Source organism: Aedes aegypti, chromosome 1 (assembly GCF_002204515.2).
Source record: "Aedes aegypti strain LVP_AGWG chromosome 1, AaegL5.0 Primary Assembly, whole genome shotgun sequence".
Taxonomy (NCBI): Eukaryota; Metazoa; Arthropoda; class Insecta; order Diptera; family Culicidae; genus Aedes; species Aedes aegypti.
The window spans coordinates 304,893,474-304,965,562 of record NC_035107.1 but is presented as its reverse complement, the minus strand read 5'-3'; the positions used below and the strand labels follow the sequence as shown (position 1 = coordinate 304,965,562).

The window sequence follows — 72,089 nt, the reverse complement described above, 5'->3', positions numbered from 1 at the left end:
TGACCAATTTTGCATGTGCATATCGTGTGGCAGGTACGAAGATACTCTATGCCCTGGGAAGTCGAGAAAATTTCCAACCCGAAAAGATCCTCGACCGGTGGGATTCGAACCCACGACCCTCAGCTTGGTCTTGCTGAATAGCTGCGCGTTTACCGCTACGGCTATATGGGCCCCCGAACATACCTTTCATTTGAAAAAAAAAGGTTTTTAATCATCTTTAATCGTATGTTTTGGGGAATTTCTTTAACCTAGATATTTTTTTTAAACCTGGAAAACCTGGAAAACTCAGGGAATTTCATTTCTGTAAATGAGTAGACACCCTGAAAAAGATACCGCTATTTATAGCTTTTGGAGAAAACAGTTTGTCATCGTTAAACTCTTAAAAGCGCGCCCCTTAATCAGGCTCGGCCACTAAGCTGGTTGAATGATGCTGATTTTGACCATGCATGGGTACTCTAGCGTATCAAATTATTGCTGCTACTTATAAGGTTCACTAAGAATTACTTCATTAAACATTCATCTATGGAATCCTGGCGGAAATCTCCTCAAAAACAATAGAAAACTGTGAGGTCAAAAAAAAGAGTAATCTGCATCAGTGTTGTGAAAAACTCAATTTCTCACAACTCACGCTTGAGATTTTTCATGCGTGAGTTGTCAATCATGCAACTCAGCAGTCAAAAAATCATGGATGAGTTGGCTCACCGTTTTAACTCATTGTCTCGTATATCCACTGTTTACTCACACACGGCAATAATTTCTTGTTAGTCTGATAAAATTATGTTAATCCTTTCTAACGTAAACAACAACATTCGGGTTCCACGAGTTTTTGCCAGGTTTTGCGACTGAATCATTTTTCACGGTTTGAGTTGATTGAGTTGATTTTGCATCAAAATCTCAAGCGTGAGATTTGCGAAGCAGATCTCTAATGAGTTTGCTCTCACGGGAGAGCGTATTGATTGAGATTTTGAGTGTGAGTCTATCAACACTGATCTGCATATTACCCAGGAATTTACTTGCTACTAAGATCTTAAGCAGTTCATCAAAACATTTCTTTAGAAATAGCTCCTCGTAGCTATATTGCGATTCATTCAAGAATAACTCCATAAATTCCAGTTATCCCTATAATTTTTCATATGGAATGTTTACAGGATTTAAACCGAAATTAGTTCTACCAGATCTACAGGATTTACAATGATAACCGAAGGAATTGCATATAAATCATCCCAGGATTGTTTCAGATTTTTTTCGACCAAATTTTTTGCACGAATTCAGTTTTGGATTCCACAAAGTTTGATGAATTGGTTTATTTTGTAACTGAATGTAGAATGAACATTGATGTTGTTGTTGTTGGCGAGACTTGGATTAAGAAAGAAAACAGTAATATTTATAATCTTCCTGGATATCGTGCTGTATTTTCTTGCCGCGAAAGCTCCTCTGGTGGGCTAGCGGTTTTCATAAAGAACTCTATAGATTATAAATTGATAAATATTAAATCTATTGAAGGATTGCATTACGTTCATCTAGAAGTAAAACCTAATGGCCAATTTTATAATGTTATCGGCATCTACCGTCCACCTTCGTTTGACTACGCTGAGTTCCAGAATCTTATGGAAGGCTGGCTAACACACGCTTCTCCGTCAAAACCGATTCTTATAGTTGGTGACGTGAATGTACCCATTAATTTACAGCACAATAATGTGGTAACTAGATACTAAAACCTATTAGAATCCTACGGATACGTGTGCACCAATACTTTTGCAACTCGTCCTGCCAGCAATAATATATTAGATCATTTTATTTGTCCCATTGATCTTGCTGCAAAGCTCCAAAATCATACTATATTTAACGATTTAAGTGACCATCTTCCTATTTTTTCGTCCATACCTCTAAGTAATGAAAAGAAACAACAAGAATTGAGTATGAGTATAGTAGATCGTGCTACATTGCAACACAAATTTTCCCTTTTTTGACTGACTTCCAAGTCACCGAAGATGTTGAAGCTTCGTTGAAATCCCTTATCGAAACCCACAATAGACTTTTAACCGAGTGCACGAAATCTGTCACAAAAACGGTCCGAGTTAAAAACGATCATTGTCCATGGATGACTTACAGTCTCTGGCGATTGATGCAAATCAAAAACAATTACCTTGCGAAATCCAAAAAGGATCACAATAACGCTCAGGTCAAGGAAATGTTGACACACGTTTCAAAAAAAGTTAAAGCTGCAAAAACTCGCTGTAAACGGGAATATTATGAAAATATTCTTAAGAGTTCTAATCACTCCAATGTGTGGAAAAAAATGAATCAAATATTTGGTCGTTCAAAAGTCAGAGAACAAATCAAATTAAAAATTGACGGTGAAACTGTACACTCTGATAGAGATGTTGTTGAAATTTTTAACACCCACTTTGCTAACATCGGACACAATCTGGCTAATAAACTTCCTAAAAATAATTTCGATGTTTTGAAACATGTTAAAACTGTCAATAACTCTATATTTCTGCGTCCCACTAACATAAGTGAAGTAAGTATCCTAATAAGTCACCTAGATGTTAAAAAAAGTAGAGGACACGATAATATTTCCGCTGATCTGATCAAAGCTAATATGGGCCCTTTCTCAGAGATTATTGCAAAACTTTTTAATAAAATAATAGCAACCGGTGTGTACCCAAATGTTTTAAAAATTGCTAAAGTAACGCCAGTTTTCAAGACTGGTGACGCTTACGACCCTTCAAACTATCGGCCAATCTCAACCCTCACAGTTTTGAACAAAATCTTCGAAAAACTTTTAACGAGTCGGCTTGTAAACTTTTTGACCGCTAACAACGTTTTTTATAAATTCCAGTATGGATTCCGGGAAGGTTGTGGTACATCAACTGCAATCATCGAGCTTTTAGATGATCTGTATTGCGAAATAGACCGCAAAAAGATTGTGGGGGGCTTATTCATTGATTTGAAGAAGGCTTTCGACACTATCGATCACGGTATTTTACTTAAAAAACTTGATCGATATGGAATAAGAGGAGTGGCCAATGACCTAATAAAAAGTTATCTGTCAGATCGTAAGCAGTACGTAGCGCTTAATGGTACCCGTAGTAGTTTATGCTCTATTGATATAGGAGTGCCACAGGGGAGCAACATTGGCCCTCTATTATTTTTGATGTTCGTAAATGACTTGGGTAATCTGAAACTACGTGGAACACCAAGGCTCTTTACAGACGATACGGCATTGTTCTATCCTCACTCCAATATATCATCAATAGTTGAAGATATTGAATCAGACCTTGTAAGCCTCTTGCATTTTTTTAACGGCAATCATCTCTCTTTGAACCTCACAAAGACTAAATATATGATCTTCCACTCGTCTCGGAAAAAAATACTGCAACACTCTGATCCGTACGTTGAAAATTTACAAATTGAAAAAGTGTTTTCTTTCAAATATTTAGGGTTGTACTTAGATTCGACCCTTTCCTGGGACGCACATATAAAGCATGTTTCAAATAAAGTCTCTTCGTTATGTGGTATTATGAGAAGAGTTCGCTCATTTGTACCCAATGAAGCACTTCTGCGATTTTATTATGCGTGTATCCACTCTATAATTCAATATTTAATTATCGTTTGGGGTCATGCCGCAAAATCGAAACTTAAAAAAGTTCAAACACTGCAGAACAGATGTGTAAAAGTAATCTTTAATTTACCACCATTATATTCGACAGTTTCACTTTATACTAGACTACAGCATACACTTATACCCATTCTTGGTTTGCGGGATACACAAACTATCATGTTTGTACATAATATCTTGTGCAATCGTAGTTTTCACCACAATATTGTTTGTCCGACCAGAGTTACCATACAACATACTAGACAAGCAAATGAACTATTGAGAAGCAATGCATGCACGAACATGGGTCTTGTACGTATCAAAAATTACGGGCCATTGAAGTATAACGGACTTCCTTCCGACTTAAAGTCAATTTCAAATACAGGTCGGACTCGATTATCCGGAAACTCGATTATCCGGGGACTCGATTATCCGGGATTCGATTATCCGGAATTTTAGACTCGATTATCCGGAATTTGTTTTTTGATGTTCTTGTTTTTCACTTTTTATGCATAAATCTGAGATAATTTGGTATTGCAATATACAATATGAATGATTTTGCAGTTTAGAACGTATTTGAGAAAGGGGGTTTGAAAAAGGGGTGTTTTTTGTATGCAGGTCAAAAAAATTTGTTTTCTTGTAAAGACCCATACTGTTCCTAGTAAAAATTTTTGGCTACGCCACCGCATCATATAAATAAAATAACGAAAAAAGATAATATTTAAGTTCTTTTATCGAAGATCTCAATGTTTTTCTTAGTGATTCGATTATCCGGAAGATTCGATTATCCGGAGTGAAAAAAAAATCGATACTCCGGATAATCGAGTCCGACCTGTATCATACTATTTAAAAGCAAGTTAAAACAGTACATATTGAGGAACGTAAATGAATATATTCTTTGATCGTGTTAACCTTTTGTTTATGTAGGTTTTTTCTGGCTTCTGCTGGTTTTTCCCTGCATGTTTAGTTTTTAGTTTAGTTTAGTTTAGTTTATTCGTTAAAACCACAAAACCTATCACTAGTTAACTTATTTCAGATTTAAATTTAGTTGTTCATTCAGTAAATCCCTTCAAAGGAACAAAGTTCCACTGGGATTTCATTTTGCTATTGTTGTTTTTCCTTATCTCCGCGTTTTGTAATTAATTATTAGTTTTTCTATTTTTGTAAGTGTCCATTACCAGGGAGCTCAGTGTGAGCTTTTTGGTATGGGGGTCTAAAAAAAAAAAAAAAAAAAACGCCAGTTTCTTCCAGTAATTTGTTTTAACCCACCGTCGGTCGCCCTAGTGTACTGAGTACACGCACTTTGCGAAAACTCGAAAAACAAGTTGAAAACCCCTTCAAATTGATCCGGGTGTTGGTCCTATTCCAAGATCTACTCTTCTTCTTGCTTGTAGGAAAGAAATTTTTCGAAAAAATCAACGAAAAGTATTCGAAAACTTCGTGTTTCTAACCTAAGTTTTTACGCGTGCGACCGCTCGTGTAACTTTTTTTTTACCGGGCCCGTCACACGAGCGGTCGCATCGTGTACTGAGTACACGCGGAACATTTTGATTATAAATCTTAAACTAGGCAAGATAGAATATTGATGTCTTCGGCAAATTTCTTCAGTTCAGCGGTACCAATCGGACAGTGGACAAATGAAACTTTGAAAACATCCTCACCCTTCAGTGGCCATCGGAATGTGTCCCGGGGAACCGGTGAAGTGGACATTTCGCAATGCAACATCTCTAACACAAATATCTCAGGATCTAGATTTTTTAGCAAGATGGTGTCTTCGGCAAAGTTGTTCAGTAGATTAAGGACTAACGTGTGATAGGCTGCTTGTTTCGGAATTCTGTCACCAGTTGGCGCTAGTGATCATGTAATTTTTCAAACACGGATATCTCAGGATCCTGATTACCTAGAAGGATGCGGTCTTCAACAAAGTTGTTTAGTAAGTCAAGGTCTATCATATTATAGGCCATCTAACTTGAAATTCTGCCATCAGATGACGCTAGTGAGCATGCAATATTTCAATCACGAATATCTCAGGATCCCGATTTTTTAGAAATATGATGTTTTCTGCAAACTTGTTCAATAGTTCAAGGACTAATATGAGATGATCTATTTGATTCGGAATTCTTTCACCAGATGGCGCTAGTGAGTATGACATTTTTTGAACACAGATATCCCAGGATCCCGATTACCTAGAAAGTTGACGTCTTCAACAAAAGGGTTGAGTAGGTGATATGCCATGTGATAGGCCACCCAACTTGAAATTCTACTACCAGATGGCGCTAGTGAGCATGCTGTATTTTGATCGGAGCAAGCTGTAAAGTATATGAAGGTCTAAACATGTGATGTGCCGTTCGATTCGCAATTCTTCCACTACACGGTGTTAGTGATTATTAGAGCGGTTCATAATTTAAAAAAGTTTGAAAATCCAATCTCGCATATGTTCGTTACTATAATTACCACAAAAATAATGTTCTGTGAAATTTACAGTTTTCTAGGTGGTTATTAAAAGGTGACCCAAAGACGATGTAGGCTTATATGCAAGTTACTATAGAGAAATTAAAAAAAAATGTTCCAAACACATTAGTACTAGATTGTAAGTACAAACTTATCATCACATAGTAAAAACTCATTCTTCAAACTATAATGAAGTAATTTGCTGAAGAGATAAATTCATTCCAAGGGATAGGAGAAGATATATTCATGAGTTTGTTTGCTTTCATTTAGCTTTATAAGGGATTATAGCCCTGCAAAAATAAAAAAGAAAATCCCAAACAATTTAGCTCAAAGGGGATTTAATTTCTTCAGCAACATCCCTCATTAGGGTTTGAAGAATGAGTTTTTAGTATGGAATGATAAATTACTTACATTACAGTACTAACGTGCCTGGAACATTTCTTAAAATTTTTCCATAGTAACTTCCATATAAACCTACATTGTTTTTGGGCCACCTTTAAATCACCACCAAAAAAGCTAGAACATTAGATTAGAAAGATGGCGTCTTTGATCAAGTTATTCTGTATATCACGGGCCAACGTGTAAGGGGTAAAATATACTCAAAATTCTTCCGCATTCAATTTTACAATGGAGTGGGATGCTAGATGTTCTTCCATCAGGCTACGCTAGAGGTCCTAATTAAATTTTTTCTAATGCAGAATCCCGAGTTCCTGATTATTCTTCAAAGTTATTCACTAATCAAAGTGCTGACATGCTATGGGCAATTATATTTGGAATTATGTACCCGGCGAAAATGAGTATTTTATTTTCTGAATATCTTATGATTCTGATCATTTGGGCTATCAGTGCACGTTTTGTCAAATGTTAAAATATTTCGCCACCAGTGAAAAACGCAAGCACAAAATAAAACGAGAGATAACAGGTTCATTATCGTTCAAACTCTAGATTCAAATTGATCAATCTCATTTTTATATTTAGCCTATTAATCGAACTTCTGATGAATACATTGATTATGTTTCGTGAAAAGACTTCGTAAAACGCAAAGCAGTTCTCCTCACATAAGACGCACTATATCTACGCGACATACAGGTGAATGAAGATCCATACGAATCATTTCGCCAAGAACCCAAGAGCTGAGAATTCGCTAATTTTAAATATCGAATCTTGGTACCTTTTATCTGTTCGTACCTACGGTATTTCTGAGCTATAAGTACTGGCTGCAGTTGGCGCAGAAGGGAGACTTCCCGGTTGTGGACAGATTAACATATTATTTTATTCTTTATTTGCATGATATAAAATTAATCTACCTAGATCGAATTTTTCACAACATAATTACTCTTGGATTTTGGTAAGATTCGTTTTCGACACCATGCCAAAGTGTTTCATAAATTTGTTATGATATAGCATCAACTATGAACGAAGTATATAGAAAATCAATGTTGAAGGATGATTTTCTGTTTTATTGTTTATATAGTATGAGCGTTGACTATAATGATAAACCCAGAGAATATGATTATACTAGAGAAGCGCTGAGAGCATTTTGAATTTATTTATAATCAACACAGACAATAACTATAGATCGTTGCACGCCTGACATAACCTCAAAACTCTATATAAAACATATGTCAGCAATTCCAGCAGTGAACGCCAATTCCATATAAAAAAATCGAAACAATTCCAGCAGCAAATTTCAAACAGCAGGACAGTCAATCGAGCGTGATGAGAGAGGGACAGGGAAGGGGAATTATTCGTGACGTCACCATGCACTCCTCTATCACATTCGAGGTGATTCGAGCAATGTTGTAGTGCGCGTGTCATCCTGCGAGTTGCCATAATAGACCGAGCTAACCGGTGACGTCACTTTCAAGTCGCTTTGCACTAACTCACACCCAATTGTTTTTGTGTAACAGCTTTCTGCCGCAAATTATAGACAGGCCTTTTCATGAGACAGGTCCGTGTTTCCATTCGTTTCTATCGGTGGAGGACTGGTGCATACACGGGATCGTCATTTCCATACAAGACTGTCAAAAACCTTCCGAATCAGTTGATTTGAAACATCTCGTGAAAACGCCTATTGCTCGATTGGAACCGTGTTTGACAGTTCTTTGATTTCAGTATTCGCGCTTTTCTATATAAACAAATTCTGTGGATGAACCCTACTTTCTTGATAATCTTGAACTTCAAGTAGTGTAGTAAAATACTTTGAAGTAAATGAAAGCCGAATTAAGTACTGTATCATTTAATTCCACTAGAGTGTGTATCCTTTGACAGATACGCGTATTTCGATCTCCATTGTAAGCCCGTCTTCAGTATCTTGTACTAGACTCGACGAAGACTCAACTCGGAAAGTGATTCTATAAAAAAAACTATGTTAAAAGTGAATAGGAGAACGAATTTTATAATAAATTGTTTATACTGGTGCAGCTGATAAAGAAAGGAAAATAAATATAATTCCTAAATGTGTTTTCTAACCTGTTTATCCAAGATTTCTTATGGTGTTTGTATTGTTGTGTGCGTTTGAAATGCAAATGTCAAATGCGGGAACACCAAACGCGGATAAACAAGGAAGGCGAAGTCAAAATTTGGTTTTCTTTGCTGCGTTAGCGGTGATATGGATCATGGTTGCTAAGTATCCTTTGTATACTTTGTGTTCGCGCATTTGAAGCTCACTAAGACTGGATTTGCACGTCAAATGCAAACAGCAATAATAGAAGCCCGGAAGCAGTTGAATAATATTTGTTTCAAGAAAAATCCAACACAGTTTGTAAAGAGAACAGAAAACGCCATATTTCTAAATACTGTCAAACCTCCATGAATCGATGTTCCATAGCTCGATATCGACTCATGAAACAATACTTGAAACAAAAACAAAAATCATGGTTACTATGATGCACCCTTCAATAAGCTTTCCAAAGAATGATCCCTTAAATATCGACTGGAAATTTGACTGTAGTTAAGATTCTGAAGTATATACTTATGGAATTTTCATGCTGAATAGCGCCGTTTGGTAGCATAGTTTTGAATCAAATGGATTATAACATGTTAAACATACTTTAGCCTTCGTCAGAATAAACAACTTTGTTGAAGACATCATTTTCATGACTATGCAATCACGATCCTAGATATTTGGGTTGGAAATACAGCATACTCAGTATCACCATCTAGCGGAAGAATTCCCAACCAAGTGAGGCCCATCACAAGTTATACTTGATTTACTGAACCATTTAGCCGAAAACTTCATCTTTTGATATAATCGGGATCCTTAGATATTAGTAATAATAAATATACATGCTCACTAGCGCTACCTGTTATCATGATTTTTAATACTTTAATATTCGGCAAAGTTGTTCATTAGACAGAAGCTTAAATGCGAAGGACCATTTAAGCTTCTGTCTAATGAACAACTTTGCCGAATATGTAATATTTCTTATTAATGAGAATATCTCAGGATCATTTTTTTAGGAATCAGGATCCAAAGATATCTGCGTCCTTGATCTACTAAACAGCTTTGCTGAAGACACCATTTTGCTATAATATCGCTATCCTGAGATGTTTTTTACAATAGGGAAATCTGCAAACTGACGCCTGAGAAGGTAACTCAGGCAGTATGGGGTTGCCGCACCAACGACAACCCATTAAAACCAGCAAATGCACTGTACTTGAGCAAATCTTGTTGAATTGCTCAAGTGGTGTACAGTGCATCGACATTACCCTTGGCCTCAGACCCTTATCTCCCTGGACCCACCTTACGGTATTTCGGTATGGTACTGCTTTCCTGAGATAGGCGCGATCAATATACATCATGCTCACTAGCGCCATCTGGTGGTAGCTAGTTGGGTGGTCTATCACATGCTAGACCTTGACGTACTCAATACTTTTGCCGAAAACGTCAACTTTCTAGGTAATCGGAATCCTGGGATATCTGTGTTCAAAAAATGTCATACTCACTAGCGCCATCTGGTGAAAGAATTCCGAATCAAATAGATCATCTCATATTAGTCCTTGAGCTATCGAACAACTTTGCCAAAAACATCATATTTCTAAAAAATCGAGATCCTGAGATATTCGTGATTGAAATATTGCATGCTCACTAGCGTCATCTGATGGCAGAATTTCAAGTTAGATGGCCTATAATATGATAGACCTTGACTTACTAAACAACTTTGCCGAAAACCGCATCTTTCTAGGTAATCAGGATCCTGAGATATTCGTGTTTGAAAAATTACATGCTCACTAGCGCCAACTGGTGCCAGAATTCCGAAACAAGCGGCCTATCACATGTTAGTCCTTGATCTACTGAACAACTTTGCCGAAGACACCATCTTGCTAAAAAATCTAGATCCTGAGATATTTGTGTTCAAGATGTTGCATTGCGAAATGTCCACTTCATCGGTTCCCCCGGGGAAAAATCCGATGGCCACTGGAAGGATAGGATGTTTTCAAAGTTTCATTTGTCCACTGACCAATTGGTACCGTTGAACAGAAGATATTTGCCGAAGACATTTAACTAGTTAACTAGTTTTTGAATACTATCGTAGCAATTTCTTCTTATCGGAAGCTTTTAGGAATTGCTCCAGACATTATATCTGTACATTCCTATAGCGATTTCAGCAAGAATTTCTTCAGAATATTAAATCTCGATTCAATCAAAGAACTAAAGTAAAATTTATCTAAAAACATCGTTTTAAATTGTTCAGGAATTCTCAAACATTAATAATCTTTAATGTTTTTTCCTAGAATTCTTCCAAATATTGAAACATGAATTCGTTCAAGCATATATTAGGGATTATGTATTTCAGAAATTTTATCAGGATTTGCGAACTTCCAGGGCTGGTAGCGACGCTTGTCTTGAAAATAGGAAGTTTAGGGATCTGTTTCCTGAAAAAGAGTCCAAACAGGAACATATAAAACAAAAAGGAACCGGGAGATAAGTGTTTTATTTCTCGTATATTTTCACTAGATATTTCTCTAAGAATAATTTTAAGATATATTGTACCGTGAGGACCCCTAACTCTGCGCACTTTTACCAAAATCCACCAAAATCTGGTAAAATACTTAAATTTTTGTTTACAATTTCATATATTGCTACAATAGTAATAAAAAAGTGCGGGAAGAATTTTCTTGACAAATTTACGTTTATTACTTTAATAAAAAATAAAATAGCTTTAAAAATATTGAAAAACATCCAAATTGACTACCCGTTAGCAAAAATGCTAAGGAAGTACCTCATTACTTAAGTCATTTGAAGCAAATTAAAGAGAATATATTTCAGATTTTTAGTACGTAGGCACTAGTTTATTTATCGAGCAATCATCACTGGTAAATTGCAACTTTTTAAGGAGTAAGTAAGGAGCCATTTTTCAACTATGTTCCTTACTATGCGCAGCAGTTATAAAACGTTATTTTTAACAAACAATCAACCCTCCCGAGGTCGATATTGAAGGGAACCATCGACTTGTCGACACCATCGTGATATGGAATAGAAATGCTTTGGAAAATTGTTTGAGGAGACCATCACAGTAAGGGAAGATTAAAAATGACGTCCATCATATTTTAAGGATTTCTACACTCCGTCCCCTCAATCCCTGTCGCGATTTTTACAGTACCTAATGCATGCATTGTCACATTTTCATAGACTCCACCTTCCCGTGAACGATGGACGTAATTTTTAAATGCTCCCTAACCATGCAATAAACTAATTTTGATTTTTTGTATAGTTTCATGAGTCAATATCGAGTAATGGGACATCGAGGTTTAATCGCATTTGCAACATAGAAACGCCAATAAAGTGCTGTTATTGATCTGCAATAGGAATCGTTCATTAATTACGTCACGCTTATACAGAGCGGCGATACTTTTCGATTGAGTGATGAACACTACATTAAGAATGGATATACCCTTACGCTTAAACTATTCTTCGTATTTAGTAGAAATGTTCGGGTTTCACATATAACAAACCAGCACCAGGTTCTTATTTATTTTCTTCAAACCCGGATCCGACCCGAATCGAGACAATAATTTGAAACCAAACCCGGACCCGAACCAAACCAAATAATTTTTTTGATTTATATTTGCTAGTGAAAATACATAAACAGTCAAAGCTTATTTTCCCTTACACGCCAAGGGTGAACGCAAAAAAGACATAGTTTGTACCCTTTTTGTATGTTGGTTTAGGTTTTAGAAAACTAAGTTAATTACATGTTTTGGAAATCATATGATGATTTCGATTGTTTTGAGAGTTGTACTTAATAGCATTCAATTGAATTATAGATAAAATTCACTTCACTTAGTAAACTTGTGTTAGAGACATTCCACGCTCCACTGGGGACGCAAAGCCGTATGAAGCAAGAAAATGAAGAGAAATTCGGAGTTTAAATGCTAGTAATGCTATTAGTAAAACACTTCAACTTTTATAAAGAATTTATCGAGTGCGCAGAGTTAGGAACCTAAATGCGCAGAATAAGGAGCATTGCAAAAATCAGTGCGAAGAGTTAGGAACACGGACACCCTTGAGAAAAATTAAAAATTTGCAATAAAGATCATTACTTAGTGAAGCTTTTATATTTTTTCCTTATATATAAGATCAATAAGTATTTGCTCCCAAAATAATCCATACGAATTCTTAGAGGTGTTATCAGATATATCTCTGGGAAAACATTTGAAGAAATTCTTGGATGCATTTCATTAAGAAACTCTAGAGAATTTCCTCAGGAATATTCAAGAGAGATTAACCCCTCTACCGGCAGCTTCATTTTTTACCGCCAAAAAATATTCAAATCGCGATAACTTTTTTGTTTCTCGATATTTTTGCACAATTTTTTCACAAGATCTCAAAAAACTCTTCTAGTTTAGGAAGCCGTGTCAATATTTATCATTGGTGATCTGGTTTTGAAGATATTCCGATGTTCCTTGGGGGACCGACGTTTTTCATATGAAATGTCTCTGGCTGCCATATTGTTTTTGGTCAATTTATCAAAAAAAATAAAATGTGTACTATACAATACCAGGTAATAAGGAGCTACTCTGAAAAAATCATACAAATCGGTTCAGTATTCCTGAAGCAATATGAAAACTACGATATGACGTTTTTTAGAGTTTTCAAGATCTTTTTTGTCCAGGGGGGACCAGAAACATAAATGCTCATTACTCAAAGACGGCTGCACCAAATTGCTTCATTTTTTCACAAAATACTCGCATTAATGTATCATTTCAAGGGGTGAATATCCGAATAGTATAAAAATTCTGTAGTCTGAGATGTTTAAGTGGGTTATGGCTACGCGTCGGTCTCCCAAGGATTTTTTGAATATCTCCGGATTCAGATGACCAATTATCAATTTCGACACATATTCGAAAACTAGAAGAGTTTTTTGAGAACTTGTGAAAGAATGGTGCACAAATATCGAGAAACAGAAAAGTTATCGCGATTTGAATATTTTATTACCGGTAAAAATGAAGCTGCCGGTAGAGGGGTTAAGGAGAATTATCAGGAAAAAAAGATATAAAGAAACATCTCGACGGTACCTCAAGACAACAGTTGGATGAAATTCTTGGTAAAAATCATGAATAGATTCCTGGGACAAACCATCAGCATCTTGTCAGAAATAATCCATATAAGAATTCGGAGTGTATTTCATGAAGGAATCGAAGAGGAAATCTTTAAGGAAATATGTTAGAAACTTCTGGATACTTAGTTGAATCTTTCAAAACCTTCTTGAGAAGTTCTTGGAGTAATTTGTGGAGGAATCTTTGCGATGCTTATGGCGTATGGAGTTGTGTTTCTAAGCTATGCTACCATTTTCGCATCGAATGGCCCCTCGCGATCGGTGGATATTTGTCGATCTGTGTTGCTTGACCCACAAGGTCTGCACGCTTAGTAAAGTTCAGGTGTTCATCGAAGTCGTACTTGTATCTTTCAGTCATCTCACATCATTCCGTCAAGATACTAGCACGCAACTCGGGTCGCGACACGAATATGAGTTCATATACGCCGAATCATAAAGAAATGGCACAAAAAGTAATACAAAACATTTTGTAGATCCACAATCTGTCTATCGATTTCATGGCAGCGTATGTAATGACCATGGAGGTGGAAAGCAATGAAAGCTGTGATACAATGTTTGAGCATGGTGTTCCGGCGAAGCTTATTAGGTTGATCATAAGACAGTTTAGAGGAAGAATTTGTTCATCTGAAGGGAGTGATAACGAGTAATAAGCTTGACGAACAATCCAGGTTTCTTCAATTCAAGTCGCTTAACACAGTCAGTAGAGGAAATTATACGAAGAACTTAGTAAGATCAATTTTTTGGCTGTCGGATATTATGTACGAAAAGCTACAAATGTTATTTTTCACTGAAACTGTACCATTGTTTCCATTGCAATCGCTTAATTGTGTAATGTCCGTTTTTTTCACATTCACTCCCGTACGTTTAGTTGTTTTCTTTGCTCTTTCTTCTCTGGTTGTGAACTATCTGGGACAATCCCTATCGTAAACCAGAAGAACTAAATCCACCTTCCTGATTTTGATTTACTGGGTGTGCAACGAATTGTTCGAAAGTTATCTTGTTGTTGAAGTTTATCGAACTGCGGATTCACAAGATAAGAGCCAATATGGGTCGAACGCATACTGCTGTTCGGCACGAATTTCAACCTCTAACAAAAGATAAGACTTTCGTGTTCTAGAACATAAAACAAACGTGCGATGCAAATTCAGTTATGTGTTTGTGATATTAACCTAGGTTAACGCGATTCGATTGTGGTTTTGTATTTCTAAAATTCAAGCCTTTGCTAGTGTGGTGTGTGTGTGTTGGGAAAAACTAATCAATAGACCAATAGGTTGTATGTATCACCAATTCTTCTTTTACGATTATGATCATATAATTTGGCATTTTCTCTCTTTTTTCAAACGGGTGCAACATTTAGCCCAAGTTTTGCACAAATTAACAAACGAAACTATGAATAAAGGAATTCCTAAATGCACTAGCCCTTCACGAGCGAACAACGAGAGGAAAACTTTTGCTTCGCATTACTTTCTAGGGTATAAAGTAGCAATGCAGCAGAGAATGGTAATGTCATTAGTAAAACTAAACAGAACTAACCGACTTTTCTACACACAAGACCCAACGGAATCACACGGAAAGACATACCTTCGTCTGTCTGGAACTACACGCACCTGTTTCTCCGCTCGTTCGCTCTCTCAGTCGATAATTAAGGGTTTGTTGGTTGGTAAAGTAGAATTCGTAGGATCAAACGATGATTGGTTAAGGAGGGATAGGGGGCCTACTTGTTCCGCTTTCCCTTCACCACGACCGGACGGTTCTTGATGAGACCTTTCCTCCGCTTGGAGGTTTTGCGCGACACAAAGTCCCCGGCCGGAACAACCCGCTCGTCAGCTTTGAGGGCCGGCCGGTTGAACTCGTGCGGCTTCTTAACCCGGTAGATGCGCACCAGCCAGTGCTCGCTCGTGTACGCCTCCTCCAGGTAGGTCAGCTCGAAATCTTTGTTCCCGATGACGGCGTTCCGGGTGCGGTCGTACCCGGCTGGACCTCTGCAAGTTACAAGGGTAAGGATGAGCCATCTCTGTGTAGAAGTGCTGGCCATTTGGCAGAAGGCATAATGACCATTTTTGTAAATGGTCTTTTAGCATAACGGTCATTTGGCATAAGCAGAATTATAGGGGAGACTTAACCCCTTCTCTTAATGAGGCTGTAAATGTTATGCCAAATGACCACCCCTCATTAGATACATCCCTCTCTTCACACTTACCTATAATCCAGTTTCAGCTCTCCGAACTTGTAATAACTCAGCTTGTACATCAGACAGTTCAGCAAAGCCGGAGCTCCCTCAGCATCGATTCGGAACTCACCCCGATCCGTAAAGTAATCGCTCTCCCGTATATCCTTCGGGTGTTCTCCCTCGGCAATCCGAACCATCCACAAGAACTTGTTGATGTCATCCCCACTGTACCCAATCACACCCCCGAAGATCACCAGCACGTAGTCCACATCCAGCGAGGTCATGATCTCGTACGCTTTGTCCTCCGGCGAGGACATGGCCTTGCCCACCAGCGCGATGTGACTGTTGTTCCACGTATTGTTGTCCACCAGTGTCGTTCGATTGGCCATGCCCGCTATCTGGTAGCCGTAGTCCCACCAGGACATGACCCGAGCGTCCGGAGCGGTGTTCTGCCACAGCCAGTAGTAAGCCTCACGGAAATCATCCAGGATGTTGCGGGTTCTGGAAAGTACGATATGGATTAGTTTGACTATAGCAAATAGAATTATAGAAAATTTATGCAAAACTTTCTAAAGATTTTTTGAAGAAAGTTAGCCTGTGTGGCTGACCATGCTGACGACGAAATTGAAAGTGATTGGCGGCTGCTCATTTGAAAGTAGATTACCAATTGGTGAGCTCGTTTCATACATTTATTTCATACGAGTAAATTATGATACTACACATGTTGTTCAAAGAAAAATAGAGAAGTTTCTAAAAGTATGTTCCATGTATCGCATCACTTGTTAGAAAGAACGTCTCCAATGGGACAGAGCCGGCTTCTCAGCTTAGTGCTCTAAGAGTACTTCCACAGTTATTAAATGAGAGATCTCTTAGTCAAAGTTGCCATTATCGCATTGGGATACCGTGTGGCAGGCAGGATGACACTCTATGTTCAAGGGAGTCAAAAGGAAATTTCCTTTATAAAAAGACCGAACCCAGACACCTTGAACATGGTTTTGCTTTGTAGCCGCGGGCTGCACCAGTAGGCTAAGGAAGGTCTGCATCAATTAGCCAAGTGGATACGTTCAACCCACCCTTACTAACAGAAAGCTTTTCCTGTGATAATCATGGAGATGCAGAGGTATAATCGGTCTCTAGTAACGATGGATGTTACACTTACATTCCTTTCCCTCTCCGGTGACCGTTAGGACGTGACCGGCGCTACGTTTCGAATTCTCGAATATGTACACTAAACGTGGTAAGGTGCTACCAAGCTCCTACTATCGATTCGTTGCGCATTTCTGATTATCCTGATCAATCGCGGAATAGAAACTACGAGTTTTAAGTTACCGAAGCTTTTGCTCAATTTCCTAAAATTCTTCAAATATATTATCGGAAAACGGTACTCAAGTAATAATGTCCCAAAAGCATTTTTCAAGTCTCTGCAAGAATTTCCACCCATAGAGAATGGTGAAGAAACTTATTCCTTTGAAGATCACTCGATCTCTCCAATGACTACCTGTAATTTAGAGGCATTTTCAAAGAGATTTCTAAGTAAATTCTTCGGGAAAACCATATCCGCATTTTGATAGAGTTTTTTCTTAAGTTTTTTCAAGAACATTTTATTTTAGAATTTCATCCTGAAAATTCTTCACAGGTCAGAAGCTGTGTCAAAACATTCTTTGAAGCTTTCCATTGAATATCCTGAAGAAACGGTAAAAGTGTTTTGGATCTCTAAAATAAGCATATGAATACACTTGGGCATGAGAAGGTGTTTCTAGAATATCTCTCAGTATTGAGGATTTTGCCCTCTAATAGACTCACACCTAAATAATTTTGTCACACCAAAATATTCTTCCACCACGTTTGCCATATATTGTATGGCGTCGTAGCTAACAAAACCAACAAGTAACGCACATGTAACGCATTATGTTGGATTGTACATTGAATGCAAGTTGCGTGCTTCTATTAAAGTGCCATAGAAACTAACGTGTGAGTATTTATTTTTTCACGTTCAAAATGTGCACGAGAATCTATTCCTCAACAAAACGAACAATATAGCGTACGAAATACTGTAGCACATCTTGTTCCGCTCGATGAATACAACTTGCAGACTCACCTTCTGTTAATTGTCTCTTTATCTGTCTTTGAGTAACGGAAAAAAATAATAATTCCCAATTATCCAGCTTCTAAGTTGGTGTAGACCTCAAAAGTTGCATAAAAAATCACATAACCTGAGCTGATTATACAGTCGACTCTCCACATCTCGATGTTCTACATCTCGATATCTCTCCCTATGTCGATGATTTCATAAGTCCCTTCAGTCTGCATACATTTTCACTCTCCATATCTCGATATCCTCTTCATCTCGATATCTCCATATCTCGATGTGTTTCTGTTGATTTTTCGTTCTCAATTTTCTCTCCGTATGTCGATATGACCAATATCGAAGGTTACTAGACCAAAGTTTTTGGGATTCAAAACAAGTTAGGAGCGCAAAATGACGTTTGTTTGTGTATTACTTTCTTGGCAACAGAGTGTTTTTCAATCTAGTATTCATCAAAAATTTGTTCTTTGTCTCGATCTCTCCCTATCTCGATGGTCCCTTCGATATCGAGATGTGGAGAGGCGACTGTATGATGACTCTAGCACTTTCAAAATGATACATCAGTAATACCTTAGGCCCCAAGCACAATGTGAACGGTAACGAGGTACAACGGCAAAACGGCATGCCCATTAGACTGATGCAAATTTTGGAGTTTTTGCTCCCCTATGCTTAAACGATGCCAATTATGATGAAAATGATCCTCCCAAAATTTAAAGTGATTCGGAAGAAATTTGGTTGTGCACACGCTATATGAAGTTTATATGGAAATTACTATGGAAAAGGCAAACCATTTGCGTTCAGTCCTCTAACTGCTCGTCATAATAATCTATGGAAAAGTGAACACAATCATCTCATGTAAAAACTTCCCAGCTACAACTTTGCCGAAGACCACATTTCGATGGGACGTAAGGATAATTTGTTATTTTTGATAACAAAGTCTAAATCATGCTGAGATGATCATTCAATTACTTTCAAAGCAACACTGCTTTTTTGCTGTAGAACATAGTAGCCTGGATTACTTTGATCTATTCTTCCCGCCAGGAGCACCACTGTTGCCTGCCGAACAGTTGGTGAAGCATGCTATATGTAAACCAACTTTATGATGATGAATAACAATTTATTCTGAGGGCCAATCAAAAAGTGGTCTTCGGCAAAGTTGTAGCTGAAAAGATTTCACATTAGAAGAATTTATTCACTTTTCCATAAAATATTATGATGAAAAGATAGAGGGCTGAACACAAAAGATTGGCGTTTTCCATAGTAATCTCCATATAAACTTCAAATGGCGTGTGCACTGTCAAATTTCTTCCGAACCACTTCAAACTTAGGGAGGATGCTATTTACCATAATTAAAATCGTTTAAGCATAGGGGAGCAAACATTTCAAAATTTGCATCACTCTAATGCCCATCTTGATCTACACTTTACTTATCAATCCCATGTTGACTAAATCCTTTTCAACATTGACTTGACAAGTAGAGTGTAGCTCAAGATGGGCTTGTCATTTTGCCGTTGTACCGCGCTGCCGCTCACATTGTGCTTTAGAATTTTATATCCTGCAAATAAATAATAAAATAATATGTTAATCAGTCCACAGTCCGGGAAGTCTCCCTTCTGCGCCAACTGCAGCCAGTACTTATAGCTCAGAAATACCGTAGGTACGAACAGATAAAAGGTACCAAGCCAAAAGGCAGAATAATTAATATCACTTGAGATAGGTAGACATGACAGTCCTTTCCCCTTTAGAAACTTTCTAATAACTCTTTAAAAGCCAGCTACAAGTTGCAACAACTCATACAACGAACAATCGAAAACATATCCAAAGAATTCCACGACCTTATTTTAAATACGCAAATTTGCTAATTCCAAAACTACAACAAAACATTCAAATCATTGGATTTTACTGCTCAACATTACATTTGACAAACTCGTCAACACTAAAGAACAATTTCGTTCATCTCCATACAGCAATCGCTTCACAAAAAAACAACTATGTTCACAATAAACGACAATTTCGTCAGCTCTGAAGAACAATGTGGTTCAACACAATTTGGCAATTTCAACACACTTTCAAAAACAGATACAATTGGCAATTCGCCACCCCAAAGAAAATCGATTATCTTCAACACACGTTTCCATGATCCTCGTCGCCACTTTTATATCCTGCAAATAAATAATAAAATAATATGTTAATCAGTCCACAGTCCGGGAAGTCTCCCTTCTGCGCCAACTGCAGCCAGTACTTATAGCTCAGAAATACCGTAGGTACGAACAGATAAAAGGTACCAAGCCAAAAGGCAGAATAATTAATATCACTTGAGATAGGTAGACATGACATAGAAGACACATATTTGATTTTTCAGCATAGGAACAGAATCGTCTTCCCATGAGGCAAAAAACTTATCAATTTCAGAAGAAATAACTTTGACATGGCGACACAATGATTATACTTGAAAGTTTGGCTTATGATTTTGGTGGAGAATTTTGTATTAGTAATTTTCAAGAGTCATTTCATGAATTTCAGTTAATCAAAACGTATTAGTATTAGCAAAGTGAAGCGTATTAGTATGATAATTGCTTAGTGTTCTGACAGACCGGACTAGATGATATTTTGGCGCTCCAAAAATACGCGAAGAACTCAATCAATTATAAATTTTCCGATGCTATTTTGATACGTCATCTAATAGATAAGTTGCGTTGTTACAGCAAATAATGGAAATATATACAATGTCTGGGGTACATTTTTCTGAAACCATTAAAAAATACTTGGTTCAGTCTGTCTGTACACCGACCTAGTTATTGCAGAGCTATTTTCGTTCGAATCGAGAGCAATTGAGGTTTTATATTCGAATATAAAAAAAATGAGATTTTAGCATCTAAACAATATATAAGGTACCGTGGGGCAAGTGGGTAATGGAATTCGCATAGTTGAGATTCTTCAAATTCTAGAGACTTTAAATTGAAACAAATGAGGTCGTGTATATTTTTTAGCTTGACTCCCACCAAATATAAGCAGCATGCTGAAATTGATTTTTATGAAAAATTAAAGAAAAAAATACAGAAAAAGTTTTTGAAAAATGTCTCCTTACTTTTCACTTGCCCCAAAAGTGGGGCAAGTGAAAAGTTTACCGTTTTGAACAATAAATACAAAAACAAACAGTTATATCCACGATTTCTATAAGCTTTAACATTTGTTAAGGCTTCCCAATGAACAATAACATAAGTAATATGTAAGCAAAGAAAATGTTATTCTTTTCATTTGAATTTTCTTCTGTTCAGTTATGTTAGTTGAAATGATTCGACAACATTATAACTGCATCATTTCCAATGTTAGTTCTTACATTATAGGACAGCAATTGCATTTCTGCTCTGTATAATTCCCACCGCTCGTTATTTGTTTTTGAGAAAGTCGGATATGACGTCGGATAACTCTTCGGGAGAAATCAAACGGAATCCTTCAATAACGTATTTAGAATCTGTTTTATGTGGATAGACCTATATCCCATTTTTATGTTTGGAACTAGCTTTCCATAGACATTCCACGAGATTTCCGTGTGTTCTCTAATATTGCAACTTTTCAGTCAACGTCTTCCTTTTAATTGGCTGCCCGAAGTAGACATATTAATATTGTAATGTTTGACAACATCTTTTAGAGAAGTTCCACGATTTCTAATAGCTTTTAACGCTTGAGTATAGTGTTTCTTGAATTATCAGCACGTTATGTTTTTCTATGATAATTGCGAACCATGTTAACTTATGGCTACTCAAAGAGAAAACGCAAATTCAATCTCTAATGATAAACTTTTCACTTGCCCCACCTGATAAGAAAATTGACGGTGTTTAAATTTAGTTATTTTTAGGTCTACGTCGAATTAATTCTAAAACTTTTTTATTGCAGTTTGAAACTGTCACAGAGGACAACTAAGAAGTGGTACAGGAAATTATTTTCCGCAACTTTTTTCCACTGAAAATATTAAAATAAGATTGTACGCCGCCAATTTGTTACGGAGTAACAGTTGACAGGTTAACAATTTTTCGCTCTATTATGTAATAATGGCTGAAAAATCTCAGAAATATCTTACCTATCTTAATGTTCTCAATGGCCTCAAAGGTTTACGCATGAGTTCAAAACGTTATTTCACATATTCAGTGAAATATATCAATTGTTTTCACTTACCCCATTTACCCACTTACCCCGCGGTACCTTACTAGAATCATTTATTCAACTAAGTTATACTGCCCATATTCGCATAACAGTCCCATGTTCTATGGAATATCCTGTATATGGAACTATTGTGCGAATATGGATAGGATAATGAGTTCATCACTTATCCTTGATAGTCTAGTTACAGTAGAACATGAACTAGGTTCGATTTTGGGAACACTGAAATGCATAAACACAAATTGAATCTAAGGTCAATCACCAATCCTTCCATTCCCAATGTTTTTGTGGGCCGTCTTGAGGCTTACTATGTTCAAAATAGTTAAATTTAATTTTTGATCATTATTACGGTGATAAAAGTTGTAATAAAAATAACCGTTTGATTTAGGCACGGTTCGATTTAGACAACATGAAATTTTTTAGCATGTTGTCAAAATCTAATCGATTCTTCTCCAGGGTGTCGACTCAATTTTGAAAATAAAATTCCATAGCTTTCGGTTTTCCAGAAAATTTCCAGACCATGCTGATTTGTTGGTTTGAAATGTTTTAGATCGTAGGAATCAACTGAGCAAAAGCTATTACTTTATTTAAATACACCTGTCAGATAACTTTCTTGAGCGTTTATTCAAGATAATATGATTAAAACTGAGCAATTGAGTGTTTACTTTTCGAACTTCGTAATTCGTATGAATAAAGCGTTAAAAGCTGAGTATAAGTTCAAAACATTCTGAGTCACCTATTGATCATACTCATACTTTCAAGGGCAAAACATACAATTAAATTTGTAAAACAGGATGTACTCGAATACTGAACTACCTCAGATATAATTTCACAAATTTCTGGCATAAATGACAATAGTTGACACCTTCCGCTTTCTGATTATAGAATGTTTGTATATAAAACGCAACTCTATCAAGATAATCCACCATGTTTTTTTAGTGGAAGGACTTTTTTGCTGAAGTTTGGAAAAATTCCAGCCATTGCCGAAGAACTTTCTTAGAGAATCGCTTTAAGGAATTCTAAGAAATTATTTTTAAAATCTGAAGATAATCGAATAAAATTAAGACGATCAGGTTATTCACGAATGAATAACATGATAGGCGAAATATTTTCGATTTGAAAAAGGAAGAAACGGGGACAACCGTACCAACCGTTTCGCTTCAGGGTTATAGGTAATCGTTGCGAGTGGCGTAGCTAAGAAAGTTAATGCACACTTCATCGTTGCAAGCTTTAGTTCTCCTGGGATGGGACACAGCCATTTCTTCATCATGTCCTGGAGCCTTGGCTTAAGCGCCTTTGTTCGCTCATCAGAAACTTTTTTAATACTCCTATCAACAAATCCTTAACTTTTTTTTCTTCAAATGTAGGGAGATTGGGGTCATAACACATGGGGCGAGATGCATATGAATATGCATTTTTCATCGAAACTTGTTGCACTGTTTGAAATCTGTATGGTTTATGAACTTTTTGGCGGTATTAAAGTTCATGCTTTGCTTCAATTGTCCATTAAAAGGGTCTACCACAAAAGGCCGAATCACAGAAGGCCAGCGGCGCGGGAAGTGAGTAGGACAGGTAGGACATGTACTACGCACAAAATCACCTGGGTAGGACAGTCAAAGGATTGTCCTACCCACGATTCTACAAAAAAAAAAACAAAATCTGCGGGAAGCTTTAAAACTAAATTCAACTATTTATCAATTGTTTAATATACTCGATCGTCGTCTTACTTATTTTTATGGAGGACAAAAGACACGATAAGGTTTTTCTTGGTATTCCCATGTCACACTTTTTGTATGAATCCTCGGTAAATTTTGTAAGGCTTGTCACGCTTGGCTCGACCCCCTCCCCCCCTTGGAGCGTGATGTAATTTGTGCATGATCCCTAATGCGTGACATGGTTTGTGCATGAACCAAAAAAAATTTGGCTCATGAGAAGTACAATTGAGAATATCTATATCTAATTGTTACGAGAAAATTCTAATGAAGAATATGGATATGGAGCAATCCTCCATGACATTTCTAAATGTATCTATAGATGGGGTTTGAAAAAATCTACGATCGATCCTGTGTATGTTTTTGAACAAAATAATTAATCTTATATCAGTCGCATCGTGTGTACTGAGACTCACTTAGACTCACGCTGATGCTGCTCTATAAGCTCACGGCAGAACCAAGACTCCCGGTTAACTAGCTCAGTAGCATGAGACCCCTGAACTGTGTCGCAGGGTCGGCATGCTACTGGGTAATTCGGAGGGGCTACGCGGAACAACGGGTGCAGAAACTATGGAATTCTTGAAGATTAGGATGAACTTGAATGTGGGTTGAAACTAAAGGGATTTATTGAACTTTACAAGTAGGGATTTATTGGGCTATTGTGGTCTAAAAAGGCAATTCTAGGGCTAGATGATTTCCGTTGTTCGGTACGTACCGGTGTTGCTGGACGACGTTGGCGAGCGCTCGCAGATGGCTCCGTGGCTTGATGTTCTGGTGAGTTGGTTCGGTTTTCTTGGTCTTCTGGAAGATGGCGGTTGGCTTGGGCACGCACAAAGCAATAGCGGATTGCTCTGGCCGGGTACAATGGCGGCTTGCCACTGTACGGCTACTAACGTAGCTTGGGGGTCTACGGCGTTCCCTTCGTTGACGCTATCGACGGACCACGGGCGAGACCGTATTGGCCACGCCGAGAAGGGTTCTCCTTTGCGATTAGAACCGTGCGGTTCGAGAAGAAGCTCAATGGCGGATACGGAGCCGGAGAGCACAGGTTCAAGACTCAGCTTGACCTATCGTGCAGCGTGAGGCTGTGGTAATCAAAGATTACGCAAAAGCAAGAAAAAAGGTCCTGAAGACCAGAGGCATATTAAAATAAAGTCTCCAGGTATTTCGCCTTCACAGATTTACCTGAACGAACTATGGCTGGCACTACTGGTCGTTCACTGCCGTTTCACAAATGGTTCAACTCACTCACGACTTACTATCACTGACGCCGGATTCCTAATGAGCAATGGTTGACTCCCCAAGTCTTACAAAGCCCTCCTTTTCCTTCCAGGTTTCCAATCGTTCCTTATCCCTCCATTATCCTTCCTTGTAGGTCGCTCACCACCCATCCAGTTCTATTTTCGCCCATTTTACCACAGTTGATTTCTTCGCCCTTTTCTACCATCGAGCCCCACTATGTTCCACTAAACATGTAATTACCATCTGCTTATCCTACTATCACAAACATTTTATCCTACTAATTCTACTAACCCAACACTAACAAAATCTATAAAAACACTACAGTTTCTCAACAACATGCACAAATTAAAAAACAATCATGAGATTTTGTAACCAAACGGTTACACTATCCTCCCGCCACGGTAAATAATTGAAGTACTTCAATTATTTTTATATTTTTACCTACACAATACACTTATCAATAAATTGAAACACAAAGACAAATGCCAATTTTTTCTACTACATATTTTTTTTACGGATCGCGAAGCAGTATAGAAATGATTAAAATTTACTTGGACATAACACAACATTTTAAAATCAGCTGACAACTAATGGACAAATTCCCCTAAAGAATTTGCCATAATTATTCACGTGTGATTTTATCCTGTTAGTATGCATGTAGATAAGCACGAACACCTTATAGTAGAACGATCATTTTGGTTCATCCGTTACTCAATTTCATCCCGCCCTACCAACGGTAGGTAATGAATTTGAGAAGGTTGATCAGTTGATTTCACACGCTGTACGAGCAAACACGTTTGGAAGACAGTATATCTATAAAAATTATTGTCAACGTAACAACAAGTATAAAATTCTGGACGCAAACACATTAAAACTATGGTGAATCAAACGGATACAGAACAAATTAAAATATGGCCTACGATATGGTGTATAATTATGAGGATTATTCCCAGCATAATTCGATCAGGCGGCCGTCCTGATCACGGCGGAAAAATACTGGGAACGAGCCTATAGTCTTTACAATGGATGCTCCTATTTGATTATGGCTATTGTTCAAGGTACGTGTGCTCCGTTCTCTTGCTCGCGATCGTTTTTTTTATTACACATGCAAATCTTATAATCAAAATCTACGACACAAAAACAAAAAAAATAATAAAAATACTACATAAAACATGCGAAAACTTAAAAATCTCTCCATTTCAGGAAAGCAATCCTCATCTATGCGTGCTAGCACGGTTCTTTTGTATGGCGCCTATTCAAAAGAACAATTTTCTTCCTTCCTCAACTATCTCTATCGCTAACCCTTCTATGACGTCACTGTACTACATAAATCTAATTGAACTCTTTCGATCCTCCCAGCATACAACGTTCGGCATTGGAACTCAGAGTAACCACTCTCTCGAGACACGGTTTCTCCCATGAGATATCCGTCTCCTCTCTCATGTTATCATCCAACACAGTGAGAGTTCAGCGAAACTGGTCGACTGATGACCCTTGCTGTTTGCAACCGATCGAAGATGAGAGCCATAATGCAGCATGCTGGATTCGTAATCATTATGCTCGCTCTTTATCGAATCGTTTAATAAGTGTTTATTTTCCCTTTTTAGGACTGGTAATTTTCTCCTGGACGAAGGTCTGCACCGGAAAATACTCCAAGGACCTTTCCGGAGTTGTCGGCGAGTTCATATGAACTAGTCCCGCGTTTGGCAACGATCACGCACGGCGTGTATACAGGCCCGTACTTCGCGTTATACTTTTCCGCGGCAGATGACGGCTTGAAGTTCCGTTTGTAGACCTTTTGTCCAATTTGGTAAGTCGGACAATACTTTCTATGTCTCAAATTGTAGATTTTCTTACTTTTTTCGTGGCTTTTCCTTAAATTTTCTTCTACAATTTTGAAAACTTTTTCGTTCAATTTTCGACGCGCCTCATCTCGTTCCTCAACTGGGACTTCTCTATCTTCTCTTTCCAATCTATGTTCGTCACCCTTGGTGATTTTCTCATGACCATAGAGAATCCGATAGGGAGAGAGACCAGTTGAGGCATGAATGGTCGTGTTTACCAGTTCCTCCACTTCAGCGATTTTGGTATCCCAGAGCCGTTGATCCTTTTCCATGTAGGTGCGTAGGCAGGCATTGATGGTCCGGTTTGTCCTTTCAACTGGATTCGCCTGGCTATGGTGGCGTGAATTAGGCCAATGTTGGATTCCTCTTCGCGCTAACAGTGCTTGGAACTCCTTGCCGACGAATGTAGTCGCATTATCTGAGATGACGACTTCAGGGGTTCCAAATCGTCTGAACCAGCAGTCTTCCACAATTTGGCACACTTGTTTGCTCTCTATCTTCCTCACGGGTATCAGCAAAGTCCATTTGGAGAATAAGTCCATCAATACTAACAAATGGCTTTTTCCGCTGCGGCTGCGAGGAAGGTTTTGAATAAAATCAAGTGCCAAAATCTGGAAAGGTTTGTTGGTCAACCTCTGTTTACCCATGGCCGGTGCTGTGGGCATAGTCGAAGGCTTACATTGTCTGCATACGCTACATGATTGGATGTATTTCTTAGCCTGTATTGCCATCCTTGGCCAGAAATAACGAACTTTCAATCGATGGATCGTCTTTTCGTATCCCGGATGCAATGCTTGGTCATGCTCCTGCTTAAGAACATCCTGCCGCATGTCTTCAGGCAAGCAAAGTTTCCACTCGAAACAGTAATCCATTGCGTCCGTGGGTGATGCGACAAACTTATAAAGCTTATCTTCTTCTATTTTGAAATCAGGAAAATCATCCGGAGATTCCAATACTTTCTTGTATAACGAAGAATACCAGTTATCCTTGCTCAAGTCGATCGCTTCGACAGCCCGCGAAAGTGCGTCTGGAACCACGTTTTCTGCGCCTTTCCGATGTTTGATAAACATATCATATTGCTGTAGCAGCATACTCCAGCGACTTAGCTTGGATGACGGTTTCCATTTTGAATTCATTATAAATGAAAGAGCAGATGAATCGGTGATTAAAGTGAACCGAGCTCCCTCAACGTAAGGCCTGAACTTTTCTATGGCCTCCAAAGCGGCCACACCTTCTTTTTCAGCAGCTTTCCAGGATCGTTGTGACATAGTTAGCTTACGAGAGAAGTATGCAATCACGTGTTCACTTCCATTTACCTCCTGTGTGAGCACTCCTGCTATCGCCGTATCGCTTGCATCCGTCTGGATCGTAAAAGGTCTTCCAAAGTCTGGGCAGGCTAATATCGGCGCTGTGATAAGTTTCTCTTTTAGAATGACGAATGCCCTTTCAGCTTCATCATTCCATTGTACAATTTTGGGCTTTCCCTTGAGCAAGTTGGTCAAGGGAGCCGTTACTTCGCTAAACTCCGAAATGAAACGCCGATAGTAGTTCACCATGCCCAAAAAGCGCCTTAACGATCGCACAGACGTGGGCCTTTCAAAGTTTACGATGGCCTCAATTTTGTCTGGATTTGGACGAATTCCTCTTTGTGACAGCACGAACCCCAAATACGGAAGTTCTGGAACACAAAACTTCGACTTCTCAAGGTTAATCGAGAGATTGGCTTCTCTAAGCCTTCTCGCTACCTCTTTCAGACTTCGGAGATGTTCCTCAAACGTGTTGCTTACAATGACGATATCGTCAAGGTAGACAAACACGTTTGGTTCCAGCTCGCCATACCCTAATACATGGTCCATCAACCGGGATAGGGTTGCCGGGCTATTCACCAGTCCAAATGGGAGTCGGGTGAACTGGAACAGTCCCCTTCCAAATATTCGGAATGCCGTATACTTCCGAGATTCGGGATCCAACGGTATTTGCCAGAAAGCCTTCGACAAGTCAATCGTCGACAAATATTTGGATGCTCCCAATCGCCCAAGTATACGATCCTGATGTGGAAGGGGATAGGCATCTCTACGAGTCCTGTCATTCAACTTTCGTGCATCCAAACACATTCGCACCTTTATCCGACCTTCTGCACTTGATTCGCCTTTCTTAGTCACAGGGACAATTAACAAAGCCCAATCGCTGTTAGACCGTTCCACTACGCCCGAAGCAATCCATTTATCCAGCTCTTCATTAACGCTTCTTTGGATTTCTGGCGACCATGGATACGGGTTTAATCGAATGGGTCCTGCATTTTTGAATTGCTCCTCAAATTCAATTCTATGGGTAATAAGCGGGGTTACTTCCAACTTGCTCCCTTCATCAAAAACTTTGAACTCTGTTTTAACCTTATCTAACAACTGTTTCTCCGCTGCAGTCAAACATGGCTCTTCCTCCAGTCCTGCTTCTACCTCCTCTACCAAGCATTCATCCTGATTTATTGTGGGTTCAATGTTGAAACTTTTCCAAAAATTCATTCCCAATATAAGACGACGATTCAAATTGGGTGCTACTACAGCTGCGACAATTTTGGTTTTGCCATTAAACGTCATGGGCAAATTTACGAAACCGGTTACTTCCATTTGGGACCCTCCAGCAGTGATCAGTTTCAGGCCTGTAGGGTGCAATTTCAGCTTAAGATCTCGTAACAGCTTTCCGCAACCAACCCCTAAAACCGTCATCTGCGCTCCGCAATCCAATAAACCAATTATGTGAAATCCCATAACATCTACTTTCGCAAAAGGACGATTGTCCCCATCTACCTGTACAATAAGCTCCCCAATTTCCTGAGCGATTGAAACGAACTTGGTAAGAGGCTTTTTATTGATGCATCGACGACCTCTCACATCGATTGCTTGCCGTTTTTTGCACAAAACGGACAATCCGGTTTTCTGAAGCCCTGGAACCCGCAAGTTGAACAGAAGATTTCTTTGGGTTTCAGACAGGCGCTAGAATGATGGTAGTTTCCTCGACAGTTAAAACAAACTGTCCTCTCAGGAATTCGATAAGCTAGAATTCTCTTCCTTAAAAGTTCTTCGCTGTTACCTACTCTAGGATCAGCATTTGAGGTGGATTGTTTTGGCTTTTGTTGATTATCCTTGGACTGGTCAAACGTTGGTTTCCTAAATCCTCCGTTATCAGTCTTACTAGGACCTTGATACGCACCAGCATTTCGGTTTCTCCACTCTGACCTTCCCTTGAAACCATTATCCTTCCAATCATTCCGAGGTGGCTGATATCTACGTGGACCTGAACCTTGGCTAATTTCGTGTATCTGTGCTGATTTTGTCCCCTGATCACCTTCGGATTTGCGGTACAAAAACCAGTTGGCTGAGTCTAATTTTCGTCCCCATACCTTCAACATCCTCAACGTTCGAACTCCCTTAACAAGTAAGGAGTTCTTATAATCCGAACGGAGGTTTCGGAATATTATATCAAACTTTCGCTGTTCCGTTGGTGGGACTGCCATCTGGTCAAAAATCTCCTTGATAGCATTATAGTAGTCCTGAAACTTTTCACCTCTCTTTTGCCTTCTGGCCGCTGCTTGTTGCTCGTAGAGGTAATCCATATCTGGCGGTTGATACTCCAGCTTCAACTCTGCTATCATCTCGGTCCAATTCCGAAATTCCCGATTGCGCTTTCCCTCTATATACCAGGCCCTCGCCTCACCCGAAAACAAGTGGATTGCCTCGTTGAATAATGCTCGCTTGCTGATGTTCTCCGCTTCCGCCATAAATTCTACTTCAGACACGAACTTGTTCAACCCTCTACCATCATCTCTCCCGTCGTATTTCAGTTTCCAATCACAGACTGGTCTAGGCCTTCGCTTCCATTGCTTACCGCGCTCAACGTCCTCTCTATCAATATCTGATTCTACTACTTCTGAGTCTAGATCGGTCCCTATATCTCTATCACTTATGGCATCGGACGAAACCGAAGCTATTTCATCACTTTTCTTAACTACTCGTCTCGCCCCTCTTTGATTGCTGACTATCTTCGATTGTTCGCTCTTTTCCACACTCAAAGCCTGTGGAATTCGCTTTTTCCTCATCTGCCTGCTCTTGTTTTCTGAATTACTACTCTGTTCTACACCCGCTAGGTTTAACGCTTTTAGTTTAGACGTGATCATTTTGTCTACCTGCTGCATAATCCGTTCTACTAGTTCATCCGCGTTGACAACCTTATTCTCGGGACCCTTGGGTGTACTAGACCTCCTACTACGTACGTTCCGCACATCAAAATCCAACTCATCCGAAAGAGTTTCCTCATCTTTTTCGCTATCATCCTTGCTTTCATCTTCAGTTCGCGGGTTCGAAACATCTTCCTCACTTTCTACTCTCTCGCGATCTTGTGAACTCTGTCTCGGAATATACCTTGTAGACGGTTCTCCTATCTCCTCTGGGTCCCTGCTACGGCACGAAAAATACTCATTCAACAATCTGTGAACTAGCTGTTCCAAACCGTCAATATTGAATACTTTCTTTAACCGCTGCAACCGGAAGTACAAGTGGACCAGACGCGTTTCCAACTGTGGAAATTCTGACTTTTTTGCCTTCCTAGTTTCTAATGAATCCCTAATCATCGTTATTTTTTCTTCTACCAATCGCGACTCTGATTCACGGGCCTCTTCTGCTATACTCCGCGAAGCGAATGTGTTTGCATCTCGTTCCTCTTTCATTGCACCTCTCAACTTTCTTCGTTTTATATCCCTAGATTCACCACTCGAGAACTTTACTTTGCGTAGAACAAGCTCGTATTCCAGCTCATCATCCAACAGATGGTTCACGTTCATCGAACGGTATTGGCTAGCGTATTTAGACTCCATCGTATTTAAAATCAGATTTATGTAAAGCAAGAGTAATTCAATAAAGTTCACTAAAGTTCAATAAAGTTCACGAATTCAAAATATATACACTTAGAAATTAGACAATAAATTCAAATTCACACGACAAATAATAAAATTCAAATCTTAAGCTAGAAAATAAGAAATAATGAAAAAGAAAAATTCAAAAACAATTCAATAAACCGTGCTATCCTTGTGTTGTTTTGTATAGTGTAATTTAGTTCATTCAGGACCTTTGTAAAATGTGAAAGTGTATTTGTTTCAGTGTAAGTCCTTTCTAGGTTAGTTACCAGTACCAACTCCAAAATATGTCTCTGTCTCCGAAATCAATCAAATCTTTACTGCTTTTGTGCCAACTTTTCTTTCTTTCACTCTTCCGAAACCGAATAAGGCCAATGTCTTCCCACTTCAATCTACCAACTCGCGGACTGTGATTAGCGGTTATCAAGTGTCGGACTGCACAATCAACTCATTGATTGCGCACTCACCTGTCGCCCAGTTAAAAAAATCTCAAGATTTTTTTTTAAATACTAATCGTTCCTCCGATTACCGTTCACGACTTTAACGTTGGTCGCCAATTGAGACTCACTTAGACTCACGCTGATGCTGCTCTATAAGCTCACGGCAGAACCAAGACTCCCGGTTAACTAGCTCAGTAGCATGAGACCCCTGAACTGTGTCGCAGGGTCGGCATGCTACTGGGTAATTCGGAGGGGCTACGCGGAACAACGGGTGCAGAAACTATGGAATTCTTGAAGATTAGGATGAACTTGAATGTGGGTTGAAACTAAAGGGATTTATTGAACTTTACAAGTAGGGATTTATTGGGCTATTGTGGTCTAAAAAGGCAATTCTAGGGCTAGATGATTTCCGTTGTTCGGTACGTACCGGTGTTGCTGGACGACGTTGGCGAGCGCTCGCAGATGGCTCCGTGGCTTGATGTTCTGGTGAGTTGGTTCGGTTTTCTTGGTCTTCTGGAAGATGGCGGTTGGCTTGGGCACGCACAAAGCAATAGCGGATTGCTCTGGCCGGGTACAATGGCGGCTTGCCACTGTACGGCTACTAACGTAGCTTGGGGGTCTACGGCGTTCCCTTCGTTGACGCTATCGACGGACCACGGGCGAGACCGTATTGGCCACGCCGAGAAGGGTTCTCCTTTGCGATTAGAACCGTGCGGTTCGAGAAGAAGCTCAATGGCGGATACGGAGCCGGAGAGCACAGGTTCAAGACTCAGCTTGACCTATCGTGCAGCGTGAGGCTGTGGTAATCAAAGATTACGCAAAAGCAAGAAAAAAGGTCCTGAAGACCAGAGGCATATTAAAATAAAGTCTCCAGGTATTTCGCCTTCACAGATTTACCTGAACGAACTATGGCTGGCACTACTGGTCGTTCACTGCCGTTTCACAAATGGTTCAACTCACTCACGACTTACTATCACTGACGCCGGATTCCTAATGAGCAATGGTTGACTCCCCAAGTCTTACAAAGCCCTCCTTTTCCTTCCAGGTTTCCAATCGTTCCTTATCCCTCCATTATCCTTCCTTGTAGGTCGCTCACCACCCATCCAGTTCTATTTTCGCCCATTTTACCACAGTTGATTTCTTCGCCCTTTTCTACCATCGAGCCCCACTATGTTCCACTAAACATGTAATTACCATCTGCTTATCCTACTATCACAAACATTTTATCCTACTAATTCTACTAACCCAACACTAACAAAATCTATAAAAACACTACAGTTTCTCAACAACATGCACAAATTAAAAAACAATCATGAGATTTTGTAACCAAACGGTTACAGTACACAACACGAGTGTGGTGGCGATTCATGACCGTGCGATCACTCTCATCAAAGCATTGCTGAATGTCTTAACGATTTTCAGAGCAATTCCTAAAAAATCCTAAAACTTACTCTCTAAAAGTTCGCTAATTCAGAAAGTAGAAATTTCTGGAAGTAGTTATTAGTTCCAAATTCTTGAAAAAATATTTGCTTAGAGCAGATTTTGATGATTTTTCAAATGTTTTGTTTTTGCAGAATTGTCTAGAAATTGCAGCGAAATATTTGATGGAGTTTCTCCAATTTTTTTTTGCTATTAGCTGGGCCACATCGATGAAAAAAAAAACTACACAAATTCACTAAGTTTTGCTCTTCATTCATTTGTTATCTAGAAATATATGAGGAAATTAGAAAAATCTCACAGGTGGTAAATGATTGCCTTTGGTTTGGTTTGGTCTACTTTTGTCAAAAAAGATATAAATATAAAGGATATTCATATTTTTTTAATATGAATGATTTCAAAAGTTGATCCAATTAATGTTCTCAAAAATATGACTGTTAATAGGTTTCTTTTTAGAGACTTGCTCTCTATTTGAATTCATGTCTCTATTGTTAATAGAAGCTATCAATTTTAACCAAAATAGGCTCTAAAGTTTCTTTTTAATTATTCGGCTTGCATCAAACCCTGATGCAGAAAGAATTTCCCTCAGATTCCCCAAGGAAAAGCTTCAAGAATTATCAGAATGATTTTAATTTCAATACTTCCAAGGTCTCATACAGGGATCTCTCCAGAAATTCTTCTAGAGATTTCTCTACCAATTCACCCAGAAATTCTTCCAGCAATTTGTTCAAAGGATCATGGAACAATTTCTCCAGATTTTACTCCAGTATATCCTACTACTACTCCAAAGCTACTACCTCCAGTAATTTCCTCAGGTATTACTTTGTTTCTTGTTCCAGAATTTTTCTAGAATTTCCTCCAGATATTTTTTCACTAATCCTTCAACCGAATTCTCTAGTTATTACTCTAGGAGATCTTCAAAAAAAAAAAAAAAAAATTCTACAAAATCTCTTCTGATGAAACCCACAAAGGTTTGTTCCAGAGTGTTTGGAAAAATAGTTTGAGGGTTTTTTCAAGAAACTCTACAAGAATTCCTCCGCCTGTTAATGTAGGTTTCTTCAAGAATTCATCTTAATCTTTCCTCTCGAAAATTCAAAATTCCTTGAGAGGTTCTTCGAACAAAGTTATTTTTTTTTTTCAAGGAATGTCTCCTGTATCATTCAAGTATTACTCGTGCCAAACATTACCAAACATTTTTTTAAATGTTTGTCAAAAAATCCCAAGTAATCTCCCAAAATTTATTTAAGTTTTCACACTATACTACAGTTTTATACTACAGTATAATTAATTTTAGAAGGCGTTTTGACCGGGAATCTGGGAGGATGTCTCAGGGAAAGCGATGGATGAATCACTGGAAAAAAAAAAAGCTTGAAGGAATTAGAACTTTCTTGAAAAAATTCTCAAAGAATTTTTGTGAGAATTCAGATAATCTTTGGAGAAATTCCATTTCTGAGGTTCACCTTGACCCATGTTAAAATCTTAGGGTATCCTTAAAACAAAATGCTTGGAGAAATTCCCTAGGGAAATTCGTGGAGCTTCCTTGAGAAATAATCACTAAATGAAGTCCTTCAGAAATGTCCGGGGTAATATCTAAAGTAATGGCCTATAAGAGGCGGTAAGAAGCAAAGCGATGTCAGTGACAAAAACCTAGTTTTAGGAAATCTACTTTGAGGTTTTTTGACATTTTCATGACACCGAATAACAAAGCATGGACTTGTTCTTTCCATATCCAAGCTTTATTCTTTATGTTTTAACTTTAATTCGGCCTTCTGTGATTTGGTTTTTTGTGATTCGGCCTTTTGTGTTTCGGCCTTCTGTGATTCGCCCTTTTGTGATAATCCCAGAGTTGATATGTGCACATTTCAAGGTAAGGCAGGGCTGTGGAATCTAATTTGTGTGCACTGTAACGAACCCAGAGCATACTATCATGTTACTGTGTCAGAACGATTTTCAGCCATTAAGAATATTGTATTAACTAAATTTCACGAAAGTGTTCATGTACCTTTTCGATCCAATTTTCTATCTCGTTTTTTCTGACATTTTATGTGATTATCACCACCATGAATGAAGGCGTCATACTTATATAAAACTTAAAAACTAGTCGAGGGTAACTGAAAATTATTTAAAAAAAAGTGTTCAGATATGTAAAAGGGCTCCCACTCTTTCATATTAGCAAATAAAAACTTCTCTAGGTTAGCTACTTAGGTAAAACATTGGATTCTTCCACCGCCTTGCTTATTTTTATGCTGAGAAAAAAAAATAAAGTCAAATTTCAGAGGACAATTGAAGCAAAAAAAAAACTTTTATACCGCCAAACAGTTCATACACAATACAGATTTCACACAGTGTATTTTTTTATGATACATGTATATTTTCAAAGAATAAAGGGGTGTCGTCCATTTCACCCCGTTTGTTCATTTTGCCCCTAATGCCTCTACTTCCAACAACTTTTCATGATGAGTCGTTACAGGTTATTTGTTTTGGCGAATATTTTAGGATTCCGATATGATTTTTCCCCCGGAGAATTTATCAAAATATTTTTAAAGGAATGCATTATGAGATTGAATAACACGATAATAAAAAATTGTCTGATGTTCCTCTTGAACTTGTCGTGCCTCTAGCAATGCATATGTAAACAAATCGCCTGGATTTCTTCCTCAATTCCGGTAGCTTGTCCTACCACCAAAGCACATCGCTGTTAGATTACCTCTGTCGAATAGGACAGCTAATATGATAGTATGCTTTTGGTCAGTGATCCCATTAGAAGTATTTTCCAGTAGTGAAACAGTCGTGAACTGTTCACCGCCATATGAATTCTAATTCCTTAAATGAAAACGATAAAGATCCCAGTTGGTTTTCTTCGGGTTTCTATAGGTTTCTGTTATTTCTAATCGGATCGGATTTGTTTTGTGATCCGACAATGATTCTTCATCAGAAACGAGCCAGCTCACAATCTTTTTTGATAGCAATAAGATGCTTGATAATTCAAGTTATGTCCTTCTGCTATAGTAAACAGAAGCAGTAGCCGATAGACCAATAGCCATGTCTGTATTGGAGTTCATAGAGACTTCAATAAATCGAGTCAAGATAACGTTATTTGATAATTCCCAGCTTGTAAACCTATTGTTTGTAAGCGATGTCCACTATCTACTTACCCATCATTGCTATTGTAGAAAGCGAGCACAATCGAGGGACTGCTGTAGGCATTCGACGTAACCCAGGTACAGTGCACGGCAAACATCATCAGCAGCATCAGAATGGACACTATAACAATGCTCCTCAGATTCGATCCCATACCGGCGTTCTGCTCCCCGTGCGCTCCGTGAGCCGAGCTGTCGTGCTTCGGACGGTGCTTCAACTTGCCGGCCTGCAGAAATTGCGAAGATTAAATAGGGAATTGTTCCTGGACTCTAGTTATAACTGATCCTACCTTGTCGTACAGCTGCTTCTTCTCGCTGGCCGTCTCTTCCTGTTCGGAATCGTTGGCATCCTTGCTGTTCGGAGTGACATCTTCCTTCAGGAACACCTCCAACAGTCCGGAGAAAGCGACGCCGGCCAGGATGCAAACAACCGGGGTCAGCGTCAGCATTAAACGTACCATCACTCCGGCAAAGTAGACGGCACTGATGGCATACAGAACCACGAAAACCCGCTCGTCGTTGATCTTCTTGATGCAGTACCAGAGACCCACCGGGAAGGTGCAAACCAGAATGTGCAAATCGAAGAAGAACGAAAACCACGTCGTCGGCTGATGCTCCGATACGGAAGCGATGATCGGAATGTGGATCTTGGCGTATCCGGTGTCCCAAAGCGAGTAGAAACGACCACTCCAGGGAGCAATGACTCCCAACATGGTCAGCAGGACGACCCCCGCGAAGACGACCCCAGCCGCGGCCAAACCTCCGATGATGAACAGCTTCTTGAACTCCTGCTTGGAGAGGACCGTCTGGAGATGCTTCAGGGCGGCCACGGCGAATAGCAACAAGAACACACCGGAAGCGGCCATGTGCTCACTCGTCCGAATCGGTTGGAATCCGACGAAGGGAATCTGCATCGACAGGATCAGGCCCAGGATGTAGAACGTGGTGTAGGAGGTGAACAGCCGGGGCGAATATCGTCCCATGATGAGCAGGACAAACACGTGCAGAGGGATCAGGTTGATGATGAACACGTAGCCTCCCCAGGCGGAAACCATGTAGAAGTAGGACAACGCGGCACATGCCGCCCAATAGACGCTTCCAGTTTTGACAGACTTTACCCAGAGGTAGTAGGTGAACTGGAGGGCAAAGATAGCAATGCCCTCGTTATCATAAGATCCCGCAACCGAACGGCTGATGTATCCCGGAACGATAGCGATGAAACTAGCGGCAAACAGTCCAGCCCCCGCGGACCACAACTCCTTGGTCAACAGATACGTCGAGATGGCCGTCAGGCCGCTGAAGATCGGTGCCAAGAAGACGCAAATGTCCCGGATGTGCACCGGAATGTTCAACGTGTGCAGCAGCCAGTGGATTCCGCCGGAGGTGATCATCAGCCCGGGGTAGACGGTTCCACCGACGATACGACCCAGCGGGTACCAGGCCGACTCGTCGAACCAGTTCAGGAACTTGTAGAACCCATTCTCGACCATGTGCGCCGTGGCGCGGTAGTTGAACCTGGAAGGGAGAGAGAACGATCAGTTTCTTGCTATGTCTCACAGAGCCCTAGGTTAAAACAAATAATTTCAGGTTCAATAAATTCTTCAAAATTGATGAATTGTTCATTTTAGATAACTATAAGGTTTTTTAAAGACTTAAGTTCGGTTTCAAAAAACAACAACAAAAAAACAACTAACGATATATTTCAGAATATTTTTCGCTTCAACAAAAAAAAAGTTTGTTTTCAATGTGTAAACAACATAGAAACAATAAAAAGCTCATTCTACTGTAGATTTCTTTCACATTTTACTCCGAAGATTTCTTCAGGAGTTTGGTTTATCAGGGTGTCTACTACCTGAAAAAACCTGGAAAACCTGGAATTTTCAGGGAATTTTTTTTGTATGGTATTCAGTTGGAGCTGCCTGACAGCTTAACTTGTCAAGGCTGAACCCTCGGTCTGGCTTTTGCCAAGTTTCCCCTCTACCAGGACCAATACTCAGACGGACTAGGCAATGGCGCCCACATGAACACTGCTTTTTTATTAGTATTGTGACGTGGTAGTTTTTGAAAAGTACCCATATTCCCTTGCTTCTGAGAAAAGGAAGCATTGTGAAAATCAGCAGCTCCATCAGAATTTGTTTGAAATAGTAGTGTAGTAGTGTCATTACTAATAATGTCTAGTCGAAATGGTTTTGAATAATTTGTCATTCAATTGCTATTCTGATTACTCCTGTCTTTACGTAAGATAAGAGTCTTAAATGTCAATTGTCGTCAAGTCCTAACAAAATTAGGCTGTTTAGTAGTATTTATAGTTAATTTCATTATTTATTGTTAAAAGTATTTATTGGTCATTACGTTCATATATCCTTAAAGAAAAAAGTCGCTTTCCTTGTCTGTTCAACAATTTTTCGAAACTAGCAAGTGTACCCTAATGATAGATCTCAGCGTCTTACTTTCCATAGTCATTTTTATAGTGAATATTTAAGAGTAAAGTTAAAGTGGCAAATGCAATGCTTAACAACGCCTACTTTCTACTTGTAAATTTTGCGAAAATGAAGCTGGAATTAGATTATTTATACCGCTGTTACAAAAGAGGTATTTCTTATTATGGCAATGTAAAAACCATATTAAAATAAGATTGTCGCCACTTATTTCTACTCGGTGAATCTACTAGTCATTTTCCTAAGAGTTCCTAAGTATCCCCTACGTCGTATATGATAACGATGTATCTAGCTAGCTAATAGTAAGAGTGGCTACGGATCATTCTGGTTAGCAAAAGGCAAACTGAACGTCACCAATAGTATTAATGTCCACTTCGAATAGATTAATTATTTGAAATGGGCATCAATTCTATCAATGACGCAGAATGCCCGTTGGATTACATCCGAGATATTATTGCGTCTATGCCATATGAATTATGACGCGGCTCTAAGCAAAAAATGCCAAAATGTGATACCACCACTACAGGTTACGCCTTTGGTTTCCATCATATGGGCTAATGGATTATGCCCTCCCATCGCAGCAAGGTCGCATAACCAAGGGGAGGGAATTCTCAGGGAAATTATTTTGAAACAGTATTAAATGGTAGAATATGTCGTTTTTGTGACAAAACATTTCCTCAATCAAAAAATGTATCGGCTGCGCCGCTATCAGAACACTAGTTGACATAGTCAGTCCTTATAACGATTTTTAACTAATCAGCATAAAAAATGTTTAAACAAGTAATCAGTACTTAAGATTGCCAAATTGGTAGAGGCAAGTGCAGTTCCAGTTGGGTGTCGTACATGAGCAGTTGATAAGTTAACAAAAAAACACAACAAATTTTACATTTTTCAGGTGAGCAATTTATTTTAAAGTCTTGATCACCATTTTAATGCAAAACTACATTTTTGGTTATGGTCTCTAAAGCCTTTATTTTAATAAAAAAAATTCTCTGTCATTTTTTTGATTTGCTTGCAGTAATTTCCCCAGTGATTTCTTCTTGAATGTTTTCAGAAATTTCTCCAGAAATGTTATCAGCGATTTTTCAATGGATGGTTACAGAAATTTCCTCAGAATTTGGTCTAAAAATCCTAGAGCACTTCCAGAGTTTTTGGAAAAAAAACCGTTTCGACAATTTCCACGAATTCCTTCATATATTCCAGGCATTTTCAGAAGGAGTTTTACAAATATTTATCCATGATTACTCTTAGGACCTGCTCCAAGAATCCGTCAGGCATTATTCGATGATATCTTTTATAAAGAAGATCTCGATAAATTTAATTCTAGGATTCCTCATTAGGTTCCTGCAGAAATTTCTCTTAGAATGTCTTCAGCATATCATCTCAAAATATTGTTGCTGTGGTTCAAACATTTCTCTAATAATTTTTCTAATAAAATTGCCCAATCTCTATGGATTATTCAAAACTTTATCCAAAGTTCAGGAATTCTGTCCGAATTTCTCCAAGCAATTCCTTCAAAATGTCTTGTAGGACATTATTAGAAATTCTATTTTTTTAATATTTTAGGAAGAATTTCATCAAAAATTTAGGATGTCTTTCTGGTAAAGATGCATCGAAGCAAAGCCACGAATTTTCTAATTCTAGAGAACCAGACAGACATTTGTGCTGAAAATTTAACTCACTGGTCACTCGCTGGAGGTGACCAATCGATCAAATTTTCAGTGCGAATGGTTGTCAGGTTCTCTAGTTTTGTGCTCTTGAAAATTCAAAATTTGACTTCGATGCAGACCTTAAGAGATTCTGGTAGGAATTCAACAAGGCGTACTTAGAATTCACACATGTTTCTTCTTAGGTTACTCCAGGATTTTCTGTCGAAATTCAACGCCGCATATATTTTTTTTAATTTCTCCAAAACAATCTGAAAAATTTCCTTGAAATTTCGCTGGATGAATAATTTGAAAAAATATTTAATGATTTCATTGAGAAATTTTTCAAAATAGAGGAAGAATTCCTGAAGGAATTATTATTATTATTATTGTCTTTATTAACGAGACTTTCAGCCCTTGGTTGGTTCGCCTCGACTTCCTGAAGGAATTTTGAATTCTTGACGATGCTTTAAACGGGAATGCTGGAGGAAGTCCTACAGAAATCAATGGAATAATTTTTGGATGGATGATTCCTGATGTGGTTGTCCTTAAAAAAAAATCCAGATTGAATTAATGATGGCATGTAAACCGAAATTCTTGGAAGAATTATTTAGAAAGTTCACGTTCAAATCTCAAGGTCAAGGTCAAATCTCAAAACAAATTCTTGAAAAAATCATCGGAGTAATATGTTAAAAAAGCTTAAGCAAATCGAGCTGCTATATTTGTCGTAATGTCATAAGAAATTCCAAAAAAGGGCATTAGGGTGTGTTCAACTTAGGAATCAAACTCTCATCTCGTGCTACCTGATAGGTTTCTTTTAGGATTCACAGTTCATTCATTATTTTTTATTTTTTTAAGCAAGAGGTCATTAAAGTTATTATTTCTAATACAATCATACTACCAGCCCTGATTATCTCTTTATATATCCCAAAGCGAAAAATACAAAACGCTCTCCAAAAAATATATTGTAGGTCCGTTGTTGATGTCCATACTTCTGAATCCAATTTTAAGGGAAAGGATATTTCTTTATTGAAATCGATAAGACTATTTTTTCATATATGAATTAAAACCACTTTCATATCATTTGAGAAACACTTGATGTTCGTGGCAATTAAATAAAAAGCACATTTCTTTTTCATTTGTTTACATGTTAAGAACAAAATATATTATTGTTTTATTGAAGTGAAACATACTTTGTTAGATAAATTTATTTTCAAAGATACCTTTTATTTAAAAAAAAAACTGTTTTTAATCATTTAAAATTACCTATTCACATATTTTGAAAAATTACTTAAACTTGGATTTATTTTTGTAAACCTGGAAATCTCAGGGAATTTCATTTCTGTAAATTAGTAGACACCCTGTTTATGATGTGTCACGAGCTCTTCTTCCAAGAATTTCGTTTTAGATAGTTTCACGAATCCAATCTGGAATTTTTCTAAGGATAACCACAGAAATAACTTAAGAAATCCATCAGGAATCCCTCCAAAGATCATATATTTTTTTCAAGGGGTCTTAAGTTCTCCAGAAATTAATCCATTGATTCTTTCATTGACTTCCATAGTAAATTAAGAGAGCATTTTCAAGAATTCACAAAGCGCTGTTTTTTTTAATGAAGCATTGGAGAATCCATGGAGATTTGTATATTTTATTTGGTTGAACTGCAGCAATAATACTTAATGAAATGCTGCAGAAAGGCCGAGAGAAATTTCTGGAGGAACTTAATAAGGAATCCCAGGTTTTTTGACAGATAACTTTGAATAATTCTAACAATGTATGTTGGAAAATTAAAGTTTATTAATTTTACGATCAAACCTTCATGCCAAACACTGTCGAATGCTTTTTCGAATGTCCATGGCAAAAAATTAATTTTCGTTGATGTGGACCATCATTCTGTTCAAAATGTTTCAAAAAGTTTACTGATGGAGCAAACTGATTAGACGATAGCTAGAAGCTTCTTAAGGATTTTAGTCCGGTTCAACCTTGGCGTTTTTTTTTATTTGTCAGGAAAATATGCTAACTGGAAACATTTGTTAAATATATCAACCAACAATGATGACCACTTTGGATGTTTATTGATGAGGATGTAGAAAATTCTATCATCGCCAGTGGTTTTTACATTTTGATTTTTTTTAAATAATAGTTCTCACTTCTTCCAAATCAGTCTCCCAGGAATTTTCAAAAACGTTCTCTGGATTGAGAATGCTTTCGAAGTGCTGAGTAACTTGATTTCCTATTGGACTAGTGAGTCCTAAATTGAAATTGTGCGTGCTTTCAAACTGCATACCAAGTTTTTTTTAGCTTTTTTTGCATTTACAAGGACAATTCTTTGTTATCCGATCGGCTTATGCAATTTTGAAAATCTGCCTATTTGAGTTGAGGGCTTCCCTGAAAATGAATCAAGACTTCTCTATAGCTTTTTCAAATTTAAAGAATTTTAAAAATTTTAGAATGATTAAGCTGATCTTTCTAATGTGGAGCACGTCTTCCCAAGTTTTGCCTTGTGTTGAGAGAAAAAAAAACTATGTAGGGAAGGTGTATCGGTATCCGCCAACCTAGATTATATAGCGTTTTACGAAACAAATGGTTGTCAATCGCTTAGTGTTCGTTTATTTTTGAATATTACGTATAACTTGCGAAATTCAGCGAATTAAAAAGAGACGAAATCAATTCCTAGTTCAACAACACCGCACACACCTTCGATTTCGATTCGAATTTCACACCAAAGATGCAGCTAGACTAGACGAATTATGAGCCTTGCCTTTTAAACTCTTTTTTTCACGTCGGTTTTTCATCAACTCATTCGCCTTCTTTTTTTAATCCGTATGCTGTCGTTTTTAAAGCAAAAGCCAACCATTATTTCGTATTTATGGGCTCTGTGTTTATCAGGACTAGTAATGTTCTAGAATTCTGCACATTTCCGTCAGAATCTACTTTTAAGGTCTCTGTCTTTGTCCACCAGAGAGACCCTCTTTTCTCAAATTTCTGGCTATTTCCATCAGTCCCAAAATGCTGGCTTAGGGAACACCAGCTCTTACAGGAAGTCTTTCAGATCTGGAGTTCTGATAATTAACCTGAAGTGTACGATTTGACAGATAACTTTGAATTATTCTAACAATGTATTTTGGAAAATTAAAAGTTTTTTAATTTTACAATCAAACCTTCATGCCAAACACTGTCGAATGCTTTTTCTATGTCTAGAAGAGCAAGACCAGTAGAATAGCCTTCAGATTTGTTGGAACAGATCCAATTTGTTACACGTAAGAGTTGATGAGTAGTCGAATGTCCATGGCGGAATCCGAACTGTTCATTGGCAAAAATTGAATTTTCGTTGATGTGGACCATCATTCTGTTCAAAATGACCTTTTCAAAAAGTTTACTAATGGAGGAAAGCAAACTGATTGGACGATAGCTAGAAGCTTCTGCAGGATTTTTGTCTGGTTTTCAAATTGGAACAACTTTAGCTTTTTTCCATTTGTCAGGAAAATATGCTAATTGAAAACATTTGTTAAATATATCAACTAAAAATGATAAGCTAGTTTCTGGAAGTTTCTTGATGAGGATGTAGAAAATTCCATCATCGCCTGGAGCTTTCATATTTTTGATTTTTTTAATAATAGTTGTCACTTCTTCCAAATCAGTCTCCCAGACATTTTCAAAAACGTTCTCTTGATTGAGAATATTTTCGAACTCCTGAGTAACTTGATTTTCAATTGGACTAGTAAGTCCTAAATTGAAATTGTGCGCACTTTCAAACTGCATAGCAAGTTTTTGAGCTTTTTCGCAATTAGTTAGTAATTTGAAATGACATTTTTTCTCAACTGCGTACTGCGATCAGAAAAATGTGATTTTCTGGACCATTTCTGGGAAGAAATTTTCCACGCATCGAGATAGACGATTCCTTTTCTTGTCAGTAGCAAAACCAGCTTTTAATTTATAATTTTATTGTTTTATTGATTACGTTAGCCTGTTAATCATACTGTATATCAGGTCAAGGAAACGGGTATGAGAAAAATACAGTAGTGATTTTAATAAAACTTGACAAATTCGTTAGGGGCTTAAAAAACATTTCTACAGTAATTTATCCTGAAGGTTATTCTAATATTCTGTTAATCTTCTGATCGCAATTTTAAGGGATGAGAGAGATCGTTTTTGTTTAATCTCTATCGGTAAACTATTCCAGCAGGATGCTCCAGCAATTAAAACACTTCTTCCGCTTACTGTCGTATGCCTGGGTATTACAAACGATCGTGTTCGTTGTTGCTGTCCCTGTAGCAGGAGGTCTTGGATGTAATCCGGTAGGTCACCATCGTATCACACTTCATTACTTCCTCACACTCCTCTACCTACAATCAAAACTATTGTTGCGATTTTGATACATTTTGACAATTTTCGCGCTGTAGGATAAAGAATTACTTTACTTGCTCAATGAACAAGAAATAAAACACATTTAGGTAGGTATTCAATTTGACGAAGTTTTAGCGAAAGATCGATGAAGAGAAACCGCTCATGTCAGTTACCCTATTGGACATCTTCGACTAATGAGACAACACTCACTCCCATTCATTAATAATTAATAAGGAAAGGTGCCGTACTGTTATCGGAACAACGCTGCACTCTGTATTCGAAACGAAAGGTGGGACACGTAATCTAAAAGTGACTTCTTCTTCCTTCCCCTTCCTCGCCGCTAATCGGAAAGTAATCGAAACAGACAGTGTTCTTCATCTTCCCATCCATCTAAAATAAACATCCAACTCACCAAGGATCGAACTCATGGATGATGCTCTCGAAGCGGATCACGGCAAACAACCGGCTGGAGAATCCGCACAGCCAGGCCAACAGCAGCACCGCGAAAGTGATCAAGCTCGAGTAGCCGGCCGTCTTCCGATAGTTTATCTTGCCCGGTCGATTCATTTTTCCTTCCTTCCCTGCCCCTTATTCCAGTATTACTTCCAAATCTCCCCACAAGTCGTTCCGAAAACTTTTCACTCTCCACCCGGAACGAAAACAAAAATCCGCCGATTCTCGTCCGTTTAATGTAACTTTCACACTTTTCCCACTGGACCACCCTTCCTAGCAGGAGATGGTCATTTTAGAAACCGGAAAAACTGCACTTTTCTTCCGTCCGTCCGGCACTCTTTCGATCGCGGCGAGACTTTTTGGAATGGAAAAAAATCCGAGAGGAGTGTTGTCGGCAAAACGGCGATGACACGTAGTTGGTTGCCAAACCAAATGCGCAGGGTCTGTGTATAAGTGGGGAAAACAGTGGAGTCGATTTGATTATGCTGCGCGTTGTGAAGGGCTAACTTCTCATGCACAAGCTGCACGGAACAGCACGGAACCTGAGAGAGACTCGCGAAGAGGAAAAATATTATGTATCCGGTAGAAATCAAGACCAACATTTATTTATAATTATTGTTTTCTCGGGCCCCGTGCGTCGCAGCTAATATGTGAATAGTGCGCTGTGTTCATAAAAATCGTAAGAATGCAGCGCCACACTAAAAAAACTGATTTCAAAATCGCGCGAGTTGAGGCGCGTCGCGAGTCTCACTGGCGCGATCCGGTTTGGTGGCGGTGCGACAATATCAACGTCATATGCAGCCCAGATTCCCCTCTCACGAAACGTCAAATGCAGCCCACCGTTTTTATGGCTGAAAAAGTGAAAAGTATTGTGTTCAAAGTAAACTGTTATTAAAAACCTCAGTCGGCGGAGTAGTTTTTTCCAAAGTTACTGATAAATCTCGCATAACTTTTCAAAACGTCCTAAGTAACAAATGTAAAAAAATCGAGATTATCATTGCAAATCATTTGCGTTGCACCACTTAGCAGCACACTGGAACACTCGTTCTGATATATTAACAACAAAGTAATCAATTAAAAGCTTAACAAAATGACCAATGTTCAAAACTGCATCGCTTTTAATCAATTGTTATGGACCTTTGATCAGAGAACCAACCACATGTCCTATGTAACATTTATGAATAAACACGATTCTAATGTTACATTGGACATTCCTGAATAAAGCTTTGGAATGGAGTTTAAAAGGTAGAATGATTTGTAGAAGCGTGTCTGAGACACTACTTAGATGTTTAGAATGCCATAATAACTGCTTCTCAATCATTTCAGCCGATAATTTCAGAGTCGCACTGCCTCGCAAAATTGAAAACGCTCAAGTGACAAAAAGAGAATGAGTTACACAAAACTGTATTTTGGTCTTTTTGCCAAACCATGTTTTACCATTTCGCTGGATTGGATCAGCTGCAACTTCTCTTTTCATAATATTAGCGCATTGCGTGCATATAGGGGAATGATATTGAGCACAAGATTGAGCATCATGATGTCATTGTGTCAATCTGATTCAGATGCATGGTCGATCAAGCATATAAATATGCTTCCCGGCAGCAACACGAGCTACGTACATGCGCGACTTGCTCACACATATTTGCAGAGTGATCAATCACCGAAGAGAGGAGAAGCTGTATGTATTTGTTAGGCGTGGGCTCCTTTCTCGAGTTCCTACAACAAGATGGACGGCATCGTCATCGTCATCATTCCCCACCGAAATTTCTTGTTTCAACCGACGGCTGGTGCTGATTGCAACACAGCCGTCACCACCACCACGTCATGCAGTGGGAAACTCACACATGGTCATGTAGGCGAAACCGTCATAAAAACGGGAGGAAAATTGAGGGAGAATCAGTGAGAGAGCAAAATGTCCTACATACAGCTCAACGTTTCCCCTCCTTCTGTTGTTACATAGGACACATAGACGGAGGGAAAGAAGTGACGTCGTGGGATTGAATGAATCAAAACAAAGCACAGCTGGTGTCTCCGATTAGCACACCGCAACAACATGTCGATATTTTCAGAGTCGCTCTGCTTGCAATATTGAATACGCTCAAATAACAAAAAGAGAACGAGGTACACAAAACTGTATTTTGGTCTTTTTTCCAAATCATGTTTTAGGCTTACGCTGGATTGGATCAGCATTCGCTCAGCTGCCAGTTCTCTTTTCATGTTATCAGCGTATTGAGTACATGTAGGGAAATGATATTCAGCATCATGATCTTATTCTATCAATCTGATTCAGATCCATGGTCGATGAAGCATATACATATGCTTCACGGCAGCAACACGAGCAACGTGCATGCGCGACTTACGCACATATATTTGCAGAGCAATCATTCACCGAAGAGCGGAGAAGCTGTATGTATTTGTTTGGCATTGGTTTCCTACAACACAATCGACGGCGCCGTCATCGTCATCATTTCCCACCGCTCTTTCTTGTTTGCGCCGACGGCTGGTGCCGAATGCAACACAGTCGTCACCCTGGTGATGTTTCAACTGCAACAGTTAAGGTTTTTGTAGATACGACCACATGATCAATGGGTTGTTAAGAATGTTTACCATTCCAAAATTCAATTTTTCCCATATCAATTCGAAACAACAACCACAATGAAATCATATCTAGTATGGTAAACAATTATACTACTTGATGATAGGAACTATAGTTGGGGTACAATCCTACAACAAAAAAAAACATTTGCTGATATGGTTCAAGTAAAATTTTTCCTTCTATTATAAGCCCGCATAGAAAATTACGGTTTGGCTTGTTTTTCAAACAATAAATTTCCTATTACTGGTAATGTTAATGTACCACAAACGGTTGTTTTTAGGTAGTACTATATAAGCTCTTTAGTTCGAAACAATAAAAGATGGTTTAAGGAATGTTTATTGAAATGTGACTGAGAATCAAAACTTATAACCATTAAATATAATAAATGACCTATTTAGGAAACAGTAGCCACCAAATTAAAAAAAAAACACTCTAATAAATTTATACTTAAAGCAAATCTGATTTAGAAATAAAATCTTGCGTTTGTATTTCGATTCAATTGGGATTTCAATTAAAACTAAAAAACATTATAAACTAAATTACGCCATTTATAAAGAAAACAAAAATGAAAATATTTTCACCTTCAAAATTAAAACATTTTGAAACATCTGAATTAAATTTTCCTGAGTGTCTAGGTAGATGTTTTTTTAGAGTGTATTGTTTTCAGTGGCTAGCCGGGAGGTTGAAAACATCATCCTGGTGGTAAGTTTTTTTTCATTATTATGGTTTAATGCTGAGATTCTTGTGCTATTGGTGTTAATTTTGTGAGACCAGAGGCAGGTTACGAAGTGGAATCACGCCGTTCGGAGGAACAAACACCGGAAAAATACGGGATTATCGGAGACGATTGTAAAAGCACGCGGCGTCGTTGCGAATCGTTTATTTACTATATGGAAAAAGGATCAAAGTGTGTTGAATGGACAAGGTATGATAACCATATAGTAGTGCGCGATGTTGCAGCACAAGGTGTGTGATAGAGGGGCGCACCGTTGTACCGGCTAACACTCCTCCTCAACGTAAGGCCCTCGATCAGCCGCGAGTCCGAGTTGTTCAGCAAAACGCTTATGCTTCACCGCTCCAAGCGGCTTCGTGAGAATGTCCGCCTTCATCTCGTCAGTGGGACAGTACTTCAGGTTCACGACACCACGGTCGACTAAGTCACGGATGAAGCACTGTTTGGTTTCTATGTGTTTCGACCTTCTAGTCGTTCTCTCCGAGTGCACAAAACTTAGACACCCTTGGTTGTCTTCATTGATCAGGGTGGGATTCGTTTGTTTCTCGCCCAAGTCTTGAAGTAGTCGCCTTGTCCACATCACCTCTTGGCACGCCTCGCCAAGGGCGACGTACTCCGCCTCCATCGATGAGAGGCTAACGCAATCTTGTCGTCGGCTCGTCCAAGTCACAGCTCCACCACCGAAAAACAATACATATCCGGTCATGGATTTTCTCGTCCTGGGATCACCGGCCCAGTCTGCATCTGAGAATGCCTCCAGCATGGAAGCTGTGTCTCCTCCTAGCCTCAGTCGCCAATCAGCTGTACCTTTTAGGTACCGGACGACCTTTTTTGCTGCTATCCAGTCACTCTCCTTCGGAGCCTCGAAGCTTCTTCCCAATATGGAAGCACTCGTTGCGATATCGGGTCGAGCACAAGTTGCTATGTACATTAGAGCTCCTACAACGCTACGGTACTTCGTGTTGTCCGAGAATGCCTCGCCTTTCTCCTCCAGCTTCAGATGGCCCGTGTCCATTGGAGTTCGTGCAATTTTCGCGTTCTCAAGTCCGAGACTCTGGATCAACTTGCGAATGTACTGCTGTACACCCAAGCTAAACACTCCATCTGCATCTCTACGAATCTCCAATCCCAAAAAGAATCTCGGATCACCCAGCCAGTTCACCTCGAAGTGGTTCTTCAGCTCTTCGTACACCCGTGTAATCTCCTCCTCAACTGCGCATCCAACTAGCAAATCATCAACGTATACAAGGAGATACACTGTTCGTCCATTCCGGGTAGCGATGTACAAGCAGGGATCGGTGGGACTCGCAGTGAAGCCCATTGCCTTAAGTACACTGGATAACTTCTTGTTCCAGCAACGGGCGGACTGCTTAAGTCCATAAATGCTTCGTCGCAATCGGCATACCTTCGTTTCTTGGCCGCGCACTGCGTAGCCGGGTGGCTGCTGCATGTAGACCTCCTCTTTAATCTCGCCATAAAGATAAGCGGTCTTGATATCCAGGTGTTTCAAAACCAACTCATCTCTTCCAGCTATCACCAGCAGTGTCCTCAATGTCGAATAACGAGTAACGGGAGCGAAGATCTCGTCATAGTCGACGCCGAACTTCTGAATGTGGCCTTGAGCCACCACACGAGCCTTGAAACGCGTCACTTGTCCTGCTTCATTTTGCTTGACCTTAAACACCCAGCGACTTCCCACAACCTTTCGTCCTGCTGGCAGATCCGCAAGTTCCCAGGTACCATTACGCTCATGCGACCGGATTTCGTCATCCATCGCCTGCTTCCAGGAGTCACGTTCCGCACAGTTTACTGCTTCATTGTAGGTCACCGGCTCTTTCACCATTTGCGTGGCTGCACCCACAACAAAATCGGAATACCGGTTGGGCATTTTACCGCGATTCTTTCGCTTTCCACGTATCTCACTCACTGGATTATCTTCGTCACTCATCAAATCGTCATTGTCACTCATCGGATAGTCAGTGTCACTTATCGGTTCATTTTTGATTGCCAAGGGATCTTCTGCCAATTCTGGCTCTTCCTCCACATACTCTTCGCACTCATCGAATTCTTCGTCGTTAGACTCTTCGCACTCTTCACCTGGTACAGGGTCAGCAATCGGTTGCTCTCTTCCCTCCAGTTGCCGTGCCGGTGTGAATGGAATACCATCCTCTTCATTCAAGATTCCCTTTTCGCCAGATGGATCTTTCGCTTCGTTCATTTCGAGAAACCGTGCATCACGGCTTATGGTGACCTTCCACGTTGCCAGATCGACGAATCGATAGGCCTTGTGTTGGTCCGAATAGCCGATGAACACCAGCTTCTGAGCTTTACCGTCGAACTTTCCGCGTTTCACCGCTGGGATATGAACCCACGCTTCGCAGCCGTAAACCCGTAAGTGGTTCAATTTCGGCTTCCTACCATGCCACTTTTCGTATGGAGTAACATCAACCGATTTCGATGGCAGCCTGTTCTGCAGGTAAGCAGCGGTAAGGACTGCCTCACCCCAGAACCTATGGTCCAGCTTCGCATCCAGAAGCATCGCTGTGGCCATTTCCTGCAGATAACGGTTGCGCCGCTCGGCGACGCCGTTCTGCTGAGGTGTGTATGCCGTGGTATATTGCACCTTTATTCCCTCAGCAGCGAAAAACTTCTGCAGTCTCGCATTGGCATACTCGCCACCACCATCTGATCTTACTATACGCGGCTTTCTGCCAAACAAGTTTTCTACATACCTGACGTATTCCATGAGTCGATCGGCTGCCTCAGATTTCTTGCTAAGCAAGTACACGACGGTATACCGGCTGTAATCGTCGATTACCGTCATGAGGAAACGCTTTCCTCCCGGTGTGGTGGTGCGCATCGGGCCACACAGATCGGTGTGCACCAGATCTAGGACCTGTGTTGACTTCCTTTCGGCCGTTTTTGGAATGGCCGTTCGAGGCAACTTACCCTCAAGACATACCTCACACATGAGGCAGATTCCACAGTCCTTCACCTTCACACCATCAGCAAGATTACACATTTTCTGCACTATCGTGGGGTCTCGGTGCCCAAATCTTCGGTGCCATTGGTGCTGACACAATTCATTGTGCCGAGCACTGTTCGCACTCCTCACTACTTCGGACACTTTCAGATGATACACACATCCGCGAAGATCACCCCTGGCAACCACCTTTTCGGAATCGTCACAAATGTCACAACTGTTCTCCGCAAACACCACTTTCAATCCTCTTGCGGTGAGCTTTGGCACAGACACCAAGCTGCTGCTCAGCGACGGTACATACAGTACCTCATCAAGAGTAATTTCCACTGTGCCACCAGAGCCATCAACCCCAAACACAATCACTTTTCCGCGTCCCGCAGCCTTCACTGTGGTGCCATCAGCCAGCGACACATCCGGAGTAACGGTTTCGTCGAGCGAACAAAACCATTTTCGCTCATTGCTCATGTGTGCAGTCGCACCACTATCAATGACCCAATCACAACTATGATTATCACCGGCCATAAACAACATTGCACTCGTACACTCCGCACTGACTTGCTTCGCCTTGTGGGGGCTCTTCTCGTTTTCCTTTGGCTCTTTCTTCGCCTGCAGCAACCGACAGTTGCGACGCAAGTGGCCTTTCTTCTTACAGAAGAAGCACACTTTTTCCGCGACACTATTCGAGTTCTTCACGTCACTTTTCATTACGCGCTCATGCGAGGGACCACCACCTCGCTCCCTGCGCCTTTCGTGTTCGTCGAGGAGTTTTGATTTGACGAGCTCGGTTGTCAAATCTTGGTCAGAGCGACTCTCTAACGCTGTCACGAGCCCACCGTATGACTCGGGCAAACTGCGAAGCATCATCGCAATTTTCATCGGCTGCTCCAGCTTCAAATCGGCATTTTCCAGCCGACTAAACAACTCCTCAACCTCGAACAAATGAGCCTCCATGTCTCCACCTTCCACTAGGTTTAGGTTACACAACTTTCGTAGAAGACTCACTCGAGAAGTGACCGTCACCTTCTCATGATAATCACGAAGCGCTTTCCAAAAATCTTTCGCGTTAGTCGCACCCTTCACGAGGCTATATTGACTGTCTTCAACACATAGCCCCATGGTAGCCCTCGCCTTTTTGTCATCCGTTGACCACTTAGGCGTCACGGGCTCCGGCTTTGGTTCTTCCACCACATACCAAAGCTCTTCGCGAATCAAGAGCATCTCCATTCTGAACTTCCATGACTGCCAGTTTTGGTTGTTCAGTTTGGAGAATTTACTCAGCGCTTCCATCCCGACACACACGAACGAAACAGTTTTTCAGTCCGGCAAAGCACACGCACACTAATGCACCGCGGAAGCTGTTGAGCAGTAGCAATTCCGCTATTCGACCTTATTACCATTACCCCTTGTCAGACAAATGTCATTATTACATCATTGCACTGTTATTGAATATCTAACCTCGAAGAATTAAAACGTGTTTATTATACTTCCGTAGTTCTTCCGTTTTATTCCGAATATTCACGGCCATTCCTGGTTCCCTAATAGGTTATGGGCCCAGTAAAACGCGAGTGATCGATTCGGGAATGATAAACGGTCGTGGAAAGTGAATTTATGAGAGAAATGGAGGAGGAAAAGGATGTGCATCGTGTGCAGCTGTTTGACGGGACCAATTTCCCTACGTGGAAGTATCGGATGGAGGTAGTTCTGGATGAATATGATCTGCTGGATTTCATCACGACGGAAGCACGGGAACGGGATGAGTTGGTCGTCAAGGCGGAGGACAATGCACAGGAGAAAGAACGCAAGGAGAAGGAGATGGAAAAAGTGAGGAAAAGGGAACGCAAATGCAAATCCCTCATCGTCTCCAGGATTAGCGACAGCCAAATCGAATATGTGCAGGGTTTCGATACACCGAAGGCGATCTGGAATGCACTTTCTCGTGTCTTTGAGCGTAAAAGCGTTGCGAAAAGGATGCACCTAAGTCGGCAATTGAAGGAGCTGAAATACGAAGGTGGACCACTGCAGCAACATTTCCTACGGTACGAATCGCTCGTCCGGCAGTTGCGCGGAATCGGAGCGGTGATGGAAGATGTTGATGTTGTCTGTGGATTGCTTCTGAGTTTGGGTGACGAGTATGCAACTGTGGTTACGACGCTAGAATCGTTGCCAGCCGAAACGCTCACTTTAGAGTTCGCGAAATGCCGGCTGTTGGACCAGGAAATCAAGCAGAATGCATCCGGTGGTGTAAGTGCATCAGCAAAGCAAGATTCAGCGGCGTTCGGTAGCAGCACTAAAGGGAAGTATGCAGGACAGCAGAAGAAATTTAAGTGCTTTTACTGCCAAAAGATTGGCCATAAAGCATCGGAGTGTCCTGAGAAGAAGGAAAAGGAGAAAGAGAAGAATAAACCGAAGCCCACCGCCCACTTCTCAGAAGAAAGCAAGGGTGTGTGCTTCGTTAGTGTCAAAAATCCTTGCGTGATGAAGAAAGTATCGTGGTTTGTGGACTCGGGTGCTTCTGAACACATTGTAAATAATCGAGATCTTTTCGTGAGGCTACAACGACTGGAGCGACCAATGGAGATTGCCGTGGTGAAAAACGGAGAAAGTGTCGTTGCGAAGTACTCGGGTACTGTAGTTGTGAACTCAGTCGTCGGTAAGAAGAAAATCGAGTGTCAAGTGAAGGACGTACTTTTCGTACCCGAAGCGAGGTGTAACTTATTCTCGGTTCGAAAAGTTGAAAGTGCGGGAATGTCGGTAGTTTTTCGAAATGGGACTGTGAAGATTTTTAATGGCTCAGAGGTGGTTGCAATTGGCAAGCGTGGTAGTTTGCTCTACGAACTTGAGTTTTACGAGGTGGAAGGAGTAAAGGCGATGAATGCGTCGTCGTTATACTCATGTGGCGAAATTCGTAAGTGTGATGAGTTATGGCATCGCCGGTATGGCCATCTAAGCCAGAAGAACTTGATGCGTCTCGCTAAAAATGGAATGGTTGACGGGATGGACAAGACACTGAAATCGAAAGATAGTGATATCGTTGTTATTTGCAAACCGTGCGTTGAGGGTAGACAAACCCGGAAGCCTTTCGAAAAAGGACACGTCGGGAAACGTTCGTCGCGAGTGCTAGAGTTGGTGCACACAGATGTGTGCGGGCCAGTGACCCCAGTGAGTCATCATGGGGCAAGATACTTTGTATGTTTCATCGATGACTGGAGTCGCTTTGTGAAGGTGTACCCTATCAAAACCAAGGACGAAGTGCTACATTGCTTTGAGGAGTACACAGCCATCGCAGAGGCGCAGTTCGGAACGCGGATCTCTCGCATCCGTTGTGATAACGGTGGCGAGTACCGCGGTAATGCGTTTGTTAAGTTTTGCCGTGAAAAGGGGATTCAGGTGGAGTACACCGTACCTTACACGCCGGAGCAAAATGGAGTCAGCGAACGCATGAACCGTACTTTGGTGGAAAAGGCTCGGTCGATGCTCTCGAACTGTGGAATCGACAAGCAATTTTGGAGTGAAGCAGTCGAAACCGCCGCTTACTTGACAAATCGGAGTCCTGCGAGTGCTTTGGAGCGGAACAAGACACCGTTTGAACTGTGGAGTGGAAGCAAACCGGACATCTCCAATTTGCGTGTGTTTGGATGTGCTGCTCACTGTCACGTACCTAAAGAGCTTCGTAAGAAGCTTGATAGTAAGTCCTGGAAAGGCATATTCGTCGGTTACGCTAAAAATGGATACCGTATCTTCGACCCTCGGAGCAAGAAGGTGATTGTGATTCGTGATGTGGTCTTTGACGAGAGAGTCGGAGGCAACGCCATCAAACAGGTTGTTATGGAATCGAAGAAGCAATCGGAAACCAGTGGTTTTCCAAGCATCCACCGTAGTGAATCGGACGAATCGTTGAATGATGGTGGCGACCACGGTGCCGTTGGCGGCAGTAACAATGTTCAAAGCGGAGTAGCCGAGGAAGTATCTTCTGAAGAGGAGTTCGAGGGGTTCTCTAGCTGTGGCGAATATGATCAAGGAAATGAAGAAGTATTCGAGGAAGACCATCAAACCGATAATGAGCCGCAGGAATCGTTGGAGCGAAGTCGTCGTATTCGAAAGCCGCCTGTGTGGCAGAAGGATTACAATATGGATTTTGCGGGATTCGCTTTGAGTGCCATCGGATTTGTTGACGGCCTTCCAGATACGCTGGAGGAAATGCGAAAGCGTGACGATTGGCCACAGTGGCAAACCGCCGTGCAAGAGGAAATGGACTCGTTGATTCGCAATCGGACATGGACCTTAACCAAGCTTCCTGCTGGGAGGAAACCTATCACTTGTAAGTGGGTTTTTAAAGTGAAGCCTGGATCGAAAGGTGAACCCGATCGTTTTAAAGCAAGGCTGGTGGCTCGCGGGTTTACTCAGCGATATGGGTATGATTATACCGAAACATATGCGCCCGTAGCCAGGTTGAATACCCTTCGAGCGGTACTAGCAGTAGCGAACCAGCAACAGTTATTAGTGCACCAAATGGACGTCCGTACAGCCTTCTTGAACGGACAGTTAGAAGAAGAAATTTATATGGTGCAACCCGAAGGGTTTCAGCAGGGACACAACTTGGTGTGTCGCTTGAATCGTTCCATTTATGGCCTCAAACAAGCCTCCAGAGCCTGGAATGAACGGTTCCATCAATTCGTGATCAGCATTGGATTTAGACGCAGTGACAACGATCCTTGCCTATATATACGAAGCGTTGGTGGACAGAAAGTGTTTCTCATCCTATATGTAGACGATATGCTCATTGTCGGTCCTAATTTGAGACTGATACAGATCGTGAAGAAGTTGTTGTCCAAGGAGTTCGAGATGGTTGACCTTGATGCTGTCAACGGCTTCCTGGGAATGCACATTGAGCGTGACGTTAGTGGAAGGATTATGCGGATCGACCAACAAGCATATCTCAATGGTTTGCTGAAAAGGTTCGGCATGGAAGACTGTCGGCCTGTGTCCACGCCAATGGAATGTCACCTGAAATTACGGAAAGGCGAAGAGAGTGAACGTACAGATAAGCCCTACCGCGAATTAGTAGGCTGTCTAACATACGTGACGCTAGCCAGCAGACCGGACTTGTCTGCATCTGTGAACTACATGAGCCAATACCAGAGTTGTCCGACAGAAACGCACTGGGTGCATTTGAAGAGAATCTTAAGGTACGTAAAGGGAACGCTTAACCTGGCTTTGGAATTTCGTGGTGCTGAAGGAGAGGTGGCCCTGTCCGCCTTCTGCGATGCCGATTGGGCCAATGACGTGAATGATCGGCGATCCGTTACCGGGTATTTGTTCAAGATTTTTGGGAGCACTACCGTCTGGCTAACACGGAAACAACCGACCGTATCGCTCTCTTCAACAGAGGCAGAGTTTGTTGCCCTGTGTGTAGCTGCCTGTGAGGGAGTATGGTTGGTGCGTCTTCTAAGCGACCTTGGAATCCAGGTTGATGTTCCGGTGGTGTACTACGAGGACAACCAATCATGTCTTAGAGTAGCAGAGGAGCCCCGAGATAGCAGAAAAATGAAGCACGTCGAGGTGAAGTACTATTTCATTCGTGACTTGATCAAAAAGCGAAGCATTCGGTTGGAATACGTCACTTCCGAAGACCAGCAAGCTGATATTTTGACGAAGGGCTTGCCTACTGCGACGTTCATTAAGTTACGAAAGATGCTCGGGTTGCAGGAATCACGGAATTGAGCAGGGATGTTGAGCAGTAGCAATTCCGCTATTCGACCTTATTACCATTACCCCTTGTCAGACAAATGTCATTATTACATCATTGCACTGTTATTGAATATCTAACCTCGAAGAATTAAAACGTGTTTATTATACTTCCGTAGTTCTTCCGTTTTATTCCGAATATTCACGGCCATTCCTGGTTCCCTAATAGAAGCACCCGCCGAAAACGAGCCAAATCGCGACCAACTTTGCACCGGAAAAATCGACCGAAAAAACACTTTTTCCTCGGAACTTCCACCTGGGCCCATAACCTGTGAGACCAGAGGCAGGTTACGAAGTGGAATCACGCCGTTCGGAGGAACAAACACCGGAAAAATACGGGATTATCGGAGACGATTGTAAAAGCACGCGGCGTCGTTGCGAATCGTTTATTTACTATATGGAAAAAGGATCAAAGTGTGTTGAATGGACAAGGTATGATAACCATATAGTAGTGCGCGATGTTGCAGCACAAGGTGTGTGATAGAGGGGCGCACCGTTGTACCGGCTAACAAATTTTGCAGATGGAGATCCAATTTATCGGTTGGTGGAAGAAGATTCATCGATTACTTAAAGAGTCTATCGGGATTTGAGTGACCAGGATGACGGTTCCAACAAGTTCCGTCGATGGCTCAAAGTTTCGTGGAGCAAAGTTTGCTGCTCTCATGCTACTGGATTCGAAGAGGCGATGTTGGGGGAGTAACGATCGCATTTGAACCCGAAGTGTTAGGTAAGTGCCTTAAATTGTAAATTTATTAGGTCGTATGAATAAAACCGAGCACTTGCTCATGCTTAACCCGATTCGAGCAAAGTAAAGTCTCTGAGCATTTACTCAAATCCGTATGAATAAAACGATACTTTGCTCAGAGTAAGTTCGAAATTCGAACTTAGCTTTTACTTTGTCAAAAATGTTGTTTTGGTTTGGTTGTTTGATTTTTGCAAAGAAGAATTCTAGTGGTGCAAAATAGCGGTGCCTTTACGGATATTACCCGTTTTTGCCGTGCAATATGTATTTACATATAATTTTTTGAACTGCGCCGTTTACTGCCGGCTGCTGGAAAAGCCACATACCCCGGTGAAACTTAACTGGCAGCATCAGAGTGTGGTGAGCAGAAGAACCTGGAGCAATCCTGTGCCGCATGGAAGGCTAGGACTATAATCGGTAACTGCTTTGTAAACCTCAAGTGGGGACTGATACGGTTAGTGTTTTGCACATGTATTATTATTTTGTCTGTTAATAGGTCGTATGAATAATCTGAGCAAAAGCTTTTACTTTACTCAAATCCATCTGTCAAATCATTTTCTTGAGCATTTACTCAAGTTGGTATGATAAAACTGAGCATTTGAGCATTTACTTTTCGAACATCCCAATTCGTATGAATAAAGCGTTAAAAGCTGAGTAAATGCTCAGAAAATCCTGAGTCACCTACTGACCATGCTTAGTTGAAAAATTCAAGCATGAAAAATAAATTTATTTATTAAAATGAGCTTCATGACCGTGCGATTAGTGTCGTCAGGCAATTAAGTGCATCGTGTGGGGTGGGTGTGGGTTTCACCGCCCAATTCGGATTGTGGAGATCGATCGCCAAATTCTGCAGGCCGGAATATACGAACGAACCCGTAAGAAAATCAGGTTCTTTTTTATATGATTCGAAATACCAATCGCCAGGTGGGCTTAGACCCTCCTGGCCCCACCGTATTTACGCCAATGGCCCCAATATAAATTTCTACAGTGATTACTCCAGAGAACTATTCTACCAATTGGGGCCCAGATAGCCGTAGCGGTAAACACGCAGCTATTCAGCATGACCATGCTGAGGGTCGTGTGTTCGAATCCCGCTGGTTGAGGATCTTTTCGTAAAGGGAATTTTCTCGATTCCCAGGGCATAGAGTATCTTCGTATTGTTCGTTAAGTTGAGGAATAGATTCTCGTGCACATTTTCAGCGTGGGAAAATAAATACTCACACGTCAGTTTATATGGCACTTTCATAGAAGCACGCACCTTGCATTCAATGTACAATCCAACGTAATGCGTTACATGTGCGTTACTTGTTGGTTTTATTAGTTACGACGCTATCCAATCTATAGCAAACATGGTGGGAGAATATTTTGGTGTGACAAAATTATTTAGGTGTGAGTCTATTAGAGGGCAAAATCCTCAATACCTGCCACACGATATACACATGCAAAAATGGTCAATCGGCAAAGAAAGCTTTCAGTTAATAACTGTGGAAGTGCTCATAAGAACACTAATCTGAGAAGCAGGCTTTGTCCCAGTTGGGACGTAACGCCAGAAAGAAGAAGAAGAACTATTCTACCAGGAAGGCACAATTTCTATGCAGATAACACAAAAACGTCTTCGGAAATTCTTTAAAGTATTTCTCTAGGAAGTCCAACAAAAAATTAGTCATTTTGAAGAAATTATTTAGGGTTTATCCACAGACAAACAGACGTAACACTGACGCAATTTCCATCGACCACTCATTTAACAATCATTTCAAATTCGCTATGTTACACATCTGACAACCAGAGGCGTGCGCATCGTTTTTCTTCGCGTTTGACGTTTCACACTACCGCCATCTGCCGGTCTTGTTGCACGAGACACCTTTTCGTGCAACATGCTCACCAGGTGATGATAGTGTAAACTGGGCGATGGATTTTGAAGAAATTTGTTCTAAGTGTTACGTCTGTTTGTCTGTGGTTTATCTATGGAAACTCTTTTGAAAATTTATCCAAAGTTTTTATACATTTTTTCAAGCAATCCTGGAAAGTTCAATTGAAAGTTTTAGAAGTTTGCCTAAAATTAAACCGGCAACTTCAAAAAAATCTCTTGTTAGTAGATTTTATATATTTTTTCCGACAATTACTGAAAAATCCCATAAGAAGTTTTTTTTAGAAATCTATCTAGAATTACTTCAGCAATGTTCCAAGAATTCTTATATGAATATCTCCTACAAATGTCACAGAATTTAAACATTCCTTAGATTTTCCACACTCCTTTTGGAATTACTGGAGGTATCTTCCGAAAAATTATTCAGGAATTCTTGCTGGAATTATATAAGTACCTTCTTAGGTAATTTCTTAAACAATTGCAGAATACACATCATAGGTTATTATTAGAAAAAATAAATTACGCATTTTTAGAAGAAGTCCTCAAAATTTCTAAAATCTGTCCTGAGAATATTCATAGAAAAACTGGACAAATATGAATGAAAGCACCTAGAAAAAAATCGAAATTCTCAAATGATTCTTGTTTGAGAAATTATTGATTTTTAGTCGAAATTTTAAGAGTAGTTTACCTAGAACTCTTTGAAAGAATTCTTGTTCTTAAAAAAAACCTCGAATTCCTTCTTTACATATTAATACAAGCAAAGTAATATTACAGCATACATGAACGATAACCGACATTTACAGCATATATGAATAATAATCGGTGGAATTTGCACAAAAATTACTGAGAAAGTTCTAAGAAAAAATTTGGAAAATTAATTTTGAAGTAATTAGTGGTATACATACAGTCAAACCTTCATGAGTCGGTATGTGAAGGGAACATTGACTCATGGAAATATCGAGTAATATAACAGAAATGCTTTGCGAAGCTGTTTGAGGGGACCCTCATTTTCTTCTTCTTCTTGGCATTACGATCTCACTGGGACTAAGCCAGCTTAGTGCTCGATGAGCCCTTACATAATTATTAACTGAGAACTTTCTTTACCAAGCTGGCATTTTCGCATTCGTATATCGTACGGCAGGTACGATGATACTCTATGGCCAGGAAAGTCAAGGGAATTTCCATTCCATTCCATCTTCTCGATCTTGGACCGGCCGGAAATCAAATCCCAACACCTTCAGCATGGCTTTGCAACTCTAACCACTCGGGTATTAAGGAAGGCCCCGGGGACCATCATAGTAATCATGAAATTCTGGTCTTAGAATGGTTGCATGGGTAATATCGAGTCATTGAACATCGACTCATGGAGGTTTCACTGTAGTGGGAAGGCTCTTGTTATTTTAGGCAGTTAAGATTTTTGTTGAACTTCATAAATTTTCCGGGAATTTCCCCTTGTCATCAACATTGGTATTTGGGAAAGTATTTAAAAATCTAAGCATTCAATTAAGTAGCATAATTCATTTATTTTTTCAATGGCCATGGGATATGGGGAATGCGTGCCCTCTATTCCACTCTGGTTACGATGTTACCGAGGGTGGCTGTGGCATTTCAAACCGACAGCATCTCCGTTTGAGCAATGCCGGTGCCTTGTCCTATGGCTTCTCCTCTACTGATTATTAATCCGGTCGTCTATGGCGTGTAGAACTCGCTTATGACAGCCAAATTGTCCGCGAAAGTTTTCGCCAGTTCATTCTGTCCTTCGTGGCTTTCCCTTGAGTATTTTGCCCAGCGGAATCAATATTGTTGCTGCTGACGAAATTCTGCCGGTTCAGATTCTGACGCGGATCAACACGTAGGGACTCCGATCGATGTTGCCCTTTGGTGAGCTCAGGTTTGTACTTGAGCACGGTCACCTGCTCTCTCGTAGCTATCTATCCAACGATGAGGGCTGTGCGGGAAAATAATCAAATTATTACCGTTGCAGACGACACAGGATCAGAAATTCATGTACTTATCGACGCATTTCCGGCAGACGTGATGCTGACTGTTTAGTTTAACCAAGTTGTGTGCCTCCATTAGGCGGCAACAAACGACAAAACACGGTTAACATCCTCCGCAAAGGCACTTCTGTTCTCACGGTTTTGTATCGCTGGATTACTTTTTGCATAAGTAACAATCGAGCCAAAACAAAACAAACATTTTGACAGAGTAAAAGCTATGTTCGAATTTCGAACTTACTCTGAGTAAAGTATCGTTTTATTCATATGGTTTTGAGTAAATGCTCAGAGACTTTACTTTGCTGAAATCGGGTTGAGCATGAGCAAGTACTCGGTTTTATTCATACGACCTAATTAGTTCTGTCCCTCCCGAAAAGTGCTCATCAGCGGGTAGTCAGCATGAAGCAGCAGGTACCCGTGCTTTCCAGCGGAATCGGATCCGGTTTCCAAAGTTTGATCATTGGCCAAAGTTCACCAAACGAGAACGATCGACATTCCAACGGATCCATCATGTACCCGGTGCTGTACGGGGCAATGGCAATGAACTATTGCGGACAATTTGGCTAGTATGAGCAAACTCAGGAAGCTGGTGATCAAGTTTGCCTTTGCCTTCGAAGCAATAAATTATACTAAGTAACTCAATCGATACTCAATCGGAATTATGATTTTTCGAAAGGTTTTCTCCAGTGTTGTGAAAAACTCAATTTCTCACAACTCACGCTTGAGATTTTTCATGCGTGAGTTGTCAATCATGCAACTCAGCAGTCAAAAAATCATGGATGAGTTGGCTCACCTTTTTGACTCATTGTCTCGTATTTCCACAGTTAACTCACACACGGCAATAATTTCTTGTTAGTGTGGTAAAATTATAGTAATCCTTTCTTACGTAAACAACAACATTCGGGTTTCACGAGTTTTTGCCGGGTTTTGCGACTGAATCATTTTTTACGGTTTGAGTTGATTGAGTTGATTTTGCATCAAAATCTCAAGCGAGAGATTTGCGAAGCAGATCTCTAATGAGTTTGCTCTCACGGGAGAGCGTATTGATTGAGATTTTGAGTATGAGTCTATCAACACTGGTTTTCTCAAACAGCCATATTGATTGAATATTTACGATTTGAACGTCTTGAATATTAGACAACATCCCTTATTTTCGCCGAAAATCCTCAAGAGGACAACAGGTTTTGTAAAATTTCCTCGGGTACTTTCAAAAAATCTTGTCAGCTAAACTAGTTGCGTAGGTAGTTATTTCAGGGAAAGATGAATCGAAGCCAAGTTTCATTTTTTCAAGAGCACAAATCTAACGAACTAGACAACTAGATTACACTGAAAAGTTGTTCGATTGGTCACCACCAGCGAGAGACTAATCGATCTAGTTTTTAGCTTGAACGGATATCCCGTTCTTCAGATTTGTGCTCTTGAAAATTTGATGTTTGGCTTCGATTCATCTTCACCTCAAAAATATATTAAGAAATTGTTAAAAGAATTCGTTCAGGAAGCTTTAGTGAAGAATTTTTTTACACAGTTATATTTATGAATGTTTTTAAAAAGTTGCATTAAATGCTTTGAAAGACATAAAAACTACTTAATTCAATGCTTCTGGAATTTATAAGAAAAAAAAACATTTATAAACATGGACTTCTCGAAAAGCTTAATGATTCCTCTTCATATTTATTAAGATATATACATTAATCACACACTTAGATTTTTCTCCGCAATTTTGTTTTAAAAATCTTCAGGAATTTCACAAAAAAAAAATCAAATGTTCTAAATTTTCTTCAGTGAAGAATATTTAATTCCTCTAAAGAATTCCTCGATGAGTTCTCCCAGAAATGCATTGAAAAACTCCAATTTTTGAATTGGGATTGGGATGGGATTTGTTTATTAATTAATCTAAACGTTTTTTTTTTTTTTAATATTATGTGGATTTTAAAAGAGTTTCGATTAAACAGATTTAAACAATTAATTGAAAAATCCAATAGAAAAATACATGCGATCTTTTTGACAAACCGTTATGAATTATTAGAACTGAAAGTTTGCCTAAAGACCAGATGTTTGTTTTTTAGGTATATCAATTCAATGCCTTTCTCCCATAGAACTTGGATTAAAATTTGGATAGATTTCATAACTATGTAAAGTAATTTCTGCTCTATCGTAATTTAGACCGAAGTTCAACAATAGAGAAAAGTTTAATAGACAATCGACTCTTATCCAAGAATGTTGCGTAAGATATGGCCCATGGCTGCTTTCTGCAGAAATTGTGGATCTGGTGAAACTCCCGGGGGTCCAAGGAGAGCTCTTTATGAGAAGAACGACGACCCGACTATGGGTACACAACAAAATTATATCACCTTATGATATTACGATATAAAGATTTTATCAAACATGGTTTGATACAATTTTGTTGTTGTTAAAATAACTAAAATTATAACAAAAAAATATATGAATTGTATAATAAATATAATTAAATGTGTTTTAAATCTATCAACAACATATCAAACCCAGTTATAATTTTTGATACAATTTATCAACATTATAATACTGTGTAATATACGGGGTAGCTCATTTAATTACGAGTTTTTTTTATCAATTATAAGAAAATCCCGCCTGAAACGCGAAGCAACAAGAGTCGGGCTAATGGTGAATGCGTCGAAAACAAAGTACATGCTGGTTGGCGGAACTGAGCGCGACAGGGCTCGCCTAGGTAGCAGTGTTACGATAGACGGGGATACTTTCGAGGTGGTCGACGAGTTTGTCTACCTTGGATCCTTGCTGACGGCTGACAATAACGTTAGCCGTGAAATACGGAGGCGCATCATCAGTGGAAGTCGGGCCTACTATGGCCTCCAGAAGAAGCTGCGGTCAAAAAAGATTCACGCCCGCACCAAATGTACCATGTACAAAACGCTCATAAGGCCGGTAGTCCTCTACGGGCATGAAACGTGGACGATGCTCGAGGAGGACCTGCAAGCACTTGGAGTCTTCGAACGTCGGGTGCTTAGGACGATCTTCGGCGGTGTGCAGGAGAACGGTGTGTGGCGGCGAAGGATGGACCACGAGCTCGCCCAACTCTACGGCGAACCCAGTATCCAGAAGGTAGCTAAAGCTGGAAGGATACGCTGGGCAGGGCATGTTGCAAGAATGCCGGACAACAACCCTGTAAAGATGGTGTTCGCCACGAATCCGGTCGGAACAAGAAGGCGTGGGGCGCAGCGAGCTAGGTGGATTGACCAGGTACACCAGGACCTGGAGAGCGTGGGTCACAGTCGATGATGGAGAGAAGCGGCCATGAACCGAGGGAATTGGCGAAATATTGTTGGCGAGGCTTTATCAAGATAATTGGGTCCTAAAATGTTTGATGAAATCTTGTTTTTATTCAATGACACGAAAGAGCATGTTACTGCAACTATTTTAGCAATTTTTCCCGGTCAAATAACGGCTAAATCATATTTAAACTTTAATTTAAAAATTGGGTCCATAAATGAACCTTGACACTTTTGATCATGTTTGACGTTCGCTTAATCGACAAAAACACCACAGGGCTTTTAGTTTTAACACTGGGGTTGTTCCAATCTGACATTTCGCAAGGGACACGGAAAGCAAAATACACCCAAAATTTGAGTTTAAGCCAAGAAGTGTGACAAAATCTAAAAAAATGTTGTTTGGACTTGAACAAAAGAAAAACATTAAAAAATTGAGTAAACATGTGTTTTTGGCCAAAACTTAAGCGATTTGCATTAAAATTGGGACAGGCCTTTAGGACCCAATTGATGTAAAGCCAAATAAGTAAGTAAGAAAATCCTAATAAGACATGATATTCCGCACAATAAACAGAAAAATGTGTAAATGTATAATACTATAAGCAATTTAATGTTGGAAATGTGTAGCAACAAGTTAATTTTTAATCATTTGCAATTATTCAATTATTAAATTATGCTCATTTTGATAACAAAACCTTAAGTTATTGAAATGCACTGAAATGTGTTCAATTTTATTATAAAACTGTAAAAAATAAACAAATAGAAACATGTTCAAAATAAATATAACATATTATGATATATTTTTGTTTTAATATTTTCTGTGGATAACAGTGTCTAACAAAATTATATCATAATGGGATATGCAAATCATATTCTGGTAAAATTCTATTTTATTTTTATTAAATATATGCATCTAGTCGGGTAGTTCGCTCTAACAAGCTCACCTTTTAATCATTAAGAATCTTAAAAGTAATTGTTGAGAATTGATTTAAAAAATTATTGCAAAGAGTAAAAAATGAAACTTAAGCTGTAAAATCATGTTAATAAAGCATCAAAAAGAATGCCATAGATTGGTAGAAATCCAAACACATTCATTAGAAATCCGTTTGACAGGAATTGTTAATAATTCTGTCTTGAATTCAATAGAGAACCACTAAGAACTAACAAAAACTATAAGGTACCGTGGGGCAAGTGGGTAATGGAATTCCCATAGTTGAGATTCTTCAAATTCTAGAGACTTTAAATGGAAACAAATGAGGTCGTGTATATATTTTAGCTTGACTCCCACCAAATATAAGCAGCATGCTGAAATTGATTTTTATAAAAAATTGAAGAAAAAAATACAGAAAAAGTTTTTGAAAACTGTCTTCTTACTTTTCACTTGCCCCAAAAGTGGGGCAAGTGAAAAGTTTACCGTTTTGAACAATAAATTCAAAAACAAACAATTATTTTCACGATTGCTATTAGCTTTAACATTTGTTAAGGCTTCCCAATGAACAATAATATAAATGACATGTAAACAAAGAAAATGTTATTCTTTTCAATTGAATTTTCTTCTCTTCAGTTATGTTAGTTGAAATGATTCGACAACATTATAACTGCAACATTTCCAATGTTAGTTCTTACATAATAGGGCAGCAATTGCATTTCTGCTCTGTAGAATTTCCACCGCTCGTTATTTGTTTTTGAGAAAGTCGGATACGACGTCGTATAACTCTTCTGAGAAATCGAACGGAATCCTTCAATAACGTATTTAGAATCTGTTTTTTTATGGATAGACCTATACCCCATTTTTATGTTTTGAACTAGCTTTACATAGACATTCCACGAGGTTTCGGTGTGTTCTCTAATATTGCAATTTTTCAGTCAACGTCTTCCTTTTAATTGGCTGCCCGAAGTAGACATATTAATATTGTAATGTTTGGCAACATCTTTTGAAGAAGTTCCATGATTTCTAATAGCTTTTAACGCTTGAGTATAGTGTTTCTTGAATTATCAGCACGTTATGTTTTTCTATGATAATTGCGAACCATGTTTACTTTTCGCTACTTAAAGATAAAACACAAATTCAATCTTCAATGATAAACTTTTCACTTGCCCCACCTGATAAGAAAATTGACGGTGTTTAAATTTAGTTATTTTTAAGTCTACGTCGAATTAATTCTCAAACTTTTTTCATTGCAGTTTGAAACTGTCACAGAGGACAACTAAGAAGTGGTACAGGAAATTATTTTCCGCAACTGTTTTCCACTGAAAATATTAAAATAAGATTGTACGCCGCCAACTTGTTACGGAGTAACAGTTGACAGGTTAACAATTTTTCGCTCTATTATGCAATAATGGCTGAAAAATCTCAGAAATCTCTTACCTATCGTAATGTTCTCAATGGCCTCAAAGGTTTACGCATGAGTTTAAAACGTTAATTCACATATTCAGTAAAATATATCAATTGTTTTCACTTACCCCATTTACCCACTTGCCCCGCGGTACCTTATGCTATAATTTTCTAAGATTCATTCTAGAATATGTTCAAGGATCTCATAAGACAATTTTTGAATTTACTCAATATCTTGCTGCTTAAAATCTACAAAACAGCTCACTAAAAATATATAAAATTTTAAAACAAATCTTCTTAACATCTATTCAGGAGTTCATCGATTATTTTGCAGGATCTGTATAAAAAATAAGAAGAAACGTAAACTATCCTACTAGTCACTTAGGGGCAATCCATTAATTACGTAAGGATTAATGCGGGAGGTGTGGAGTTTGAGATTTATTACGCGTTATAGAATTTATTTTTTATTTTCATTCAAAATGTATTACCATGGGGCAGGGGAGATAAAAAAAATCACAAATTGTCTTACGTATGTAATTAATGAACAGTCCCTTACAAAAAGTCAGCCATGATGTAAATTTTATGGATTTCATTAGTTTATTTTTAGGCTGGGATACTCCCTGCATGTTTATAGTAGTCTCGCCCACAGTGCTTAAAATTGAAACAAACATAAATTCTTATGTTCCAAGTACATAACTTATTTTTCCCGAAGTGTTCTAGTATTTCTCGGATATTCCCCGTATTTTACCCGGCCATTTGCGATTCCCGGGTTTTCCAAGATGGGTGGACATTCTGTAAATATTTCATCGACAGATTTGACATAAAGTTCCCGAAAATCACTGGAATACATAAATTCGACGAAAGTGATTCAAATCTCCTTAGTAAGATTTCTTGAAGTTATTCTAATATTTCTAATAGGGTTCATAAAAGTTTTTCAAAGGTTCATAAAATGTATTCAATCTACCAGTGATGTCCTCAGAATGATTACGTTTCATAGTAGAAATGGGATTTTTTTAGCACTAGGTGTCAAATATGGTCGTTTTTGTATTAAAATTATTATTTTTGAAGCAGTTTGCTCCTGGCTAAAATCTTGGCTGCAACCTTACTCGGTAAACAAACGTGTTGTGGTCTGCATTGTCCTTGCTATGTAAAATCTTACATCGATTGCAAATACTGAGGGGCTGAATCTGAATCGAAATCCTGATTGGGCTGATAGTAAAATAGCATGTTCGGCTTTTCAAAAATAAAAGAACCTAATTTTCTTTCAGGTTGGTCTGCATTTTACCGCGCTGCAGAATCTGCAAATTAATCTTCACAATCCAAATGTTGAACAAAGCAAACACGATTATTTAAGCTCCTCAACAAACCTCAGTCCGACTAGCTTGATGGATATCGCCCACGTCAGCTACGATTGGAAACGGCAAATTTATAATAAAAGCCCGAGTACATAATTTTTTTACAATTTTCAAAGTTTTTTTCGGTTGTTGTTTTCAACTGAGCATGGTCAGTAGGTGACTCAGGATTTTCTGAGCATTTACTCAGCTTTTGCCGCTTTATTCATAAGAATGGTGATGTTCGAAAAGTAAATGCTCAAGTACTCAGTTTTATCATATCAACTTGAGTAAATGCTCAAGAAAACAATCTGACAGGTGGATTTGAGTAAAGTAAAAGCTTTTGCTCAGTTTATTCATACGACCTATTGTCTAAGTGATTGAACTTTAAAACTTCTAGGTTCGGATGCAAGACCAAATTCGACGGAGCTTGCAATAAAGGCCAAAGAGAGCACAGCGAAAAAGGAACCGTTATATCATTTTCAAGAATACACCATATTTTTTCCTAGAAAAGTTTAGAATAAAACCCGCTTCCAAAAGAGTGTATAAAATGTTTTTCTTTTGATTCACACATGTAAGATAAACAGGAATAAAATACCGTAAAAAACAATAAATCAATTATACCACATACGTTATTTCTTCCCATGCAATTTTTATGGTTGAACAATTCTTCTACTGTTTGCTTTACATTATTTTGACCGTGAAATGGATAGTATATCTACCATTTGTGAAACCATGAACGAAAAAATTTGTTCGAGAAAATCGGCGTTTTTTTATGGTTACATAACTTAACCGCCTATTCCCCACATTGTTATTTATCCAATTACCATTCACCAAACTGTCAAACCCGTTTGTGGTACTGTTCGTTTATTGTTAATTTGGATGTTTTACGAAACTGTTTAGATATTGTCGTAAGTGGTAGTGGATAGTTTGAGAAATAGTGCCTGTACTGTTTCAGTTTATCCGGGAGCACAATGTAGTTCAGAAAATTTGAAATTTATTTACTTCATAAGCTCGTACTACAACAAATATCTGCATTTCAAAACTGCACATCCAGCGGCAGTCACGTTGAACTATTTCCAGGCAATGGGGGAGTGAAAAGAGGTAACAAAATCAATCTTCTGGTCTTTGCCGGAACCAATTTCACGTCCGCACTATGCACTTCCGTTGAAAGATGCAGCCCGTACACCGCTTCGAGTAACTGCACTAATCAGGACGACATTTTCCCCGCATATTGGACATTCGATTCTTTTCCTACTGTTGGTGTGTGATGTCTTGTCGAAATTCGATAAAATTTCTCCGAGTGATGCCGTTGCTGGTTGATGTGCATTGGTTCCGACTGCAAAAGACGAAAATTAGATCTTTTTATTTTACTACACAACATCAAACTTACCTGAATTGTTGTTTCCAAAGGCTTCTGCTAGATAGGAAAACAATATTCAAAAGATTTCGCTGTACTAAATAGGTCAAAATTACTATGGAATAGATCGACGATTCGTGTTACTAAATGAAAACAATGTGGTGACAAAATGAGCTACAGCTGCTCACCGGGAACCACAGTTGATGCAGTACAAAAATGTTGTCATATGGTGGATATATTTCAACCTGTATGGATACCATATTGAATCATTTGTAAACTATAATTGATAATATTACAGTTGCATTAAGCATCTGGATATTGTTTTACCGTAACAGGAAGAACACATGTGAACCATAGGCGAAATAGGTAACCGTTTCCATTATATTCATGGAACAGTTTGTCTAGTTTTAAGCATGGTAATTTTTTATGCGGGAAATTGGTCTGAAATTCCATGGTAGTTTCAAGAATGGGCGTAGTCAGCTAAAATAGTAATTTTTACCACAGAATTTTTCCCGTGTGCGTGACTAAACTAAATTACCGGGTGCTACTAACCAGGGTAGCAAAACGACAGCGCTGCTTTCGGAAAGCATCGGGAGAGCAAATTTAGCTGCGCGACAGTTGCGCTGCTATTCCATTTTAATTCAAGCATGCGGTGGAAGATCCAAGGGAAGATCTGAGATTCTGGTGGGAGTTTTGGAAATCTGATGCGTATGAAGTGGAATTTAAAAAGTTTTTGGGAATCGGGTAAAACTTCATGATTTTGATAAGAATACTGCAATTACCGTACACCCCCGTTAATTTGAACGGTATCTCATGCAAACAATCGGGGTTCATTTTTAATTTGAACACCCTATAAACGTGTGTCTGGTTACCCTTTTGGCTGTTTTGTTTTGATTCTGCGTTTCGTTTCGCAGAGTTCCTTCCCGCATAAATATGAACCATATTTGTACTGTATCCGAAACTCTCCCCAATAATTTATAACAATATCTAAACGATTCCATATAACGCCAAAAATAACAATATGCCTACCGTATCATGAATGGTTTTAACAGTTTGGAGAATGGTTATTGGACAAAGTACAGTATGGGGAATAGGCGGTTAAGTTATGTAACCATTCAAAAACGCCGATTTTCCCGAACAATTTTTTTCCGTTACAATTTGCCCAATTGTCCATATACCATCAATTTTTTGATCAATTCACTGTAAAGGAAACAGTTTCAAAATAGTGCAAGTATAAAGTTTGAATGAAACTAAATAATGTATGTGTAATAGTATGTGTACAGTGTGATATGGTATTTTTACCGCAAATGATACTGTTCCTTTATGTTTATATTATAAGCAATGAAAAATAGTATTGCAAATTTTGTTTTATTTTTTATTATTTTACTTTGGCATACACATTTTATTCATCCATGACCTGAATAACTGAGGAAGTTACATAAATTGATTTTAGGGCCTGTTCACAAATTTCATAACGCTAAAGGAGATGGATGGGTGT

At 39.4% G+C, this 72,089-nt stretch overlaps 1 protein-coding gene and 1 long non-coding RNA gene across 2 annotated transcripts; both read right to left on the bottom strand.

Moving 5' to 3' along the window:
* Positions 1 to 14,456: 14,456 nt before the first annotated feature.
* LOC5576121 (dolichyl-diphosphooligosaccharide--protein glycosyltransferase subunit STT3B) lies at positions 14,457 to 46,072 on the bottom strand. The gene is made up of 5 exons (XM_001662417.2): positions 45,602 to 46,072; positions 37,049 to 38,273; positions 36,774 to 36,985; positions 15,818 to 16,288; positions 14,457 to 15,599 (listed from the first exon to the last, which is right to left on the bottom strand). The coding sequence occupies exons 1-5, from the start codon at positions 45,754 to 45,756 to the stop codon at positions 15,332 to 15,334; spliced, it is 2,331 nt and encodes a 776-aa protein (XP_001662467.1). The 5' UTR covers positions 45,757 to 46,072; the 3' UTR covers positions 14,457 to 15,331.
* A 15,734-nt stretch (positions 46,073 to 61,806) lies between these two features.
* Positions 61,807 to 62,635, bottom strand: LOC110674227. Its single transcript, XR_002498749.1, has 2 exons — positions 62,320 to 62,635; positions 61,807 to 62,256 (listed from the first exon to the last, which is right to left on the bottom strand). It is a non-coding gene; the product is annotated as an uncharacterized LOC110674227 (long non-coding RNA).
* Positions 62,636 to 72,089: the final 9,454 nt, after the last annotated feature.

Excerpts from the sequence above, each read along its gene's own strand:
- LOC5576121 (XM_001662417.2), bottom strand. The coding sequence starts at position 45,756 with ATGAATCGACCGGGCAAGATAAACTATCGGAAGACGGCCGGCTACTCG. Across the intron at positions 36,986-37,048 it reads AGAAGCAGCTGTACGACAAG|GCCGGCAAGTTGAAGCACCG; the intron begins GTAGGATCAGTT and ends CAATTTCTGCAG. Across the intron at positions 16,289-36,773 it reads TTCTACAATAGCAATGATGG|AACCCGCAACATCCTGGATG; the intron begins GTAAGTAGATAG and ends CGTACTTTCCAG.